The 72,089-nt window shown below is 30.1% G+C and overlaps 7 protein-coding genes and 1 long non-coding RNA gene across 11 annotated transcripts; 4 read left to right on the top strand and 4 right to left on the bottom strand.

The window, feature by feature from the left end:
* The first annotated feature begins 13,900 nt into the window (after window positions 1–13,900).
* On the top strand, window positions 13,901–15,181 carry LOC112802870 (uncharacterized). 2 transcript variants are annotated; one of them, XM_025846248.3, is made up of 3 exons: window positions 13,901–14,154; window positions 14,240–14,560; window positions 14,868–15,181. In XM_025846248.3, the coding sequence occupies exons 1-3, from the start codon at window positions 14,076–14,078 to the stop codon at window positions 15,065–15,067; spliced, it is 600 nt and encodes a 199-aa protein (XP_025702033.1). In that variant the 5' UTR covers window positions 13,901–14,075; the 3' UTR covers window positions 15,068–15,181. The 2 variants fall into 2 exon arrangements, with proteins under 2 accessions (XP_025702033.1, XP_025702032.1); XM_025846247.2 differs by having other exon boundaries at window positions 13,917–14,154; window positions 14,231–14,560.
* Window positions 15,182–27,193: 12,012 nt separating this feature from the next.
* LOC140173284 (putative pentatricopeptide repeat-containing protein At5g37570) lies at window positions 27,194–27,631 on the bottom strand. The gene has a single exon (XM_072196131.1). It carries the CDS (start codon window positions 27,629–27,631, stop codon window positions 27,194–27,196), a length of 438 nt encoding a protein of 145 aa, XP_072052232.1.
* A 4,749-nt stretch (window positions 27,632–32,380) lies between these two features.
* On the top strand, window positions 32,381–36,571 carry LOC112802865 (oxalate--CoA ligase). Its single transcript, XM_025846243.3, has 4 exons — window positions 32,381–33,018; window positions 33,117–34,203; window positions 34,986–35,089; window positions 36,021–36,571. Exons 1-4 carry the CDS (start codon window positions 32,809–32,811, stop codon window positions 36,207–36,209), a joined length of 1,590 nt encoding a protein of 529 aa, XP_025702028.1. The 5' UTR covers window positions 32,381–32,808; the 3' UTR covers window positions 36,210–36,571.
* Window positions 36,572–36,721: 150 nt separating this feature from the next.
* Window positions 36,722–39,861, bottom strand: LOC112802867 (tubulin beta-1 chain). Its single transcript, XM_025846244.3, has 3 exons — window positions 38,786–39,861; window positions 37,799–38,068; window positions 36,722–37,678 (listed from the first exon to the last, which is right to left on the bottom strand). Exons 1-3 carry the CDS (start codon window positions 39,177–39,179, stop codon window positions 36,999–37,001), a joined length of 1,344 nt encoding a protein of 447 aa, XP_025702029.1. The 5' UTR covers window positions 39,180–39,861; the 3' UTR covers window positions 36,722–36,998.
* A 552-nt stretch (window positions 39,862–40,413) lies between these two features.
* LOC112802869 (uncharacterized) lies at window positions 40,414–42,979 on the top strand. Of its 2 annotated transcripts, XR_011881584.1 has the most exons (4): window positions 40,414–40,918; window positions 41,202–41,537; window positions 42,149–42,326; window positions 42,397–42,979. It is a non-coding gene; the product is annotated as an uncharacterized lncRNA (long non-coding RNA). The 2 variants fall into 2 exon arrangements; XR_003202558.3 differs by lacking the exons at window positions 42,149–42,326; window positions 42,397–42,979 and having other exon boundaries at window positions 40,449–40,918; window positions 41,202–42,033.
* Window positions 42,980–44,458: 1,479 nt separating this feature from the next.
* LOC112802868 (actin-depolymerizing factor 12-like) lies at window positions 44,459–46,983 on the top strand. The gene is made up of 3 exons (XM_025846245.3): window positions 44,459–44,567; window positions 45,269–45,528; window positions 46,569–46,983. The coding sequence occupies exons 1-3, from the start codon at window positions 44,565–44,567 to the stop codon at window positions 46,717–46,719; spliced, it is 414 nt and encodes a 137-aa protein (XP_025702030.1). The 5' UTR covers window positions 44,459–44,564; the 3' UTR covers window positions 46,720–46,983.
* A 13,639-nt stretch (window positions 46,984–60,622) lies between these two features.
* Window positions 60,623–64,997, bottom strand: LOC112802864 (deacetoxyvindoline 4-hydroxylase). Of its 2 annotated transcripts, XR_003202557.3 has the most exons (5): window positions 64,187–64,997; window positions 63,315–63,636; window positions 62,591–62,925; window positions 61,197–61,850; window positions 60,623–61,034 (listed from the first exon to the last, which is right to left on the bottom strand). XR_003202557.3 is itself a non-coding variant. In XM_025846241.3 (3 exons), the coding sequence occupies exons 1-3, from the start codon at window positions 64,714–64,716 to the stop codon at window positions 62,665–62,667; spliced, it is 1,113 nt and encodes a 370-aa protein (XP_025702026.1). In that variant the 5' UTR covers window positions 64,717–64,997; the 3' UTR covers window positions 62,379–62,664. The 2 variants fall into 2 exon arrangements, 1 of the variants encoding a protein (XP_025702026.1); XM_025846241.3 differs by lacking the exons at window positions 60,623–61,034; window positions 61,197–61,850 and having other exon boundaries at window positions 62,379–62,925.
* LOC112804022 (1-aminocyclopropane-1-carboxylate oxidase homolog 3-like) lies at window positions 60,810–61,843 on the bottom strand. Its single transcript, XM_025847460.1, has 3 exons — window positions 61,615–61,843; window positions 61,138–61,196; window positions 60,810–61,034 (listed from the first exon to the last, which is right to left on the bottom strand). Exons 1-3 carry the CDS (start codon window positions 61,841–61,843, stop codon window positions 60,810–60,812), a joined length of 513 nt encoding a protein of 170 aa, XP_025703245.1.
* Window positions 64,998–72,089: the final 7,092 nt, after the last annotated feature.

Genomic DNA, 72,089 nt, shown 5'->3' with positions numbered 1-72,089 from the left:
ACCACTTTTAGGTGGAGTATAATGGAACTGATGATCTAGGATTCAAAGCAAACTAATAATCAATCAATTCAATTTGGAGGCTAGATTCATCCAAAAACTTAAGTCAAGAAGTCGGTGTCCATATAACTAAAAAGGAGATAAAACATTTAAAATAAGAGTGATGAGATGTTGAATTGTATATGCTCCCATTACAATTAGAAAGTGTGACATAACATTAAAAATGTTAGTTATATATCAAAATCAACTATTAAAATTAATTATCATATATATATATATATTATTTAATTTATTTTTAATATATATTTTATATGGTAACATGGTTGGTGACATCATAATAGATAATAGAAATAATGCAGAAGATAAGATAATAATAAGTACGACCCACCATCTTCTTTTTTGTGCGATATATGGCGAGCTAAATGAAACGAGTAACGACAATGACATACAATACATACATACATAGAATTCTCCTGAATAGGGAAATTCCGGCGAAACTGAAAATACATGCATTAATATCAACTACTGGTGTCACATGATTATGGTGATACATGCATATACTTACTTGGTTTCTGCCAAACGTGTATATGTAATGTAATAGTGCTAGCTATGCGCTTTGTGAAAGACTTTAATACTCCCATATCATTATCTCTTTATTGTTTCAGAGAAATGATAGAGGGCTTCATAATTTTTTATTATTGTTAATTATTATTTAGTTATTAATTTAATTATTTTAGTATAATTATTAAAGTAATTTAATAATATATATTTTATCTTATTTTTTTTAATATTGATGATGCTCTAATATTTTTTATTATTTTATTCAAAAGAATTATATTCGAATATTTTAGATTTTATAAGAAAAAAAATAACTATCTTCTTGACATTGATTATTTTGTATCTTAAGTTTCCATCTAAAATAAATAAGGTAGTCACTAGTAACAAAAAAAAGAAAGAAATATCATTTGTATTATTATTTTTTAAATGTTATTTGTATATTAAAATTAATTACTAAAATTAAATATTAATGTATTTATGTATAAATATATGTGTAATTTAATTTATTTTTAATGTATATTTATATTTTAACATATATTTTATACTAATGATTGATTTTAGTAATCAATAACATATATTTTAATATATATTTATATATATAACATAATTGATTTTTATCATGTGTTCTTAGTAATATCCTATGGTAGATGGTTTTAGTGGGATTTATTTATTTTGGTGAAACTGTAAAGTGGTGGTCATGATCAATTGATCATAGTGCATAATACATATTAGGTCTTCTCTATCATAGTATACAGTGAAGAAATATTGGACCTCAATGAAAACCACAATACAAATAACATGGGCCTCTAATAAAAAAATACACAACTCAATTACCAAAGAAAAAAAAACATGTAATTTTAATAGTTCAATAACACAAATTTTAATACAAATGTACAATTATGTAAAGGATCTATAGTTCAGTAGTAGAGCATTTGATTGTAGATCAAAAAGTTACCGATTCGAATTCGGTTGGGCCCTTTAATTGTAATATTTTTAAATAACTAAATTAAGAAATTATTAGTTTAAATTTGATTAAACCATTTAGTTAATGGTTCGGTTTAGGTTTATTGTTTAACCATACAACATATACATATGTTGCATTGCATACTATAAATTTTATAAATTTATACTAAAAATAATAATCAAAATACATTTGAGAGTTACAAAATTAAAGAAAAAAAAAAGGTAAAAACACTAACAAGTAAAAGCAGCTCTCATCTATTCTATTACAATCTAGGCGTCAATCTCAAAGTTTAGAAATATTTCTTACTTTTCATAGATATATAGTAAGCTGCACATTTTTGTATTTGCATTGCTAAGTAATTGAGTATTTGTGTATATTCATGTCTACATTATTACATTGTAAGTTTTTATGTGGTTGTACATGATGAGTCCAATGGTTTGTTACATGGGAATAATAAGTTTTTGTGTGGTTGTACAATATTTCTTACTTTTCATAGATGTATAGTAAGCTGCACATTTTTGTATTTGCATTGCTAAGTAATTGAGTATTTGTGTATATTCATGTCTCCATTATTATTATTATGGGTGTTCAAATTCAAATTCACCCAAATTAAATCGTTCATCCAATCCAATTCAAATAAAAAATTGATTAAAACCGCACTAATTCGAATTTGATTGGATTCTATTTTTTTTTAAATCGCTGGATTGGATCGGATTTCGGATCTATTTTTCATAACCGATCAAATCCAATCCAAACCGCACAATGTGCTATAATATTATTATTTTATTATTATATTTATAATTATACTTATAACATATTCAATTTGTTATACATTTTTCTATTATTCATGTATTATTATTATTATTTAATAAATATTTTATGTTAAAAATATTATTTATTTATTTATTTTAACTAACCTATAATTTTATTTCTATTGTTATGTTATCGTTGGCTTTTTAAGATATTGTTAAGACTTGTTATGTCATTGTTGGTTATTTAAAATTTGATGTCGAGACTTGTTATATGTATTTAATTTTTTTATTTAAAAAACCGCAAATTCAAACCGCTTGTAATCGGATCGGATCGGATTTTGAGAAAAAATTTCATCCAATCCAAACCACACCGCACATAAATTAAACGATCAGATCAAATTATTTTTTCCCTTAAAACTGTACCAAATCGCACCGCGAACACCCCTAATTATTACATTATAAGTTTTTGTGTGGTTGTACATGATGGGTCCTATGGTTTGTTATATGGGAATAATAATCCTTGAGAGCTTATAACCAAACTTGAGATTAACTTCAAACGTAACCATTCTTATTATAAAATCATGCTCATAATTATGACATGTCATTGTACATGCTTTAAAAGTGTGGAAGTTTTTCTTAAAGCCAATTGGGCTTCGGGTTAAGTGTACGTTAACGTTTTTGTTTCGGCTTCTATGTGTGTATGTGTATCATTGAACAAATACAATATTGAATATTCGATGATGACTAATTAAAAAAAAATAGATTTCTTTTAAATATATTTTTATTACTCCATCTATGTATTACTTTGCTTCGGGTGTTCTCTATAAGTGAAAGAACATGAAAAAAGAGACGGATTTGAAGAGAGAACGCATAGGAAGGAAAACAATGAAGCATATTAAAAAAATGAAGTTAATATTAATTATAAGAAAATATATAGAATTTATAGGGTTTAAAATTTAGAATATAATATTTATTACTTGGTATATAAGATTTATGATAGTCTAACAATATAAGAGATAGGTGGTTGACTATGGTGATGCACGTGCTGGATAACAGCCAGGGACAAAAAGTGAAACTGTGGTAATATTTAGAACCATTAAAATGAGACAAATTCAATTTATTTATCTTTTTACATAGGCATGTTTTTTTTTTTTGTATTATTCAAAAAAAATTCAGTCTTTTTTTTCAATATTTTTTTAGAGAAAATATGAGGAGTTAATATAATTAGTGTACAATGTATATAATAGGAGTATTTTTAAAATTAACATTAAATGATAATTAAATTAATTAATTACAAAATTATTTCTAATTTTAAATAAAAAATAAATAAGAATTCCAAACAGTTACGAACACGCCTCTCTTTCTCTCCATCCTCTCTCATCGGTATCGCTGAAAATCAAATTGTACTCTAACCCCAACGAGCAGCTTCCGAAGAGTGAGACAAACTAGTACGCGACGCAGTTCCCGAGGCTGAGTTTGATGAATCTCTTGGCGAAGAAGAAGGCGAGGCAGACAAACCACGAGATCGGGTCGCCAATGCCTGAAAACGCGGTGACATGTTCCTTGCAGAAAAGATGGAAATCCATTTAATACTAGTGTTATTCCATCACCTGCAGCTATGGCTCCATCCTCTGAGAAATCACCATGGTTAAATAGTCTTTTAGATTGCAAATAGTCATTTTTCTCCAACTACATCAATGCTTGCAAATGCTAGAAAGTTATTTATGGCTAAAAATATTATTTAGATTGCTGGTGCTGGTCTTTTAATATTTATTTTGTTAGGCGTTTGTATTTTTATGCTGTGGTGCTTTAAGCGATGGCCACAGAAAAAAAATGTCAAGAAGTAAAATATTGGTGTCTTCAAAAAACATTTACATAAATCTACTTGCAGTGACACTTCCTTTGAAGCAACCAATCGAAAAGAATTCTTTGTTGGGAGACAGTATGCAGCAAAGTTTTATATATGCATGTAGATGTTTGTTTTTCATGTAGATGAGATGTTTATTTTTAATGTAAATAGGATATTTTAATATATTTAATGGTCAATTTAGGATGGTCATTTTAGAGTTTAGTTATATATAATTAAAATATGTTGAATATTCAATTCATTAGGTATGTAAATGATTATTTTTATTCTTAAGTGGATAGTTATTTTTACTAAGATGCGTGGCGTGTGGTAAGCCAAGCAGCGAAGGTGGAGTGAGATGATTATTGATAAAGGTGAGGAGTGACCGCTAGTTAAAAAAAAAGAGGGTATTGGAATGAAATGTTTTGGTAAATTAAAATTTTAGATGATTATTTTTTTAAAATAAATAATTGAAATTTTTTAAAAATTTAAAATTTAAAATTAAGAAATTTGATATGAAATAATTGAATAAAAATTTTTAAATTTAAAATAATTTATAAACAAATTTTTATTATTTATTTTATTAGATTAAATAATTAATTTATTGTACACATTGTACATTGACTCTATAATAAGATTGTTTTTTTATCCTACTCGACAACCCGACTCAACCACTAAAAGAATTCAGTTTCATTAAGGGTTTTGGCCTAAAAGAATTTTTTTTTTGGTCGAAATTTTTTAGCCTGAAACAATATTTTGTTTTCCAAATTTTTGTTCACAAATGAAAACTAGAGTCAGTAAATAAATAAAAAATAAACAAGTCCGTATAACTCACGGATTTATGTAGGTTAGATTAGCTCGATTGACTATCTTAGTAGAGTATTAATTAAGAATAATGTTGAGAGGAGAAAGAAAAAAAAAGTGATAATAGAAAATTTTGAATATAAGAATATAAAATAAATTAAAAAAAAGCTAAACTACTAAAAATTAATTTTTTAATAAGACTATATAATTATAAATATCATATTTTAATATAGATATTTAAAATATTGGGTGTAGGAATATTAACTTTTTTGTCTTAAATAATTTCATTCACATTTAAGTAATACGGTACCAAATAAATTACACTAATAAAAATATGTTATTGAATGTATGAATGGAATAAAGTAGAAGTGGAGACCAAATCAGTATATCACTTAGGTTCCAACAAGTGTATGGTACTTTATAAAATATGAATTATTGGTTTCTAAAATAAATAAAGGGGAAATTAAATTAAAGGGGGTGGCATGGAAATGTGAATAAGAGCAAGATGTCATAATCAAAAATAGACAACATGCCTAGCTTCTTCCAAGCACCATTACAAATCTGATTGCAACCTTCTCCCACTTTTCTAAACAAGTAATCTTCCGTTATCTTTTTGGTCCCCATAATTAATAACAAAATTCACTGCAGATTAAGTGCCCTATCATACAACAAGTATGAAAAAAAATCTTATGTAGACATTTAATCATCTTATGAAAATTTTTAATGACAAATTTTTTTATAGTATATTTTTATTTTTAAATTTGATAAAAATTTTAATATAATATTTTTAAGTTTTATTTTATCGATTTGCATTAAATAAACGCCTAAATTTTAAAATAAATTAAAATCAATTCAGTAACAATTTTAAAAGAACAATCTTTAGTATAAATAAATCAGGTGTAATTGTTATGTATTATAAAAAAAATATGAAAAAAATCTTATGTAGACATTTAATCAGCTTATGAAAATTTTTAATTTTAATGACAAATGTTGAATTTATTTTTAATTATAAATGAAGTTAAAAATAATGGGTTAAATTTATCCCAATTCATAAACATAAACCCCTCTATAAGTATAAACGTGATGTGATATATATGTGATGTATGGTGATAATTAATTAATCAGCTTCCAATGATTTTTGAAAACTCCAAAACTAGGCAGTATAGCTATAGGGAATCTGAATAATAGAAGCAGATTATTATGTATATACATATAAAAATTAAAAGTGAATAAATTAAAATGTTACTATATATAATTTTTGTTACTAGTGATAGAATGATATGATAACATTAGCAACTTTTATTAGATGAATCAATGAATCTCACTATTTCATATCATGTAAATATATAATTCTTTATTAAGGTATATATATTTGTCTGTATAGCATTTTTTTTTTGTATTTATAAGAAGATTTAAAATTATGTCCAACATCATCAGTTGGTATTAGATCACTATTCCACATTAAAGCTCGTAATTATTATTGGTGCGAAATAATTTTTACTTGTTATTTTGGAGAAAAGAAGAATATTAGATAATTTTTTAACAGAAAAACATGGCATAATTTTTTTATTTATATATTTGAAATTTGATCATATTTTATTTCACTTTGTAGCTTTCTTATAAAAAAGAGTAGTCTGCAGTTAGATAATAATAGATACATAAAAGTGAATACATTTTAAAAGAAAACTAGCTCTTGTGAGAGATATTATATGATATTCTTCTATTTTATATTAATAAGGAGTTGTGTATAAAAGAAAATATTAATGTTAATAGGTAGATAAATTTTTATCAATCATAATAATATAGATTAAAATCAACAATTAAAATCAGTCACCAATATAGAATATATATTAAAATACAAAATATACATTAAAAATGAGTTGAACTATTCATATATTTATACATAAATACATTGTAGTCGATTTTAGTGATAAATTTTAGTGTATAGATAATATTTTTGAATTTTTATGTATGAAACTTTAACACATGATTTGATCAATTTTTTTTTAATTTATTGATTTAGAAATTGAACAGTAGAAAAAAATCATGAGACAAATTACAACAGAGAGAGAAATATTATATACAATAATTAAACCATATGAAATTTTAAATTTGATAAGAGGGTATCCATATGTGTATACAAGCATGGAAAAAAAAAAACACAAAAATATATATACAAGCATGGGAACTATTTAGCATTGTCACAAAGATTTCATCATATGATTTAGTAGAAAGCAGTTCAATTCTAAGATAGAGAATAAAATAAGTATGACATATATATTACTTTTCAATTAAGAAATTATTATATATTATTTTTGGTTCCATATGAATTTAAAATATATCTATCTATATATACTATAAAATTTTGTAGACACTTTTTATTGACATATAATTAATTAACAATAAACATTAATAATTTATTATTATTGAAAGACATGTAACCTAAAGAGACAAGAAAAAGCACAAGAATGTTTCAAAGAGTATATGAAAGCTACTTGCATTGCATTGAGTAATAATTTGGCAACCCAAATTAAAAAGGGATTCCGTTCTCATCTAAATTTTCATAAAGTTAGTCACACCAAATTTATGTAAGAAATTAAAACAAACTTTATAATGACATAAACAAAGCATGAATAGCCCCAAAAACTTTATCATCATCATTATCATCATCTATAAATTAGAAACCAACTCACAACTACTACTTTATTTTGGACCACCAATATGCACAATATAATATATAATATAATATATATAATATTATTCCCTCTAATATATAGAAGCTATATATCAATATGAGATATGATTGTGTATGTATCTTAGTGTTGTTGGAAAATTCCAAAGGGATCGCATTGATCTAATTCTTATTGATGCCTATACTTTCTTGGAATCATTTTTTATTGGATCATGCGATCTCTTAGGAATTTTTCACCATCTCTAAACTTCTCTTCTTGATGATCCCTTTATGATGTAAATTAAAGCAACAGCTTCATCAATTCTTAAGGAAGCTATATTATTGTAAGTATAAAGTATTCATCTTCTCTTCTTCTATCTATTTCAATTTTATATATATCTTGTCATCTTGAATTCTTTAGCTTATAGATTATAAGCAACTAACTACATTTCTATCTTCATACACTTTGATATATGGTTAATTCAATTATATATAAACTACTTAGCTTGCAAAGGTGTATTATATAATTAGTTATTTATAATGTTTTATTTTGATTCTCCATCCCACACACATCTTTTAGGTTGCAATTGTAGTTTTGAATATTTGATAAGTGATAATCTTACTTTACTTGTTTCTATTTCTAACTCACCATTATTTAATGTTTGCAAAGTTTCAATTGCCATTATTTATTTTTAATTTTCTTTCTAATTAACAAGGATGATATAACTGAAAAGATATCACATATATACAGCTAATCATAATTTTTATTTAAAAAATATGTCCTGCTTCAGTTTGTTAGATAATCAAATCAAATGCAATTGATTTAATTTCCAAATGAGATAGAAAGTTAGAAACTCATGATGTTAATGTAATATATATTCAATACATTATCATCATATTGTTAATTAAATTCAGTAATAGTCAAACTTAATCAAAGTTACTATTTAGTGTGAGGAAGTTAATACTTGCATAAGAGATAAGATAAGATGCATGATAATGATCTTCTATCATATAGTGTGTCCCAGCTCACAAAATCATCAACCAAACATGTCGGTTCACAATTTTTTATTTTTTATTTTTTAATTTTTACATTTAAACAAATGGTAATTTAATTTGTTGCTTGCATTATGTCGTGTGTGCGTCTTTAATTTTCTCTGTTTGTAATATTAATTTTCAAAGTTTTAGTTTTAGTTGTAAACAATTAAGTAGAAGTAATTGTTGCATGCATTTATCTCGTTTATAATAATGATATAATAATATGGTAATATGAAAAAAAACATATATACATTTATCTAAAGAATAATAATGCTCTGTCTAAGTAGATAAACTTAGTAGAACAATGACCAATGAATTAATTATATTGATGTATCATTATTCATCAACACTCCAATTTCAATTTATTATTTTCATATTATTATCATATTACTATAAACTGATGAAGATGAGATGCTATAATAGATCTATTGCACAGCCACAGAAAAAATGGTATTATATGTTGAAAAAAAAAGAAAAAAAATGAGTACAGTGGAGCTGAAAATCCACTTCATCTCTTTTCAATTTGCTAAGAAAATATAGATTCCATGTGTCTTTTCTTGAATTTGTTTTCTTGTGTATTGTGAAGTCTAATCCAACTTCCATCACTAGCAACTTAAATCCCTCATCCCTAGTGTTTTGGATGATTAATTACCCTTTTTATCTTTAAGAAATTTTGAAAATTTTGGAGATTTTAAATATATTAATTTGACGAACTTCCATTCTAAAACAAATTTAAAAAATGACTTGTTCGAAGTGTTACTTAAATAGGCGATGAAGAGGGAACGAACATGGAACAAATTTAAATTTGGTGAGTTCTATAGTACTTTTGTTATGATATCTATACTGTTTAATTTATTTTTTAAAATAAAAAATAAAATATTTTTATAAAAAATAAAATATTTAAAGTAAAAAAGTAAATTATATAAAATTTATTAAATATTATTTATTTATTCTTTTCAATAACTTAGTTACAATAATTATGATAAATACCATAACATTCACCAAGTTAATAGGTGAACATTGAAGAGTAACAAATAACTGTACTTCAATAAGCAAATCTTAGTTGTGCTCAGATTTGACTACTCGAGATTTAACTGTTGAAAAAGAATAAAAGTTTTTGAACATATTTATTTATAAAAGGATATTATTATTAGTAGCATAGTTTGGCATAGAATGAAAGACACATGCATGCATGGTTCCTTGGCTTACGCGAATTGGAAATGAATGAAGGAAAAGACCAAACATATTCCTAGACACAATGCTATAAATGTTATGTCTCATTCTTGCAGCTTCAGTGTAGATTCCAACTTTAATGGTACCATGTCACTTTTCTTTCATTTTCTACCTTCCATGTCTCTCCTCCTCGGCTTCTGTCCTTGCTTCATCATTATACCAAAAACAAAACAAGTTCTTGATTTACACTAATTAAGTATCAAATTTCTAATAAAAATCACCACATTAAGCTATTAGAAAACAAAGAACTATTATTACAGTTTTTTTCTATTTACATTATATATAGTAAATAAATTAATTAATGTAATACGTGCAAATTATATCTCTATTTATGATCCGTATAGATATATATAGGTCACATTTTTCTTATATTGAATAAATATGTCGTATTATTCTAACATGGTCGATAAAAGCTGTAAAATTGTGCTGACAATTTTAAGGTGCTTGATCCAAGCCAATATTCAAAGTTTCGATGCTTACTTATGTGAGCGAACAAAGTGAACACTCGATTATTTTAAGTTGGTTTAATATTAGAGGAGTGTTAAGAGATCAGTTTTATGGTGCCTATCAATTGTTGCATAATTTTTGTCTAACTTATTTTTTGTGGTAAATTTTGAATTTTAAAAAATAATTTATTTTTATCTCTTTTAAACTAAATATTGATTTTTAACCCTTTTTAGTAAGGAAAAATATATAGAATCGACTCCAAATCAGCCAAGAATGGAACAACTTAATTAGAAGGAAATACGTTCAGTATCATTTCAACGTGAATCATGGAAACTGATTTAATTAGCTTCCGTTTTTTCACTCTCCTTCTCTCTCCAAATGTCTAAAACATGATAAATAAAAAAACAGATTTAGAATCATCCAATTTATAAAGAAAAGAAACATCCTAATGCCTAGCATAAGCACTATCCACATAGAGGTTTTGGATTCACCCAAAGATATTTGACTAATTTTTTGCTAAAACCATCTTAATTCCTTAGCTATTATTGTTAGTAAATAGACACCATTTATTAAGCATCATAGTATTCACCTTATATTTAATAGTATAATTTTTTTTTACTAATTAAATACTAATTAAATTTTAATAAAAATGCTGGGTTTATACTTTCTCTTAATGCTAAGGTGATAGATTATATACTCCCTTCTTTTTTGTTTGGGCCAGATTCATTCCCTTCTATTTGTTGACTTCTTCCTCATCATTTTCTGGTCCACATTGTTTTTTAGGACAATTCAATCACAGGCTTATTATTTACAAGCAATATTACATTCTTTAGCCCATGGCATTGATAGCAGCCCATTTCATTCTTCCAACCATGTTCGATAAATACCAACGTCCTAATCTATAGCCCAAAAAATAAAAAAATGGTTTAGTTTAATAAACCATAGGGATAACAACACAATTGGTATATATGGGTATTCAACCTATTCCAATTCAATCAAAACGGGTTGATAACCTGTCCAACATGGATTGGGTTGGACTAACACTATTGGCCCAACTCACACTCTTAATATATATAATATAAATATTTATAAAAATATATTTACATATAATAACAAGTGAAGATTTGAACCTAAATTTTTATTTTTTATACAAAGATTTATTGTCACTAAATTAATAATTTAATTTTGTAATCATAAATAAATAATATTTGATATTATAAAATATAAAAAATTAAATATTATGTTTGAATAAAAATAAATTTATTTTTTATGAGTCGAATAAAGTAAAATCAGATTATATTATGAAATATGAAATTTAAAATGTAAAAAGAATATTCAAATTAAAAAATTTAATCGCACAAATAGAATTAAGATAGATTTTATTTAAACTTTACTCTATCTTATTATCAACCTTATAATAGAGCCAAGTACAGTGGGGAGATCAAGTAATCATTAGGTTAATTCTTTGTTTAAAAAAAAATCTTGTAAAAAGATTATTGAAGTCAAAGGATGAAAGTATATGGCAGGTCCAATTTGTCAAAATGATAGTACTGAATCGTGAATTACACCAAACAAACAGAGATTTTAACGATTAACAATAATATTATATATATAGTTGGATTGAAGCACTTAAAATTATTCCTTTCTTACTACAACTCCTAAGTAGATGGTTCGTTAAAGTGAAAACTGATGAAAAGCAAAACTACCAAGATTTTCAAATAATTAACATGATGACGCGTGCAGAGAAGTTTGAATAAGAATAAAAGTTAGGTGTGTATCATTCTTGTATTTCCAAAAAAATTGGGAGGTGGCTAAAGTGTAACTTGACTTCTCAGAAGATAGATGATGAGATTTTTACTGTTACTAGCTAATCACCAAGATCTTCTCCCTAATCACCGGTACATGAATGATTATTCATGCTGAAGATTTTTTGGTCAATACGTAACTAACTTCACTGTTATTATTATTAGCTTATTATTTTTTTAATTATATTAGAGGTACATTAAAATTAACCATTCAAATCAATTACTATTAGACACCAAAAAAAAAAAAAATCAATTACTATTACAAAATAATACATATTAAAATATAAAATACATATTAAATATAAATTATATATTTATATATAAATATATAATAATTAATTTTAATAAATAATTTTAATATACAAATAACATTTTGATAATTCCCTCATCATATATATGGCATATGGTTATTATGCATTACTGTATATATTATTTTTTCCGCGCATAAAGTAGGAAAAGTAGTTTTTCATACACATACAAATACTCTTTTCCTATGTAGCTAGGAGCTAGCTAGTATACTATTTGAATTATCCAACATTATACCAAGACTATGAGCAATGATTTTTTTTTCGGTTCTGCTACGTTACCAACAACATATCTGCTAACTTCTGCCAACTCTTATTTATAATTGTGTTTCATGAAAGTGTGTTCGTGGATGTGTCTAATAAAAATATTTTTTTTATAACTGTGTTTAATAGAAGTGTCTTTATAGATATATTTTTTGGATGTGTCTCTTTATATATGTGTTTAAAATATATTAATTACTAGACACATCTACGAACACACTTCCATAAAACACAAATATAAATAAGAGTTGTCAGAAGTTGGCAGATAATATGTTGGTACCCTATACTTTTCCTTTTTTTTTAAATATTATTACATGTCCACGAATTTCTTATATGATATCGATTATTCAAAGAAAATGAATTAACCCCAAGTCTAGTTTAAGGATTTGACGTTTTGATGATTTGTTTCTTTCTATATACTTGTTTGAGAAGAAACTCTTCATCATTATTGTCTGTTTTCGCACCAAGATAAATATTTTGTTTTCCTAACACGGCCAAGATGACATTGCCAAATGCCAATAATATATTCTACGATGCTTTGTTTCATTTTCGGCCACGTTATTTAGTTTTTTCCATACGTTTATATATATTCAAAATAATATTAATTAAATATATAGATAGATATTTGAATATTAATATATAGATGGGAGTAAGAGTAAGTAACATAGATTCATTGCTCTTCACTTCTGTAAGCTAAGGTCGCATATATAATATCAAAACGTAATTTTCAACATAATTCCGTTTACATACTAATAAAAGAATTTTATATTGAAAAACTTTATAAAATCTTGACCTTTTGTATCATGATAACAAATTTTTATGGTGATAGATCTCTTAAAGTTTTATAATTTATTACACAGATCTCAACTTAATAATTAGAGTACTCTAAATTCTAAATTTTAACTTCTAAAAATTTCGAATTATAAAAATTAATTTAAAAAAATATGTATCTTGCACTTACAAATATTTTAAATATTATATTATATTATAAACATAATCCAAAAAAAAAAAAATTGAAGAGATGTGGAGCAAAGGTTGCTCCATTGATGACGGCATTAATTGGTTGACTATTAATGAAAGCGTGGTCGTTGGGTCTTGTCTTGTGGTTTGCACATACGCAATCATATATGCTAAATTAGGGTTCCATAAACCCCTAAACTACTATTGTTATTTTTTATTTTATTTTTCTCCTCTCTACTTTTAATTCATATTGACAAGTCCACCTAGGCACCTACTAATAAATTCCGTTTAAAAGAAATAATCACTATAAATACTCTCCCTGAATGAACATCACAAAAAGCAAAGACAACAAGCCTCCATAGTATATAGCAAGTTAAGCAAAATCCCAAGCTAGGTTTTGCTTTAATTTTCCATTTCTCATATTTGATTGAATCACCATGGCCTCTACCATTATTAGCTTGTGGAGTTTGGTAGCTGCTATCCTTGCATTTGCTCTCGCAGTGCAAGGAACTTTAGGTACGTCGTATAACTATTCATGTGTCTCGTTCTATCAGTTTAAGTTTTTGTAACAAGTGATAACTAATTATTACAGGAGGTATAGAATGCGAGAAGCTGAACCATGAGACATGCGCGTTTGCGGTGTCATCGGCCGGAAAACGATGTGTGCTAGAGAAGGAGGTGAAGAGGTCAGGGATGGAAGCATACACATGCAAGACATCAGAGATTGAAGCTGATGAGAAGCTGAAGGATCACATTGAGAGTGAGGAATGCATCAAGTCATGTGGTTTGGACAGGAAGTCCTTTGGAATCTCATCAGATTCTCTTTTGGAATCTCGCTTCACTCAAAACCTTTGCTCACCTCATTGCTACCAAGCATGCCCTAATGTTGTTGACCTATACTTCAATCTTGCTGCTGGTGAAGGTACATATAATCATGTCATAAAAAAATATCAAAGATAATAAATAATAAAAACGATTAAATCATTTCATATATTTAATTAAATTATTATTAAATTTATTTTGATATGTTATTAATCCGAAATATTTTTATATGTATATTTAATTAAATAATATTACATTAATAAAAATAATTAATTTTTATATTGACCGCACAAATGATTATAAATAAAAATAATTCAATAATTTTTTATTATTAGTACATTAAAATTAAATTCATATCTATTTAACTTTTATATTATATGTATGATAATGTATGTTATGTTATTCAGGAGTGTTTCTTCCCAAGTTGTGTGAAGCAGAAGGGGGAAATGCACGGAGAGGAATGGCTGAGATCAAAAGCTCTGGTATTGTGGCACCTGCACCTGATGTTCGTTCAGTGAAGTTCACAGCTGCTACTCCTCCTCAACCTTTTAATGCTCTCGAGTTCACTGCTGAACCTGTGGCTTCCCCAGCATACCCTCCATACTAAGGAAAAAACATATTTGATGCATGATATATAATTAGAATATATAAATATAGATGTTTATTTTGTAATAAGGAAGTTGCACCATTATTATTATTATAGCAACCTTTTAGGTTTGAATTGGAGTGTATCATTAATGATAGAGTTTAATTTGTTCTAAAATATGTATTGGAAAAAAGGTGTGCCTTTCATCACTATTTTCATTAATATATATATATATATACAAAAATATTTGATAATAAAACAATATTAACAAAAAATAAAAAATTTAGTATATTAAACATTAATTATTATTAAAATTAATAAATATTAAATAAAATTATTTAGTTATTTTTGTCCTCCTAACGTTACTAATATATATATATATATATATATATATATATATATATATATATATATATATATATATATATATATATAGAAGATTTCATGTTAATTAATTAATGTTACTATAATTTATTGGAAGCAAATTTTGTTAGAGCTTATTAGAATGAAGTTGGAATATAAAAGCCGCTTAGTTTGGTTTAATTAAGCAAGCAAATTAAAAATGTTAAGCCAAATTAACTAATATATATAAAAATATTAAAAATATCTTTTTTTAAAGATGTTTTTTAAAAATTAAAATTTAATACATATAATCAATTAAATTATATTATTTTCATTGAAATTAGATCAGACAAATCAATTTAACAAAAAAATTAATAATTTAAATTTTGAATTGGTATAAATTAATATTTTTTATAAAAAATTACTACACTATTCCTATTATAAAATACAACTAAAATATTCCACATATATATATTAATTTTAAAAACTTTAAATTCTAACCCTATAACAACAGAAAAGAAAATAACTAGAATTTATAATTCTCAAAATTAATATATATAATAAGAATATTTTAATCATTTTATATAATAGGAATATTATAATCATTTAAAAAATAATATTAATTTAGACCAATTTAAAATTTAATTCACTATTTTTCAATCAAATTAATTTATCTAACTTAATTTTAACAAAAATAACACAATTTAAATAATTATATATATTAAATTTTAATTATTAAAAAATATATTTAAAAAAAAGGCGTTTTATACGTATTTATGAAACATTCCCTAACTCAATTACATTGATTTGTTCAGAAGTTCAAATTTCTTATTATTGCTTTTTTTTTTAAACTAAAAAATCAATCATTCAATCGTGTCAAAAAGTTCAACACAAAGATTTGAATATTCAAAGGAGAAAGGAATTAACGTGTAAGCCAAGGCCTCATTATTCGTTATATGAAACGGAAAAATGCAGAAATTGGAGTCAATTTCAAACAAGTTTTACCAGTCCAGGTGTACGATGTACCAACCTAACATCTATTAAGCCCCGTATATGGCGCAACAAGGTCAATTATCAAGTCATAGTCAACGCACAAAAGCCTCTTTTTTCACATGGTTTTTATTTTATTTTATTTTAATGCAAGAGACTTAACTACTAATAAATTCTAGGCTCATCTTTTATTTTAGTAGGAGGTAATTTACCTGTTGTATCTAAATAAATATGGCTATGAATATTATTAGATCATGAAGTTAGGCTATGTTTAGTTGGAAGGAAAGAAATAGAGAGGAAAGAAATAGAAAGGAAAGAAAGGAAAGGAAAGAAATTGAGTGGATTTTTATTTTCTTTAGATGTGTTTAGATGAAAGGAAAATAAGAAGGAAAGAAATGATATAAAAAGACATGTTTATTCTTATTTATAAAATATATTGAAAAAAGTAAAGGGATAATATTGGAAATAAAGAGAGAATTAGTTTTCTCTTCATTTTCTCTCCATTGTTGGAGGGAAAAAAAATGAGTGGACCCCACCAATATTTTTTCATCCATTTTCTTTCCTCTCCCATTTCTCTCCTCAACCAAACAAAGGAAAATAACTATTTTCCTTCCAATTTCTTTCCCTTCTTTTTCCTTCCTCTCATTTTCATCTCAAATAAACACACCATTAGAGTTTGATTGGATGGAGTATTTTAGGGAGGGAATGCATTTTTAAGAGCATTTATTTTTTTTAAAAGATAAATTATTGAGTATGATATTTAATGAAAATATTTTCAAATATTAAGGAATTTTAAAAAGGAATTTCAACTATTAAAAATAGGTCGAAAATTTCAATTTCACTAAAATTTAAAAGTATTTATCTATTTTGATTTCTAAAAAATTTTGGACTAGACATTTTAATTCCCAACTAAAATTAATTATTCGATTAGTCTCTAACAATTAATTCTGTCAGTTGTTTGGGTTCTTTGTTTCATTAACTCTAACGGAAGACAAAATAATCTCTAACAATTCTAACAGGGGACAAAATAGTTCCTGATCTCTTCTGTTTCGAAACGACACTTTTCTCCCTCAATTTCCATTATATCTCGAATAACTCTAACAGTCTAGTATTGCAATTTTAAGCTATACAATGCACACTACAACATCAATGTTTTGCAACTTCAATATTCATAAAAAAAAATCCTCAACTTATTTTCAACCAATTTATGCTCAGGAAAATAATTACTATGTATTTTAAGTACTTGTCGTCTTCAATAAATCCCATGAATCTAGACAGTAAATTCGATTTGTTAAGACTAGTCGTCGTCGTCGCCATCTCCCTTCTCCTCTATTCTATCATCTCCGTGGTCACATTGTTCATTACTTCGATTGCTTCCTTCAACTTCTTCTCCGAACAGTAATCGCTTTAGTTTTCATATGAGAGGCGACGACGACATAATTTGCTGTACCGATAGCTTAGATGCGAGATCGAAGCTATCAGAGTCCATTCCAAATGAAAATTTGCATATGATGTCGAATAAAAATCTTCTCATGATATCATAATATCCAACAATCTATATTACTTGTTGGAGAATAGAGAAAGGCGTGTCCTTGAGGTAGTTGTGGAACTTGATCTTGAGGATGTGGTGGATGTTGTATGGGTTAAAGGTGATGTTGTTATTGAAGATGTGGAGGCGAATGCTTCTGGTGGGTGAAGTACAGAGGAGATGGGTGTGCCAATCACAAATATTTAAAAAGTGTGTAGTCCATGATATGTTAAAGTAAGTGTGACATGCGTGGCAGTTACAGCATTGTTTGATCTTGGAGATGAAGAGAATGAAGGAAAAGATGAAGATGAAGAATGTGAAGGTAAAGAAGGAGTATTAATGTTAGGAGTATGCGAGATATGATGGAAATTGGAAGTAGAACGGTATCGTTTTCAAATAGAGGGGGTCAAGGATTATTTTGCCTCCTGTTAGATTTGTCAGAGACCATTTTCTCTTCCGTTAGAATTGACGGAGCAAAGAATTTAAATGACTAACAATATTAATTGTTAGGAACCAATCGATTAATTAATTTTAATTAGAAATTAAATTATCTGATCTAAAATTTAATTTTTTTGGGAACAAAATGAATAAATACTCAAAATTTAAATATATTATATCCAATATCAAACACACGTTTTTGTGTTTTTGTCGTGAAACACACATTTAATATTGTTTTTGGTGAAGAAAACAAATTTGATTGGGTTGGTCTAAACTTTAGACCTAACTTACGCAGGGCTATAAAAGATCAGAAGCCCAAATTTAATCAACTTGACAAGTTTGGGCTATCAGTTTTCTTTATCTAATTATTTTCTTGGGCGGATGAAAAGAAAAAAAATAATTTAGAGAAAGAGCAAATCATGTAGTTCAAAAGAAGGGGGAAAAACATAAAAATAAAGATGATGCTATATATCTCTATAGTAATATTTTCTGGTTCATATGTTTAAGTCCACAGCCATGGAGATTCAAACTCATAAGCCCATTTTAGGGCTTTTTTCACAAAATAAAATATTTAGGATTTTTTCTTTCGCATATAAATAGAAACTCCTCTAGATTTTTTTTGGAAGAAAGATTGAAATTAAGAGACTAAAATTAAAAAATATATATTAATTATACTGTATTTTATATAAAATATACTAACTGAATTATATCTCAGTATTATATTTAATTTAAAATAAATATAAAATTTTAAAAATAAATTTAAAATTTAAAACGTTAAATGTAGATATTTTAAAAAAATATTAAATTTTTAGTTTTCAATCTAAAAAATTTTAGTCTTCTCTCAATATAGAAAGAATTAAAATTTTGTATTCCAAAATTATGATTTTAATTTTAATTTATATCTATCAAACATAATACTAAATTTTAATTTTTCAGTTTTAGGCTCACTCTGTCAAAAATAAATGGCTATTCCTGATATGAATTTCCTCATAATTAGCAGCGTAATGCATTGCAATATTTTGAAGCTTTTTTTCTAGATAGAGAAAAATTGCATTTTACATAAACATTTGTGAAAAACGACTGGATAATGTATGCATGCATCAAATTTTAAAATAATTGAGTGTCTCTCAATTATGTTATACACAATAATTCAGGTTCCCTGAATTCAAAGGAGAAGGAGCAAAGAACAAATCCCATAAACCCTGTAGAGGCTGCTCTCGTAGATAACTCACGATCTTTCTCTGGAAACACACATTTCAATCATATATTATATGATATATCTCACCTCATTTGACCCAACCCAACTTGTTCCCTCTGTATGTTGTCGAGGAAATAGTGTCAACCAATAACTTGCTTGTTCAATTTGAATTCTATTCCATTGCATGACACGTGTACAATACTTAATTTGCATGCAAAAATAATTTAAAGCAAAAACTTACATGATTAAAAATTATATTATTAAGCTACTTAAAGACTTATTTAATATAGGTAATTTTGGATTGCTAATAAAATGGTGAGTTTGATTCGTAATTCAATAAAGGAGTTTTAATCTATTTTTGCTTTGCATTAATTTTTATTTCTTCTTTTACTTTATTTGTATTGAATTTCAACTCCAGTTTATTCAGTTAAATTGAATTATGATGCTAGTTATTTTACTCCTTTTGACTATGTTGAATTTTGTTATCTCATTCGCAATTTTAAAAGATGTTGGTTGAAAGGTTATACTGAAAAAGTCGAAGTATACAGTGTTCTTTTTACTGAATTATATGTAATTTGAAGAGGTTTACTTCTATCTTGTAATAGTAAATTTCATAAAATTATTTATAAAACAGACTGTTTAGAAACTCATTTTTTGGCAAACCAAAAAATATTTAGTAAGAATATTCCGAAATAAAATTTAACAAAATATATACAAAAGATTATGAATTGAAATTAGAGAGTATATATTCTTTTAATTGAGAAAAATATAAATAGTGTTACAAACTACTTTTAATGCGAATATTCATTCGAATTAAAATCAATCATAAAATAAATTTTAACATTTACTAAATTTAAATATAATCCTAACCAATTAATTTAATTTTGTTCTATTTTTTTTCTTTAGTCACAAAAAAAAAACTACTTAAAAACTCATTTTTATGTACAACAAGATTACCCAACTAAGAAGGAAGCATCCCACACATAGATATACATCCCACTATCGAAAAAAATCTTAAAAAAATTGCGTGTGGGTCAATGTTGTTGCAATATGTTAGACTATCATCTTCATTAAACATTATAATATATCATCCCACACGGCCACACCTATATATATTTTATAAAAATAGCATTGAATGGAAAGAAGGGCACGGCTTTTGCTTCCACTATAGGGTCGTCATATATAAGATAGTGCCTTCCCCAGTTTATTATTTCTCCATTATTAATGGTTGGTGACTTGGTGCCTACAATTTCGCATATACCTTCCCCTACAGATAATTATTGTAATACCCATCACATGTATTCATTCTCATTTATCGGTCATTATTTGCCACCGTTTAATGTAGTGTATATGTGTTCCTTCATCAATTGATCATGCCATATCATGATCAGTGAGGTGTGGAGTTCCTGTTCTACTAATTAACAATAATCAAATTTCGATTTGGACTTAATTAGTTTCAAAATCACACTCAACAAACAACAATCAACATATCTTGTATCATTACTAGGGACGATCCGTGACATAATATAATATAAATACAAAAAGGGATCTAAGGGGCCACAAAAAAGGAAAAAGATATCAATATTTTAATAATGTTAGATTGTTAGAAACTCCAACTAAACTGTGTCTTTAGGGAAGAAAGTGATGGTGGTGGTGTCCTGTGACGACAACTGTTTTATTTAATTTCCTTCATTATTCTCAAATCTTATTATTTTTTATTAATTAATGCAATATATGATATCTATATCATTGTCATTATCTTTTCTATATCACATAAAATGTAGTGCATTTGTTCAAAAAAAAAAAAATTCTTTACAAACAATTATTTATAAAATTTTAGAAACAATACATATACCTTCCGGTTAAAATATTATTATTATATAGTGAAGCAAGCAAAATTCATTTAATATCCAAGTGTCAATGGGAAGTAGGTGCCAACAAGAGAAGATGTTTGCAAATTAAAGAAAATAAATATTAATAACTAGAAGTGATTCATTCTCCATTTTTATTTTTATTTTTTCCTTTGATGTCACTTGCGGTCACATCCAGAAGCTTAATTTGAATGTGCAATTTAGCTTATACACAAACACAAGGAACATGATTTAAGAATATCCGCAGAAAATACCTGGCTGAAATGTTTGGATTATCCACTTGGTTTTCCTTTCTTGATAGAAAACGCGGTTTGCCTACTTAATTGAAGAGCGGTATAATTTTAATGTCAGGGATTTTATGTCATAATTGAATTATACAGTAATATTATTGGTAAATGGTAATTTAATTTTAATATATCATTAATATAAGTAAATTTTAGATAAATATTAAGTGAATAAATTATTTTTATAATAAATTTAATTAATTTTTTTAATTAAATATCTTTTATTAATTTCTAAATTATTGAACAAATTTGATTAAATTTACTTATTAAAATGATTCGGTTATATAATATTATTATAAATTTTATACAATACACCTAGGGTGAAAATAGATTCGATGGTCTATCAGGACCTATCCTGCATTTTGGCTTGTTTTTGTCATAAAATACTTTCAAGTATTTAAAAATTTATCTATTAATAAATTAGGTTCAAATTCATAAAATAATTTAATAAGTTTATTAGGTTTTTTAAGTTTGTTAAAATATAAATAAATATAAAAAAATTTTTATAATTAAAATAATTATTAAAAATTTAAAATTTGTTATATTTTATTATAAATTTTTTATATTTTAAATATTTTAAAAATTTAAATATTATTATAAAGATTGAATTTAATATATTGTATATAATTTTTTTAATTAATTTTTTTAAATATTATTTTTTTATAAAAATTTATATATATCAAGCTTCAAGTTAAATTTAGTACTTAAAATAAAACTTATAACAGGTTACAAACAAAATTCAGGCTAGTTAAATATATTACTAACTTGTTAAGGGTGAAGTTTAATTTTATCTGACCTTTTTTTACCTTCAAATACATCTAATTGTATATTATTATATCAATAAAAAATATTTTTTGAATTTATTATATTGTAATATAATTAAATGTCCAATATAAAAAAATTTAACCACCAAATTATAGTAAATTTTTATAATGATATGTGTGATTCATAAAATTATTCAAAAAAGTCTTCAAAATTTAAATTTTCTTATAGTGGTCTTTTAGATAGAGCTCCAAATACTATAGTGGTTTTTGTGTCATTTTTAACGCTAAGTCAGCTATCAGAGTGTTGATGTAGCCATTTTTTTCCATGCTGGACAATCCCAAAACAATGTCGTTTTGGTTTTGGCACCCATTGTTCGGTAAAACAATGTTGTTTAGAGATTTCTTTTGCTAAAAGAGTGATAGTAATCAGTGGCTAAGAGAAGGAGGTTGAACATTTGTCTTCTTTTTTTTATCTTTTATCCTTGTTTTTCGTTGAGATAATACAGGAGATATTTTAATTTTGTCTCTTGATACAGTACAAGACAAAACAGGTTTCTTGCAGGGAGTGCTGCATAAAGCGTGAGGCTTAGTAGAGTAATCAAGAGATAATTTACTCTTATCCCCCAAATATAGCAGAGCCAGAAATTGATAATAGAGTAGAGAGATACACCGATGTATCCTGGTTCAGCTACTTAGTGTAATGTAGCTTACATCTAGTCTCTATCACAACAATGATAGAATTTTACTATCTTTTTCAACAGATTACAAACACTAATTCTCCCTAGGATGTACTCTACTTTTCTGGGACAAGTCCAAATTCTAACACAATCTGAACTTGACTAGGACTCACCATAGCTTTCAACAACAAAGTACTAACTTAACTTGTAAGGGAATCCTCTCAAGATCATGACACAAAACAAAAAGGCTTACAAAAAATTTCTAAGATAACTATGGCTTTTTCTCCAAGTCTAGCTCACTGCCTTATTTTCACTCATTGGCTTTTTCTTACAATCCTCACCATGTTTGCCTTTTTCTAATGAAACTCAGACAGACTAAATTGAGAAAATAAATTACAAAATAAAAACAACGAAGAAGAAGAAGAACAGTTTAGGGAGCTATGAAAATCGAAACAACTGCTCTTTCTCTCTTACTCAATCATTGGCCATTCACCCCTATTATAAAGGAGTGAAGCTTCCAAGGTTTGAACCAAGTTCAACACTTGAGTTGTCTTCTTCTCCAACATCAGAACCAGCAGCGACGTGGTTATAGGAGAGAGAGAAGGTTGAAGCACTGCCATGCAACCATACCATTTTCTTTCATCATTTTTCTTCAAGCTTCTTAAATCTGAGCTGTGTATCTTTTCTTTGGCCCCAAATTTGATTTTTGATCGTTGATGAGCCATTGAGCACTTTTGACTTCACTATCTTCATAGTTGCATGAATGGTACTTTTAGCTCAGAGAATTTTTTCACAGTTTCTTTGTGAAGCATAAATAGAAAAATCACGTTTTTATGATCCTCTGTTGCATTGAGATTTCCCTTTTGTTGTAGCCATTTTATTTTTTCTTTCTTGCTTGAAAATGGAAGCTAGTTTTTCGTTCTTCTTTTTACTCTACCTTTATATCTTTTCTCTTTCTTCTTTCTTGGTTCAGACGGTGATGTGATACGGAAGAAAAGAAAAGAGAGAGAAGAGAGAGTTTGATGGTTCGATGGATGTGAAAATGAATTCAAATAAATTGAAGTTCAAGTTTCAGGAGAATGAGTTTTGGTTATAGATCACCGAATAGGATTTAGATATTTATTTGGGCCAATGTATTTTCATTCTTTTATTTTGCTAAGGACCCGCTTTTATTTCAGATGAGAAGCATTTGAGGTAGAGGCAAATGAACATTGGGCTATGATTGTGTTTGTATTTAGGTTCATTTCTTTCTTTCTTTCTTAAGGTATAACAACTCCACTTTTGGGTCAAGAGTGATTGTTTTGCTGAATCCATATGTATGTGTGTGGGCTAATATTTTATTCTTTTTGGGCCAATATGATTATTTTCAATTTCTGCACACTAAACGAGACATATCACACAAACAATTTAATTCAATAATATTTAGTCATCATCTTAATCATAGTTTAGTCCAATAAACTTAACAAAGAGAAACTGTGATCAAATACAAACACACTCGTCTACCTTTTCTACTTCTTCTTCTTCAATAGCGCTATTTTAGGGATTGGTTTCTTGAATTGTGTACCTTGCGATAACTACACGACGCTGCAAAAATCGAGAAATATCATCTACTCCTAAGTTGAAAGGTTATTGTAGCTTTGTTGATAGTGAAAGTATGGTTCCAATTTTATTTTTAATTTTTTGACAATGAAGTAATATTTTTTTCATATAATTGTAATGTGAGTCTTGTTTAAAAATTCTATTTTTGTTTGCTGTTTTTGTTGCTAGAGTTTGATTGTGTTACTGTCAAGTTGGGGTTTATTTTATATTTTTCGAGTAAAACAGGAATAGAGTGAATAGACTTGAGTAATAAGATATATTTGGTTTGGGAAGTTGTTATGTTATATTGTATATAACTAAAAAATTCAGTCGTTTGTGTTACTAGAATCTGGAGTAACTATTGTAAAAATTTTTGTAGATAGACGAGGTATTGAAACTCACACTACCCTTCTATATTTCTGTATCCTCACCCTGTATCTATTAGAAGGTGATTGGACAGAGTTCCTTGCGGCAGTGCTATCACCTACCATCATAGTTTTTGAACATCAATATTAACAAGACGAAAAAAAAGAGATGAAGAATAAGATGAAAAACATAGGAAAAAATGCTTTGCATATTTGGAATTAAGGTTATAAAATGAGAGAATGATTAAACTGGTTCAAATTAAAAAAAAAATCTGGATCACATAATCGTTAGAAATGTCTATCACAACAGTACTCCGACAACAGACTCAATGCCAAAAATAACACAAAAACCACAATAGTGTTCAGAGCTATATTTGAGAAATCACTACAAAAAAATGAACTTTTTCTTTTTTATATTGTATTACTAAGTGTCAAATCCTCCATAATGGATCAAACTATATGTTAAACACTGCTATGATCATTTACAAAACGTCATTTGACGTTTTGTATTTTTATAATTAAAATAATATTTTTTAACAAAACGTCGATGACGTTTTGTGTTTTAATAATTAAAATAATATTTTTTATTACAAAACGTCAGTGACGTTTTGTTCTTTTATAATTAAATTTTTTTATTACAAAACGTCAATAATATTTTGTGCTATTATCACAATTGTATAAAACACTAAAATAAGCAAATACTTTTGTATTTTATATTAAAATTATTCATATATATAAATTTTAACCCAAAAAAATTTAGATCTCAAATACCATTTTAAATAATTAGAGTAAAAGACAACTAGGTCCCTGACCTTTTAAAACGAGAACATTTTCGTCCCTCAAGATTGAAAAATACATTTCGATCCCTCACGTTTTAAAACGCGTGACAATTAGATCCCTTCATCGAGTTGGGCTTCAAAACGGCAACGGAACATGCTGACCTAGAAGGGTAGAGTGTTAGGTGTCCGTTTTAGTTGTTGATGTGGATGGAGAACAAATTTTTATTGGACAAATTAGTCCTTGATGCCTAACATCTTGCCTCTGCCATGTGAGTTTCTGCTCAAAGACCCTCCTACTCTCCTCATTTTGATTATTCTGAACCTTGTTCATAGCTTGCTCCTATTGATTCAAAACCTCCATTTCACTATACAAATTTTTAGTGTTACTAACATACCTATCCATCTTCCTCACCATACCTTCCATATGCTTAACCAAGAACCCTAATTCATTGACATCTATGACCCCACTCATAATATCACCATACACATGCTCAAATTCCTGCAATGCAGAAACATAACATTTCTTCCCTAACTATATTTATGTAAGACTATATATATAAATACTAGCATTAAAATGAAGGCCTAAGTTTGAGAGTTTTAAACTAATTCTAATCCTAACACATACATTAATACATGTAAGGCTTTTTCGAGAGAAGCAACAACTTTATACGTGTATGTATCATCTGTGCAATACCATAAAAATTGTATTCCAAGAATTAAGTCACTATTTTCTGGGAGAACAAAAGTTGGAGATCATTCGATATATTAAAAGCATCATCCAGATGCTTGAAATTGACCTTGAAATATACACACAAACACACTAAACTGGACCACTAAATACACAAATTATTGATTTGCCATCACTTTCTTGGTCTGATTGAAGTGGTATATCCGAACATGGCACATACATATAAGGCAACCAACTGAGAAGAAGCCGACATCAAGCTAACCAACATCTTTTTCTGGAGCTTGGTCCAACAAGAACCTTGAGGTAGCCATGTCACCAGCCTTTGCATAGCCATCAATCATGATCGTGAAAGAAGCAACACTCTTTTTCGGCATAGCATCAAGCACTACCCTAACATTGCCCAAATTCCCCACCTTCACAAAATCCCATATCATCGCATTCCATGATGCCACATTCCTCTTAGGCATTTCATCAAACAACTTCTTTGTCTCCACCGTATCCCCGACCTTCACATAGCCAACCACCATAGCCGTCTATGAAACTATATTCTTCTCCGACATTCCATCAAACACCTTGCGAGCGTCACCAATCTTGCCACATTTCCCATACATATCAACCAAACAGGTTCCAACAAACATATCACCTTCAACCCCCACACCTCAACGCCGAGCCATGGAGCAATTTTCCTTCGCAGGATCTGCACATGCTTGAATAGGCCTTAATCACAGAAGAGTAAGTGTACCTATCGGGAAGAGACCCATGTGCCTTCATGCGAATAAAAGCAGAGAGGGCGTCGAAAAAGCAACTTCCTTTGGTATGGACTCTGATGAGGGAGTTCCAGAGAAAAAGGGAAGGGCCAAGGACGCGGTCGAAGATGGAGATGTAATATGAAGCAGTGGCGGCAAAGGAGGCGGAAAGGAAAATGAAGCGGGAGATGATGAGGTGATCTTGCTTTAGACCTCGTTGGGTGATGGAGGCGTAGACTTGGTAGAGGTGATGAAGGGTCTTGCAGGCTTTAAGAAGGGTGATAATGGCGGCAGTTGAACGCGGCGGAGAAAAAGAGTGTTGAAATATTGAATTCATCGAAAGAACGGGGTCGTTTTGGTCTTAAGAGACGAATTTGTCCACTAATAATTTATCCCAATCTATTTCAGCAAGTGTAACGGACACGTCATTTTCTACCCCTCCATGTCAGCTGGTTCCGTTGCCATTTTTTGTTCAAAATGAACGGAAGGGTATAATTGTCAGCCGTTTTAAAATGTGAGGAATCCAAATGTATTTTCCAATCTTAAAGAACAAAAATATCTTCATTTTAAAAGATCAGGAATCTATTTGTGTTTTACTCAAATAATTATATGAATCTCATGAACTATTATAAAAATTTACTTCACCAAATTATTATATTATATATGTTACGCATGAACCAATAGTGCGTGGTACCCTCATCCATTCTTGTTGGTATATGCTTTGATTCGATTCTTTGCCATATATGTTAAAATTCATGAAAATGAAATTGATGTATTAATTATTATTCTTGGCGTCATTCTCCCAACATCCTTTCATTTCGTCATTTCAAATATCGCCAATGGCGTCCATGCAGAGTATATATTATATTATCATTCAAAACGACAACGTCGTATCATTCACATTTTAGAATATCGAGGGATGGCCATATCCATCTTGCCAGTTAGGCATTTCTCTCTGATCAAACACCTCAATTTAGATCTTATTATGGTATGATATGATATGATGATATGGTGGTTGAAAAAAGCAATCAAGTAATTATGAGGCAAACATCAATGATATATATGATACATAATCCTCGAAGATAAGATAGTAAATCTCAAAGTTATGCATAAAATTAAGTCTCTTTATTTGAGTATTGAATTAATAACATCATGCAATATCGGCATAAAATAATTAATATGTGTATTTAATTATATTAAGTCACATTAATAATTAAAAATAACTATTTTTTATCTTGATTATAAAAATAGTTATAAATAAAATAAATATAATTCAATAACAGTATAAAATGACTAAATTTTTATTTTAGTCTTTAAGACTTACACTAATTTTTGTTTTAGTTTTTAAAATTTAAAAATTTCTATCTTAATACTTTAGATTAGGGGTGAATGCGGATCGAATCGGATCAGATATAACAAAAATTTCGATCCGATTCGTACTAAAATCATCGAATCGGATCGGATTCCATATCAGCAGTTTTTAAGTTTAGATTTGCGGATCGGATATCGGATATATTTGCAAAACACAAAAATATTTTAAAAAACTTATTTTTATTAAAAAACATATCAATAAAATTTATTTTTTCTATTCTTTTAAATATATTTACTCTTAAAATAATATTAAACATATATTTCTTAAATAATAAATTAAAATAATACAACATATATGATAATTATTAATTGAAATAAAATATAAAAAGAATATTTTTTTATTTTTTTATTTTTGCGGATACGTGGATATGCGGATCAGATATGTAAATATCTACACAAAATCCGCAATCTGATCCGATTAATGTGCGGATCTAATCCGATCCGATCCGATAGCATCGCAAATCAGATCTATATTCGCAATTTTCGAATCGGATTCGGATAAATATCGCGGATATACGGATCGAATCCGATCCATGAACACCCCTACTTTAGATACAGTTCCAGACACTATTTTAGTCCTTAGTCTCTTTTTGGCATTTAGTCGAGAAGTGAAATGCATACGTGGCAAAATGTTGACATATTAGATGTCAACGGTTAGATGACGTGACAAGATTTAATTTAGGATCCAATTTGGGGCTGATTTTTTTATATAAAAAAATATTGGTATTTTTTTTTAAATGGGATTATTGAGTGTAATTACAGATGGGTGAATTTTGTAGGTGAGAAATCAACACGTGAGGGACGTGTTGGACATGTGGTAACATATTGACCAACACGTGCGGGACTTGTTGGACACGTAGCAACATATTGGACAACATGTGGGGATGTGTTGAAACACGTGGGAGCGTGTTAAATAATTTCTACAATACTCTAATACTCTAGTTAAGCATTTGTAGCCTTTATGTTGAGGAACATAACACAAAAATATAGAGAACTGTGATTTAAAATTTAATTTATGAGTATTATAATGTTTCATACAAGAAAAAGTAGCACAATCAAAAGTCTTAAAAAAGGAGAAATCAGGTGGATGATGATGTAAAAGTTCAAATGGGGATAGATTATTAGTGTTAGAAAAAGAAAGTCTATTAATAATATATGTTGCAGAAATAAAAGTATCATCCCAATAAATTAAAGGGATTGAGGCAGTGGCTAAAAGTGCTAAGCCTACTTCAGTCACATGTCTATGCTTCTTCTCTGCCTTCTTCTTTTGTTGATGAGTATAAGGACAGGAGAAGTAATGAGATATACCTTCTTGAGCTAGATATTGTGTGAAGGCATTGGAGAGATACTCCTTGCCATGATCAGTCTGCAATTATTTCAATTTTAAACCAATGAAAGTTTCTATTTCAGTTTTGTACTGAAGGAAGGCTTGAAAATCTTGTGATTTGGTATGAAGTAAATAAATGCAAGTATACCAAGTGAAAGCATCCATAAAAGAAATATAATATGTAAAATCATGATAGGATGTATATGGTGACTCCAAATGTCACTGTAAACCATTTTTAAAGGAGTATAAAAATTAAATTCATCTAATTGAAAAGGCAAGAAGTGCATTTTAGCTTGACAACAATGTTCACAAACACCAAATTTTATTGAAGCAAAGAAAATGGGTATATTACACTTGTTCGTTACAGAAACAACAATCTTAAATGCACAATAACCTAAATGTTTGTGCCATAAATTGTAAGTATCTAATTGAAAAGCATAAACAGTAGGTACTGAAATACATGAGACAGAATTTGGTGAAAATATATGACTATTCTTAGGTGTAGATTTTGTGACATCAATATTATCAAACTTGTACACCCCATTATATGGAGCTCCTTGTAGAAGAATCTCTTGGGTGTCCTGAGATTTCACATAACAAATATTAGGATGAAACTCAAAAAAGCAAGCATTATCAGTGACAAACTTGTGTACACTCACTAAATTTTGTGTATTTTTAGGAATAAGTAAAAGCTAATTAAAAAAACGTTTCTTTGAAGCTAAATTCACTAAATATGAGTGTCCAACATGAGAGATACTACTAGCTGGTCCATTACCTAGAAGGAGTTGGTCTGTACCAAAAAATTCAGAAGAAGACAAAATAGAGTGTACATCATTTATGACATGATTGCTTACCCCGTGTCAGGAAGCCAGCTTACATCTGAGAAAGTGGATGGAGCAGCCATGTAAGCTCTTGGATTGTGATAGGTAGTAGGAGGTGGCAAGATTTCATATTGGATTGGTGTTCTTGCATTAGAAGATGGAGCTTGATATTGTTGATCAAAGCGATGAAAACATGAGAGTGCAGTATGTCCTGTCCTTCAACAGACTTGACAAATCGGTCTAGAAACAGAATTTGCAAACCTGCCTTTATTAGAATTTATTCCTCTTCGACCTCTTCTTGTAGCATAATTTGTGGTATTCGGTGGTCTGAGAAAGGAAGATGGTGATTGAGTATAATGTGTTTATATCGTTTCCAAAGCAGTCTTTTTAAATCCTTCAATCATTTCTTCATGTCCAAGAAGAAGTGCTTTAGCTTCAATAAGAGTAATGGATTCAGATTTTTTCATTACGATTGAGAGATACAAAGCATAATCTTCAATAAAATCATCTGTAATGGTCGATATGTGATCTTCTAGAAAAAGAGTGTAGCCTATTGATGCCATGGAATCAACAATTGTTCGAATCTTCTTGAGATACTCATCTGCTGTCATACCTTGTTTTTTTACCGACTTCAATTCATTATTCAATTGCTGAATCTTGATCTTGGAGGTTTTTGCAAAATATTCAGTGATAGTTGTCCAAGCTTAATGCGCATACTTGCAATCTAGCATTCGATTCTTAAATGTGAGGTCCAGAGAAGAAAGAAGCCATGTCATAAGGTAATCATCTTTTTGCTTCCAAGCAGTATAAGCCTTTGATTTTGTACCCGCTTCTCTGGCAGATTTAGATTCAAATTGTAATAGAATCTTGTCAGCAGAAAGATGATCAGCAAGATCATTAGCATTGATAACGTGAAGGGTAAGCTTCTGCTAGATTCGAAAGGTGTTTTCAGTTAATTTGTCAAGAACAGGTGCAGTAAAGGGTTGAGGAAAAAGAGAAGAAGAAGAAGAAGAAGAAGTGGGTGAGTTCTATTGAGGGATGATTGAAGCTATGGATCTGTCACCTATGCTCTTGATACCATAAAAGAGTGTTCAATAAAACATAGAAATGAACTGAATTATCTATGTATCATTGAGTAATTGAATGTTATACAATATATGAGGCAACTCTGCTATATATATAACAAGCTACCACAATGTAACAGAAATAACAGAATTAAAAATAAGATAAATTAGACTTAACTGTTACAATAAGTGTGACTTAATCTTTTTTATCTTAATCTTAATCTATTATATTACCTACTTTATCTCTATTATCTTAAATTAATGTATATTAATATTGATGTACAGATTTTTCATCGGTTATTTTCATATGCAATATTAATGATTGAAATTTTTTTAATTAATTTATTTTGTATATTTCATTAGTTTCTTTTAACTTTTCAAACTTGATGAATTATTTTACTATTAACTTCTTTTAGCTTAAAGAGAAAACAGGCTAATACATACATGATCAAAACAAAATTTGTTATATTTTTGTTAGTCAATATAAGACAAATTTTTAAATATCTTAAATTTTAAATTTTAAAATTTAAATTCTAAAAGAATTACAGGTTCTTATAATTAAAAAGGAAAAAGAAAAAAAATACCGATTACTTAAAAAATATATATTTTTTTATATTTTCACAGAATAAATGGAGGCCAATTGAGAGAAAAGAGATTGTGGTTTGTGGGTAGTAGCAACAGGAGGATTGACTATGCAGTATGCACTGAAGTGTTAGCATGCACCTTCCACATAGACGATCCCTTGTTCCCTTCCACGTACCAAATTTGTTCTTCTCTATCACCTATCACATGTCACCGCCCTGTTTCCTATCATATCATATTCTATTCTAAACTCTACACACACATATATATAGACGTCACCCATCTCCATATTCCATCAACAAAACACAACACAACGCTACCTATATTCTCTCATTAACAACCCACACCAATGGAACAATCTGCCTCCTCCACTCTCACCGGACTTCTCCGCCGGGCAGCCGATACCTTCCCCTCCCGCCGCGCCATCTCTGTCGCCGGCAAGTTTGATCTCACCCACTCCCGCCTCCAACATCTCGTCGATATCGCAGCCAACCGCCTCATCTCCGCTGGCATCAAGCCCGGCGATGTCGTCGCTCTCACCTTCCCCAACACCGTCGAGGTTCGCCTCTCAAATTAAATAATTTTTATATTTTCTCTGTTCCGTTTTATTTTGTTCAACAAATTAAATATTATTTATTAATTTTTAATATTTTGCAGTTTGTAATTACTTTCTTAGCTGTTATTCGAGCGCGTGCGACTGCAGCGCCACTTAACCCCGCGTACACTGCGGAAGAGTTCGAGTTTTATTTATCAGACTCAGAATCCAAACTTCTAGTAACTTCTTCTGAAGGAATCAAGCCGGCTCAAGCGGCGGCTTCCAAGCTCACCATCCCTTGCGCCGCGGCTTCATTAAATACACCCGAACAAGCCGATAATGAAGAAGCCGAAGCCGAATTCACCCTCTCCCTCAGCCACCGTCCTGACTCGGACTCTAACTCGGACCACGACTCGCTCTCCGAACTCACCAACGATCCTTCCGACGTGGCGCTCTTCCTCCACACCTCCGGCACCACGAGCCGCCCCAAGGGCGTGCCGCTGACTCAGCACAACCTCTTCTCTTCCGTTCGCAACATCCAATCGGTGTACCGACTCACTGAGTCAGACTCGACGGTGATCGTACTCCCTCTCTTCCACGTCCACGGCTTAATCTGCGGATTACTCAGCTCTATCGGCGCCGGAGCCGCCGTAGCCTTGCCGGCGGCGGGGAGATTCTCCGCGTCGACGTTCTGGAAAGACATGATCAAGTACAACGCCACGTGGTACACCGCGGTTCCAACGATACACCAGATCGTACTTGATCGCCACCAGAACAACCCCGAACCGGTTTACCCGAAGCTCCGGTTTATTCGTAGCTGCAGCGCGTCGCTGGCACCGGCTATTCTGGGTCGGTTAGAGGAGGCTTTCGGTGCACCGGTTTTGGAGGCTTATGCGATGACGGAAGCCTCTCATTTAATGGCTTCGAATCCGTTGCCGGAAAATGGGCCCCACAAGGCCGGGTCCGTTGGAAAGCCCGTGGGGCAAGAGATGGGCATATTGGATGAAACGGGCCGGGTCTTGGAGGCTGAGGTTAACGGTGAGGTTTGTATTAGGGGTCCCAATGTGACGAATGGTTATAAGAATAACCCAGATGCTAATACGGCGGCGTTTCAGTTTGGTTGGTTCCATACCGGTGATCTTGGTTACTTTGATTCTGACGGCTATTTGCATCTTGTGGGTCGGATCAAGGAGCTCATTAACCGTGGAGGTATTTATTTATTTATTTCTAACAAGTTTAATTTTGATTCATGAACAAAATTTGACGTAATAATCTAATCAGATTTAAATGTGAAAATAACCTTTGTTAATACCATAATATATGATTAGTTGTTATTTTCTACAAGTAGAATAGTAGGAATAACGTTGGTTTTCTCTTTGCATGGGAATGAGATGACAGCTGGGAATTATTCTAATCATCTAATGTCTAGGTTGAGAAAATCAGAGTACATTGAAATTTCTTACAATTGCATTGAATTTTGATTTTGGGATATTGTGTATTTGAATTGAATACTGCTTGTTTGGAGGTCTTTGGCCACGAGCCCACGAGTCAGATGACGCGTGGGTTTTCTTGTTGTTGTTTTATAATTTGTTATCTAGTAAACATTCAAGAAGCTTTTGCGCGTTGGATTATTGTTACAAGATTTTGACATGTTGAATTCAATTCAATCAAGTACGTAGCAGTTTGAAACGGTTGGAAAATCAGAAGTGAAACTGACTTTTTCCTTACCTGATAGTCCAAGGAGTTGAACAATATTGGTTGAAGTTGGCTTTCCTAGTTTGGTATCAAGCTGGTTATGAGTTGTGTGGCGGTGTGATAGTGATGTTAATAGCTTTTTGATTTGATATTATCTTCTTGATAGATGCAATTGTTGTCAATTATGACCCACTAAATCAAATCACAGCAATCTGTACATGTTACCAACTTATATTACATAGAAATTATGCATGATTACATATTGAATTATTGATTGAGTTTTATATATTTTGTAGGAGAGAAAATATCACCACTAGAAGTGGATGCTGTCCTCCTATCTCATGCTGATATTGCTCAGGCGGTTGCTTTCGGAGTTCCCGATGACAAATACGGCGAGGAGGTATGTCTTTTTCTTATTTTGTTTTTTGGGCCTTCCATTCCTTTGTCTTTTTCCCCTTAGCAATCTAACCCAAATAATAATGGAACTCTCAAAGATTAAAACAGTTGTCCCTATGTCCAAAAAAAAAAAAAAAAGAAAGAAAACAGTTGTCCCACTTTGTTTCACACACTATTTATTTTCATACACCATACAATAAGTGCACAACAGCCATTTTTGCTTTATTATAATCAATGAATGAGTTTCACATACATAACTCTAACTCATATGCCTGAGGCCCTACCATGTGGGGTCACGTGTACCTGAAAGTTGAATTGATCTGAGGTTTTATGTGGTGTTCAATTTCTTTTGCTTTGTATGCTTCTACAACTAGGTAAAGGTCACGCTTTAATCACGTTAGTAACATTATGTGGCGTACAAAACATTGCTGATTGTGAAGCTCAAGCTCCAGAACTAATATAGAAGTTTGGCAAATAGAATATGCTTCCAAATATGAAATTATCAATTTGCTAACTTCTTTCTCCACCGAAAAATAGCAATAAAATAAATAATTTATGGTCCATGTCTTGAAAGCGATTTCCCATGGTTTATGATCCACTACACTTTAACCTTTAGATCCCGTAAAAAAAATAAAAATAAATAAATAAATAAACTTTAGATTCCTGTCTTGTAGACTGTAGTAGCCACTTGTTTTGTCGACATGTGAATTGTGAAATACTTTATATGACGTTTATAGCATTTCTATTTTGAAAGAATTTAATTTCCTTTGAAATACAATGTTTCGAAGATTAATATGTAACTGCTTAAGAGATGTGTAAACACCGCACTTTGTTTTGTTTGTATACTAGGCTATATAGATAGATATGCATGAACTTATGAACTTATCAACTTCGAGTTGATCTTGGATACTTATATTTTTTTTCCCTTTGTGCAGATAAACTGTGCAATCATCCCAAGAGAAGGGTCAAACATTGATGAGGAAGAGGTGCTGAGATTTAGCAAGAAGAATCTTGCATCTTTCAAAGTCCCCAAGAAGGTCTTCATCACTGATTCATTGCCCAAGACAGCCACTGGCAAGATTCTACGCCGCCTAGTAGCTGAACATTTTGTCTCTCAAAAATGATATGCTTGCTGGAGTGCCTCACCTTGAACCCTTCCTTCCTGGCCAATAAAGGGTTGGAGTCTATAATTATTCATAAATGTTGACAATATGAGGAACAAAAAAGAAACATGCAATTAGCATTCAACATTGTAATTTTATGATTGTGAGGGGTTTACAGATTACAAAGCAACGTTTTTACATGGGATTAATTTTGTAATTCTTTTACCTTTCAATTTCATTAGTTATGTGATGAGATATAGAATACTATTAGTGTGTTGATTTTGTAGGCAAATTCTAAAACTTGAATTTCTTAATTCTGTACTTTGGATAAGTGAAGATAACACATGTACCAGGAGAATAAGAAACAAGCATCCGAGAAACAATTATATGACTGTTAGTGCTGGTTACGAGAATCCAATTTAGAATCAATAATCAATCATTTGGATAAGGTTAATATCATCTACACTGATCTACATCCCTCCAATTCGTTACCCGCTTCATCATACCGAAGCTCTTGATCCAAGTGTTAGAAATGACAAAAAGCAAAATCACATTCATTCCAATATTTAGTAAGATCAAGTTAAAATCAACAGGAATGCACCATGCAACACAACCACCTAGGCTTCAATCAATCAGTTTTGAAAGAGTTAAACATAATCAGAAAGGAAATAATACTACAAGTCTACCACTACAGTACCCATAAGGATATAATAGAACAAGTCAACTCCCTTTCGAGGCAGAAAGGGGAAAAAGGAAAAACATCAAATCCCACAGCACACAGAACAACACACAGTTCAATTACACTACTACTTAAGCCTCTTCCTGAACTTCCTCATCTTCATAGTCTTCATATTCTTCGTCATCAGCAGTGGCATCTTGGTATTGCTGGTACTCAGCTACAAGATCATTCATATTGCTCTCAGCTTCTGTAAACTCCATCTCATCCATACCTTCACCAGTGTACCAATGCAAGAAAGCCTTTCTGCGGAACATGGCTGTGAACTGCTCACTCACCCTCCTAAACATTTCTTGAATGGAGGTGGAGTTGCCAATAAATGTTGATGCCATTTTCAAACCAGATGGTGGAATGTCACACACTGTGGATTTGACATTGTTGGGGATCCACTCAACAAAGTATGATGAGTTCTTGTTCTGGACATTGAGCATCTGCTCATCAACCTCTTTGGTGCTCATCTTACCACGGAACATCGCAGATGCAGTCAAGTAGCGACCATGACGGGGATCAGCGGCACACATCATGTTCTTAGCATCCCACATCTGTTGTGTCAACTCAGGTACAGTGAGCGCTCTATACTGCTGTGACCCACGAGATGTGAGTGGGGCAAAGCCAACCATGAAGAAATGCAATCGAGGGAAAGGAATGAGATTCACGGCCAGTTTGCGAAGATCTGAATTGAGTTGACCAGGGAATCGAAGACAGCAAGTTACTCCACTCATGGTAGCAGAAATTAGATGATTCAAGTCTCCAACTGTGACAGAATACACCAACGCAATTTTAGAAAAATAATCAGAAAAATTCAAATGTCAGTGGAAATATGCATGCAAACTTAAGACAGAAATGTTAGTTAGAAAGCAGAACATAAACTCACAGCTGGGAGTAGTGAGCTTCAAAGTGCGGAAGCAGATGTCATAAAGAGCTTCATTGTCCAGAACCATGCACTCATCGGCATTTTCAACAAGTTGGTGAACGGAGAGAGTAGCATTGTAAGGCTCCACAACAGTGTCTGAGACCTTAGGGGATGGGAAAACAGAGAAAGTTAGCATCATTCGATCAGGGTACTCTTCCCTGATCTTAGAAATAAGAAGTGTTCCCATTCCTGAACCAGTTCCTCCACCCAATGAGTGGCACACTTGAAACCCTGCAAAAACAAGCAAGATTTTAAGCTCGTTGCTCACCAGTTACTCAAAACACAGATAACAAGAAATTTCATATAGAAATCAAACAATAGTCATCATAACGTAGCACGCTCGCTCCTATTCGCGCACAAAATATTTACATAACATGAAGAAAATAACAAAGAAATTATGCATATTTTCATATCACAGATTAGTATGATTTAGTTACTATGATACTAAACTATGGTGGCGATTTTACGTAAATTACATAACAACCAAAAAGAGCTGCCATGCTACCAGAGTTGCATATCAGATTTTAAAGACGGTATTGCTCGTAACACAGTTGAATATCAGGCATGAGTTATCACTTGTTAGTAGTAGTAGTGGTAGAAAAACGGAGTCCCAAGGAAATAATAAAAACGAAGACAGCAAAAAAGCTAGATTAGTATTTGCACTTTTTTTTATCATTTTGATATTTTAAATTTGAACTCAAACTCAGTCGCATCTATTACGGATTTATTGAAAAATGTTCTCACTATACTGATAGTTTTTCAAATATTAGTAAAAAAAATGAGAAGTAGTAAATCTGTCAGAAATGAAAAATCGAAGCTCAAAAAAAAAAACGAAACAAGCAACACATCATCATCCAGATCAGCAACCAAGAACTAAACCCTAACACATTGCAAGTTCAAACGCAAACAAAAACACAAATTAGAAGCACCATTGACTTGACGACTTACCTTGAAGGCAGTCACAGTTCTCAGCTTCCTTCCTCACCACATCGAGAACAGAATCGATCAACTCAGCTCCTTCTGTGTAGTGTCCTTTCGCCCAGTTGTTCCCTGCCCCGGACTGCCCGAAAACGAAGTTATCAGGCCTGAAAATCTGCCCGTACGGCCCGGATCTGACGCTGTCCATCGTCCCTGGCTCCAGATCCATGAGCACCGCGCGTGGAACGAACCTCCCGCAACTCGCTTCGTTGTAGTAGACATTGACTCGTTCGAGTTGCAACTCGTTGTCGCCTTGGTACCTCCCGGTGGCGTCGATCCCGTGCTCAGCGCACACCACTTCCCAGAACTTTGCTCCGATCTGGTTCCCGCATTGGCCTCCCTGGATGTGCAAGATCTCACGCATCTTCGAAGCTGTGTTAAACGACCGAGTTCTAGAGAGAGTGAGGTAGTGAGTAAGTGAGTGAGTGTGACTCGGTGAAGAACAAATCTGAGAAATCAAGTTGACGTTTGAGAAGGGTTTGTTTGTTTTATAGGTGGGAATGTAACGGGCCTATGACGGCGTTAACCTGGGGTGTGGAGTCTAACGGAGCCGTTGGGCGTTGGGTTCAAAAAGTGGGAATTTAAATTTTGAATCTGAATGGGGAGTTATCCTGTGTTGTTGTGCTTATTTATTTGATGACTCACTAACCGTTGGATATCTTTGTCTGTACGTAACAGTGATGCCTGTACGGTTGAGATACCTTTCAGGTTTGGGGCCGTGAATGAGAGGATTGAGGCCCTTATTATTCTTTCTTTTTTTTTTTGCGTTTGGGCTTTCGAAGAGCTGGAAACAGTGCACGTGATATATGGGCTGGATCACGTGAGTGGCACTTGTCTTGCTCAAGCTTTTAAATTTTTTATCCCCTTTCGAATTTTCTATTCAGACAAAAAACAAAAATAAAAGAGGGAGAGAATTTTACAGGCAATGATGCAAGGACAGAACATAATTCTCCTGCCAAAGGAACTATTTTCTCTCAAAAAAAATGTAATGCTAATTTTCAATATTTGTTGTTGTGTTTTTCTTAATACGAATTATGAAAATGTTAAATCTACTTACTATTAAAAAAGAATGTTAGAAAAATAGTAGAAGTTATTATTTTTTACCAACAATAATTAAAAATGGAAACTAAAAATATATTATTAAATTATTCTAAAAATATTAGCTATAAATAATAAATACGGTTGGTCCTAATAAATTTTTCATCCTTAATTGATAACATAATACATTGGTACTTGCTGTTTCAATATATTGAGGCCTGAAATCATTATACAAAAAGATTGGACATGTTTGCTATTTTCTACTAGTGATGATTATTGTCGAAAAAAACCAGATTTATTTTGTAAAGTTTCATTTGTTTCCAAGTGTAACAATGGGAGTTAGAGCAATTCTACTTTGTTTCACGTTAGCCAAAATTGATGGTGGGGCTGTTGAAGAAAAAGTATAGTATAAACAATAAATAATGTAGAGAGTAGGATCTTCTTTTTGTACCATTGACAACAAATGAAGCAAGGAGCTTTCTTCGGTGGGGAAAGAATAATCTGGACCTTGAAGGACCAGGTTATAAATTCAAATAATAAAAAATGCATGGGTTGGTTCACAATTAAAGTAAAATAACGGTTGAGAGGAATTTGAAAAAATTTCAGAATTTCTTATTACAAGAAAGCACCAACGGCACGTCATGGTTGAGGAGAGGAGATCTGCACGGTGTCATCACTGCGTTGTCTTCCCCGACAAGTTCTGCCGCTTGTTTTGCTTTTGCTCCGGCGGATGTGAAGCACTCGGAGCACAGTTTGGGCGTGGACTCAGTGCCGTTGGTTGAGGAAATCTGAGAAAAGAGCAAAACAGAGAGATTCAGAGAGGAGAGAGAGCTCGCCTAGCCGTCGTCGTTTTGCCGTCGCCACCGCAGTTCATCGCCTCTCCAGATCTGGTCGCAACGCCCAAGCCTCTGAGGATGTTCCATTACGACCTCCTTGACGAGACACAGAACAAGCTCGATTATATCCTCCCTCTCTCTCTCACTGTTGAGAACTTCCTCGAGTGTCGCCTCCATATTCTCGTCTTCAAGTCCGGCATGGCCAAGTTCATCCATCAGTGCATATTAGGTCTTTTTACATCTTTTCACATTTTTCCTCAATTTAGGGTTTTTAAATTCCTAATTTTCTATCACTCATGTTTCTTTATTTTTTTGTGCTTACTTTAAATTCCTCAATATCTCTTATTGCAAGATGCTTTGTTTATTACTGGTTGAATCACTTAATATATTATAGTTATTGCTTTATCAAAGTACATCTCAGGATTAGCTGTTTTCTAACAATTGTTCTTGGATACTGCTCAAGAGTGTAGATATTATGTTGTGTGAGGTCTTATGTAGACATGCCATTGCAGATAAGAGGGTTCAGGGATCTAAAACATCAAATGATTCTGCTCAATCTTCCTCTGCTATGCTTGCTGTTGAAAAAGATGATAGACATGCCATTGCAGATAAGAGGGTTCATGAGTCTTGGTATTGCTATCTCTTGCCTTGTTTTCAGCATTAGTAACTGGAAGGTACAATTAAACTGAGTAGCAATATACATGGTATACATACAATACAATTGGTATGGAAGTCAATCATGTCTAGCTGTTTAACCGCTATACCACAGACAATGCAATATGCTTCACCCAAAGCAATATAGAATCTGTTGTTTGGAGTCACCCAACCATCCATGGAACAGAAAGAAGGTAATGTATGCCTTGAAATGAATATTTGATGATGTCACAGACTTTCACCAGTTTATCTATTTTTGCATCTTATAGCATGATGTCACTATGTATAGTTATAAAATCTTAAAAGGCTACCCAGTTCAAAACTTTAACATGTTTGATAAGGGTAAAATATCTCATCTCTAATGAGTTTCAAATGTACCTTTCAATCATAAGTGCAAAAGCTTTATGGTCGTGTCGAAGAACTAGTCAGCCTCAGAACTTATTGCATAAATTAAATCCTTGGTCAAAATGTTGGCATTGGCTCGCAGGGTACCTTTCTTCAGCTTGTGTTATAATCCAAATAAAATATTTGCAATAACTCATTGGATTGTGATTCTATCTTTTGATAGGATCTGAAAGGAAAAGTTGTTGTCCTGAATTTCTGGACTTATTGTTGTATAAACTGTATGCATGTCACAAGAAGGTACTGATTCAAATTGATATGTTGAATTAATGAAATATAATTTTGAAATATACTGATACTTGTAGTCATTCTTGTTATAGCTATTAAGCTTATTACAGTGTGGTGATTTAAAAAAGTTTTGCATTGTTCCTGTTTTGGAAAGGATCTTGATGATTTTGTGCAGGCAGCACTGATGTTTTATGGAAAACGTAATTTGTTGGATAATACACCAAATTACGTTGAATTTGGAGAAAGATAATGATCCTCGGCTTTCAGCATCTCCATTGAAGTTCCCTGGAAAGCTAGCAATTGATATCCTCAACAACAGGCTTTTTATTTCTGACAGCAACCATAACCGTATAGTGGGTGCTCCTTGTCTCTGTCTCTCTCTCTTAACTTCAAATTAAACCTCAAATCCCAAAATGTATTCAGGTGGTTACCGACCTTGATGGGAACTTCATTGTACAAATCGGTAGCAGTTGGGAGCAAGGTCTACAGGATGGTCCATTTGATGATGCCACCTTTAACAAATTGGTGACAGTACTTGAAATTTAATGGAGATATGGAGGAGACAGAGGATTCGATAAAGTTACTCAGCAGCAAGAATATTGTCTCCCTTGATGTTCATAACAAGCTGATGAGTTGGATTAAGGATGTGGAATCAAATGTGCCTGCAATTGATGTGCTGAGAGGCGATTCACATAAACAAATTGGTGAAATTTCAGAGCCAGAGAAAGATGAGAACACAAACAACCCTGACTTCAAGCCCGAAGGTGTTGGGGTGTTCGAGGTTATCTCAATTGAGCTAGTCACAATACTACAGGTCCGATGTCGCGACGAAGCTGGAAGCTGATCAATCTTGCTATTCTTTTTTTTATTAATTAGACTAGTATTTTGTGGATTATGTTGGTATATAAAGTTTTAGGAATTCCGTTACTTGATATACTCATTCTGTTCATACAAGAGATTATGGTATTTGATACGCTATTACTATTAAGGGTGAGTTTGGTAAACACGTTGAAATGTTTGGCAACTTTTTTTTCTCTGAACGTAGACATAATTTTGTATTCTAAAAGCACGTTCACTCGACGCAAGAAACGGTAGCTTTTGCGCACTAAAAGTGTGTTTAGGTTTGTTATTGGTCATTATTGGTTTTAATAATTTTTTCTAACATTTTTTATCATTTTTAATACTTTCTTTTATATTTTGATTTTTTTAAATTAATTTTTTTATTATAATTTTGTTATAATATAAATTATTGATTTTATTAAAAATGACAATAAATAAAAAATTGATCATACATAATAATAGAGTCATAAGTAATAAAATATTATCGTTCAAAATAATACTAAATAAAAAAATACTGAGAATAAAACAATTATAGAATATTTTTTGTTTGATATTGTAAAATTTATCATTGTAATTTTTGTGTATTGTTTATTATTTTAATTTTTTTTATAATATGTATTATTATTCTTATTAAAAATAAATTAAATCACTTGGAATTTATTAGAAACTCTTCCATTTCCTTCAAATTTTTTCAGAAAAAAAATCACATTTCAATATGAAAGATGAAATTGTACAGAAAAATATGTGTTTGATTAAAATATATAGTGTTTGATCATTAAAATATGGGTAGTAATTTTTGGGAGTATAGATTTGTATTACATTATTTTAAGCCCATGTTACAAAAAAAATAGATGGTAAAAAAAATCAATTTTTTCAAAAAAAACCGATCTTTAAATAGTTGGTCCAACTGAACCATACTGAACCGGTATGCAAATTCATTAAATTTTGGGTCAAACATAAAATTTATAACACTTGTTGTACGGATACAATCCTAGCCATTGAATTAGTATCTTTTTACTTGGTCCATCAAGGTCTGGAAAATACTTTCCCCACCAAAGACAAAGCCATGAAGCAAAGGTCTTCTTCATAGACAGTGACCACTCATCACACACAACCCTTCTTCACAAAGCTATGCCCACCTTTCATACACTTTTCATCCTCTCAAATAATAATAATCTTCATCATTATATAAATTATTTTATTGTTCCTTGAGTTCTCATTATTGTTCTTAATAACTCGTTCATGCTAAACACCACCATGTCAATCTAACTGGTAAAATATATAGAAAATCAATTTTAACATAAATAAAATATTTAAATATTAAATATTAAGATGCCATTGACTTAACAAAGTGATATCATATATTATTATTAAATAAAAATAATAAATTCTAGTAACACGTTTTTAACATGTATGTATTTTCTGGTTTTCATTTCTTTTCTTTTCTTTCTATCTTTTTTTTCTAGCAATTTGCGAAGCGCATGCAATGGAACTAATTGATGGATAGAAATATAGTACCTTGTTCATTTGTGGATGTGATAATTCATGGTAGTTTAGCTACATTTTGACCCTTGTTTCCTCCCTCAAAATTCTCTTGCCCCCTCAGTTTTTATCTCTCTGCTTTCATATAATCCTTTTTATCCACCAAAATAAGAAATTAAGAATCTCTTACACTCTCCTCTCTCTCTATCTGTTCTTTCTTCCTTTCTTTCTCATTTCTCTTGGGATTTTTTTTTAGCATCGGCAGCAACATGGTACGATTTTCTATCTCCCTCTACCTTAATCAATATAGCTCTTCATTGTATTCTCAAGCTCATGCATTTAAAGAATGTGCAATATAATAATAATAGAATTAATGGTCAAATTAATCTTAAAACATGAATCATCTTTTAAATTTGTTTCTAAAAAATTCATTAATTAAATTGATTTTTTGAGTATTATAAATTAATTATTTTTGTTTTTCTGTCAATTTTTGTCGATAATTAATGATGTATGTGGAATGTTAACTGACAATATATATGACATCTAATGTGTCTAACTAAAAGTTAAGTGTCATGTATGGTATTTATTCATATTTTTTTATCATCCATCAATGAAGTGATTGAAAGACATTAGTTTATAATTTTTGAAGGACTAATTTGATTAATAAAATCTTTTGTAAACGAATTTAAAGAATGAGTTGTCTTTTAAAAATCTAATTTTAATACAATGTCAATGTAAATTGTTTTATACATGTATCCAATCATATAACGTCACATTATTAAAAATAAAACTTTTTATATTTACCGTATAAATAGCCATAAAAAAAATTGTAATCGCATGACTATATAAAATATTTTATACTATAAAAACATCAAAATTATACTCATCTTTTAAGAAGTAATTTGTCTATTAACCCAATAATAATATGGATAGAGTTAATTTTGTTTGATGAAATGATGTGTGTTTAAACTAGGCGAACGCGGCGTCAGGAATGGCAGTTAGCGATGAATGTAAATTGAAATTCTTGGAGTTGAAAGCAAAGAGGAATTCCCGTTTCATTGTATTCAAGATTGTGGATCAAGCAGTGGTGGTGGACTCCATTGGAGGCCCACAAAATACTTACGACGATTTCACGAAGGCTCTGCCTCCAAATGAGTGTCGTTATGCTGTCTTTGATTTTGATTTCACCACTCATGAGAATTGCCAAAGAAGCAAGATTTTCTTCATTGCCTGGTAATTAATTATAGTTCCACAACCTATTACTTATATCACAAGGTAACAAAAACTTGCCAATAAATAAATGACCATCATACTCGAATTCAAGGTATAATCACTACAATCTTAGTCATTGATCTTGTACCATGGGACTCATAAGTCATAAAGTTCAAATCTTATAAGATCAATGATTTAAATTAGGGTATATTCTTTAAATATCATTAATTCATATATAAAGAACAGAAATAATTTGGGAACACACAAAAAATTAACTATCAAATTAACTATAATATATTTGTATATAAATATATGTGTTATTTAATATATTTTTAATAGAAATTTTGTATTTTATATGAATAAAATAACTGATTTGATAACTGATTTTGGTATATAAATAATATAATGAATGTTTTGTCCAAAATGAATATCATTTATTGAAGGATAAAATAATGAGTACTGCTAGAGAGTCAATGGTCTAATGGTCTAAGTGTACAATGTGTATTTTAAATTGATTTTGGGGTTCACTAAGAATCGAACTCTTGACCTTTCGGATTTAGAGTTCTAATACCATGTCATGATACAACTCATCCCAAAAGTTTCAGCTGATAGAAAAGGATAACACTAATAGTTATATCTCTAATATTCCATAAACTTCCATTGTACACATTGTACAAATATTTCATTGACTCCCTATACTTTCTCTAAAATAATACATTAATAGTTTGATGATTATTTGAAGGTAGAAATTTCCACGCAGTTATTTTGATGTGAAATTGTTAGTTGAGAATTCTTAGATACAATTTAGTCAAAAATGTCAAATCATTTAACGATTTTTAACTAACAACTTCACATATAAAAATAATTGTACGTGAGTCTCCACCTTATTCGAAACACAAGAATTTCACCTAGAATTGCATTCAATTTAATTATAGTATCAAGTTTGATTTATACATGGCAAACAAAATAGAACTCTAGGAAAGAGCATACATATAGCTAGAAATGGAAATATGAGGGTGATGTCTTTAACTTTGTTTTCATGTTTCTAAACTAATGTGTAGGTCTCCAGATTCAGCAAAGGTGAGACAAAAAATGGTGTATGCGAGCTCCAAAGACAGGTTCAAGAGAGAACTTGATGGTATTCAGGTTGAGTTGCAAGTAACAGATCCTAGTGAAATGAGCATGGACATCATAAAAGCTAGGGCATACTAATTAATGAGCTAGCTAAATATATAACTATAACATTGTTCTTCAATTTTCTTTCTTTGTTGCTTTAATTTTCTTTGTTCCTTTGGATGAAAAGTTCAGAACTTTAGTTCAATGTATTATAGGTTTATTGTATATAGTAACAGTGCACTCTACTTTTATTTACCATTTACAAACTTGAAATTATGTGTAATAGATCTGTCATTGTTGATAGATATTATTGTAATTGAATGGTTAGTTTTGATTTTAATATATTCTCATGTATGATAATCAAGGAATGCACCTTACTAAAGAAAATTGGAAGTACTAATATAATCTTACTTAACGATGATAATCTAAGATTATTATTAGAGCATACAAATTTAATCTAGAAAATTCTATGGTACTAATTATAAAATTTATGTCTAATGTGTCTAAAAAGTGAGTGATAAAAAAGTGGATCTCATTATTTATATTTGTCTCAAATTAAATCGTTAAAAAATTAAACATATGAGAACATATTTTTAATATATTAATTAGTCAATTATAAAAAGTAAATGCTTATACCTAAATATGGTTGAAAGTCATCGTTTAATGAATGAATACTATAGCAACTTAAATGATTGAATTGTTAGAGTATTTTTAATGTTAGTTTTAATTTTATTTTTATTTTGAGTAGTCTTACAAGATGGCATATAAATATTTATAAGATTATATATTATAAATAACGATTTAAAAATTAAAAGTGAAATTTATTTTTTTAGTATTTAATCTTAATTTAGTTAAAATTTTATATTATTATTTCATCAACATAATTATACGAATAATAATTTTATTGATTCTTTATAAAAATAATATTATATTTTTAAAGTGATATCAATTTTATTTTATTAATTAATTTCGGTATAAATTTTAATTCTAAATTAATTTATTTTTTTTAAAATATATATTAAAAATGACACTCTAAAAATATTCTATTAGAGATACTTTTAGATTTGGATTAAGACTTCCATAAAATAAAGTTGATTATTCACATGATCAAAAAATTGGAAAATCCAATTCATATTCTCATGCATAGCACCATTTCAATAATTTGTTATCACAATTTTTATCTCTGTAAGAAAAATAGGCCCATCATTCAAAAGTATTTGTAGTTTATCATTATTAAAGAAAGTAACAAGAATTACAATAATGACATTGTGGTAACTTACACTTAATTAGATAACTACTTAAAAAAAAGCACACTAAGATTTTATTCCTTTCCAACATAAACATAAGTAAATAACGAAACTACATGACAAACAAATGAAAATTCAGAAGTAGCACTGTAATTTGTACTACATGTTATCAAAGAAATGAAAATAGACAAATCTCCATGATTTATAAATGTAAAAAAGAACAATTATTCCCCCAAATCCCATGATGGATCTGAAACCCATAATCACAAAGAACCAATTTATTTCAATCCCATTGTTCTCTCTTCTATTGTCACTAATACCAGGAACCTTCTCATTCAAACTGCAGTTGACTGTTAAAGATAAAATTATTACCAATAAAACTTGATATTTTAAAAGTTTGAAGACATGCAAGTTTAGCACTGTGAAAGAAAGGAGAGCTTGCATGCTTCTAAACCTTTCAAGCATCAAATTTTAATTTATTGGAAGCATTGATCATGCTGCTTGCAACTAACATATATTAGAATATAAGTTTGTATTGTAAATTATGTTTTGAGTGTGAATGTGATGAGTAACTTCCTTAAACTTTCACCTATTTATAGTGCCACCCACACACACATGTGATGAGTAAATTTTCTTTTCCTTCAGATTTTTCTTTCTTTCTCTTAACCTTTATTATTCATTCACCGTTTTTGTTGACTAAAGAAAAGAAACGTTTTTTTTAAATAAGGAAAATTATTACACATACTATTAAGAACGTCCTTTTCAAATTGGGAGCCACTTAAATAAAGATGTCAAAAATATTTTTTTCTAAAAATTAAAATTTAATATATATAATTAATTAAATTATATTATTTTTATTAAAATTAGATCGGACAAATCAATTTAGCAAAAAAATTAATAAATTAGATTTTGAATCGATATAAATTAATATTTTTTATAAAAAATTACTACAATATCCCTCTTATAAAATACAATTAAAATATTCCATATATATATATATATATATATATATATTAATTTTAAAAACTTTAAATTCTAACCCAATAACGACAGAGAAAAAAATGACTAGAATTTATTATTCTCAAAATTAATATATATAATAAGAGTATTTTAGTCATTTTATATAATAGGGGTATTATAATCATTTAAAAAATAATATTAATTTAGACCGATTCAAAATTTAATTCACTATTTTTCGGTCAAATTAATTTGTATGACCTAATTTTGACAACAATAACACAATTTAAGTGATTATATATGTTAAATTTTAATTATTAAAAAATATCTTTAAAAAAAAGACGTCGCATCCCCCTTCCAAATTATATGCAATATAATTTAATAGTAAAAATTCGGGTGCAGTTAACTTCATGTGAAGTTAATAATTAATAGCCGTTAGACGATGATAATTTAGTCAAACTTTTCAAATCATTTAATGATCCTCAATTATCAACTTAACATGAAATTAACTGTACTTGAATTTTCAGTTAATTTAATATAAAAACGGAAATAAAAATTTATTTCATGTGTCTACATATAAACTACAAAATGTAATTTATAAGTGATAAAACAAATACCATAGACGGATTATTATTGTTTATAAAATAAACGTCTTAACTTTATTTTTTCTCAAATTTAATATATGAAAATTTATTTAGTAAAAGTTTATAAAATCTTATATATTAAGACGTTAGCACGGTATGTTATATATAAGTCTTCGTTGAGTTACTCGCAGTGACGTTGAAGGTTAAGTGAAGTAGTGATATTATGAAAGTCAAGTCAAGCCAATAAAGACAAGAATAATTATTAAAGTTTGAATGTTTGAATGTTGAAGTTTCTACCACATGCATATATATGTCTTTCACTTAATTACTAATCAATTATACAAAGGAAAACATGGAAGAAAATAAAAAATGGTTTAATTACCCATTCCACACGACTCCTAAAGTCTTCCAACGAACACGTAATTGAGTAAATTTTTCAAGAAGTGATATTGAAAGTTAAGCTAATAATAAAAGCAAAAGTACGTACGTCCATTATGGGATACAATTATACACTCTCGAACACGCAATTTTGCAATTTTGAGGTTTAATTTCTTCGGTCTTTTTTGTTTAAAGAGAGATTAATTAAAAAAAAACTTGTTCAGTAGTTAATAGTTACTTTTAAATTTTAAAATTTATTTTGTTAAATATAATTGTGATTTTTTGTGTTTATTAAAAATTATTTTTAATTTAATACTCATTCAAAAAGTATATCCATGATGATGAATAATATTGGTTATGTTAGCTAGGCAAGACTTTCAATCAATTTGAACAAGGTTCAGTCTAAGTAGTACTGGGTTTAAAATAAGATGTTTGTGTATTTTTTAAATATTTATTTAAATATTATAATAAAAATTTAAATTAATTAATCGAATAAATTGTTCGTTAAATAAAAAAAAATGTTATGTTATGTGTACACTAAAGTGAGTTACTAAAGTCAGCTATCAGTATAAAATATATGTTGAAATATAAATACACATTAAAAATATATTAAACTACACATATATTTATACACAAATACATGAGTGACTGATTTTAGTGTACAAATAGTATTTTTAATAAAAAAAAGTGTATGTTTGAATTAAAGTTTATGAAAATTTGTATCAAATTGATTTTACAAAATCATTTGATAAAATTGAATTGGCGCTAACGTGATTTATGTTAAATAAATTGATATCAAAGTAGATTATAGTAAAATGAATATTATTTATATTGCATTATTCAATGTTTAGTAATTTTATATCAAAGGACTTGATGAGCGATTTTGCTTTTAGATCTACTCCCGTCATTAAACAGAATCTTTGGGATTGTCAGCCAGCTAGGGGTGGCAATGGAGCGAGTATGGGTGGATTTTTGTCCTACCTAATCCCGTCCTACAATAACCCATATTAAACTCGTTCCGCTTCTACCTGCGAGTAGTAAAAAGTTAAACCCTAACCCGCTCCGCCCCTATAATTATTAAAATACAACAAATAAAATTAAATTTTAAAATTTGTATAGCTATTATTACATACATAACATAAATTAAACTAAAAATTTAAATATGATACAATATTATTAATTTTATTAATTATATATATATATCAGGGCGGATAGGGACGGATTTAACCTAAAGCCGACCCTGTCCCGTCCTGCCCAAGAATTCGCCCCGTTAAAAACCCTCTTCGGTTCGGGAACGCGAATAATTATCCGCCCCGAGTGGGTCCACAGGTTCGGGTAGTGTTGCCACCCCTATATCCAGCAACCAGCATGAGCGTCGTTGATTCTCGTCGCACCTCCTATGGCCGTGGTCGCGACTCCCTCTTCCAATACAGGTTGCGGCACTATCGCACCCTCCAAGTAGTGCCCTGCTACGTTTGCAATGGGCACACGGTGGATGTCTGCTACTCTAAGCATGGATACCTGCCAGACTATTTTTGTCACTTTGGTTGACCACGGTTCCATGAACGCACTTCTGTTTCTACGAATTTGGCTACTTCTGTGCCTTTGCTCGCTCATTCTGCTTCAACAACGCCATATCATGGTTCTCCTTCACATGCCCTGGTTCATAGTGAAAGAAAACCCCAACTTTAGTCTTCAGATTTAATTTTAGGCCTCTTATCAGCCCAATCTTAATCTCTCAAGATGTAAAGGCAAATATGTAGTTGCATTGAGAGATACCGTGCGAAATCAAAAAAAAAAAAGGCAAATATGTAGTTTCAACTTCTAATGATTATAATTCTTCCAATCCAACTGGGTCTTTACAAAGCCTAAGTTTTTCTGTTGTGACTTTACAAAATCTAAGTTTGGATATATTTTATTTCTGTTTTTTAATTTTTTTTTATACGTAAATTTTTTTTAACAAACATATTTTTTTAGCATTTGGATTATTGATTCTAGTAGTGTTATAGATTATATCATACAATTTTTACCATTTTTAATTTTTTTATGATATTTTTTATCTACTTCACTTTAATTTTAATACTATCTTTATTTCTAAACTCACTTCATCATTTAATTATGAACTCATATTTTTAATTTTTCTTGCAAAATATAGGCCAATAATTTGAAGTTGATTGATTTAAGTCGAATGAGGTATGGGTTATACATTCTTGATAAATTCTTCACTGTTACGATAAGTATGAAATGGATGACCATGGGTGGCTCATATTTTCCATGCTGAAATGCTATGTTACCAAAATTCTTGCATTTAATGATACGTGGAAAAATAAACCTCATTGCATGTATAAATAGAGGTTAAACCTCAGTAAGAAACACACACACACAAAAACAACAGCAACACAACCAAATAATAAGAAATCGATTCCCTTTTATGTTGCAATCAAATACCCTTCTCCTTATATTACTATTACAATTCTTTCTCTTCTTTTATTTTATAAGTATTTTAAATTTTATTTTCTATTACTCTTTACATATAATATTAATAGCAATATTAACCATCTTTATTATATTGAGATAGTAACAATAAACAAATGCAATTCTCTCTCTCTCTTTATTTTTAATACTTCTTTCTATCTTTGTATATATATACACATTACAACATATAATATTATTATATATATAAATTATTATTGAGCTAATTATATTAAAGTCTTCTATTTATACATCTCTATTTTATATCTTTTATTTATTTCACAACACGTTATCAGCACGAGACTCTGATCAAATCTTTAGGAAGACTCAGGTAATATTTTCATTATGTCGAAGCTCTCTCATCTTGAATTCAATGCTCTTGATATATCTGGAAACAATTATTTATCATGGATACTAGATGCTGAAATCCATCTTGATTCAACGGATCTTGGAGATACCATTAAAGCTGAAAATAATGCATCCCAGAAGGATAAAGCTAAAGCCATGATTTTTCTCCGTCGTCATCTTGACGAAGGATTGAAAAATGAATATCTTACATTAAAAGATCCTGCAGATCTTTGAAAAAACCTTGAAGAAAGGTATAATCATCAGAAAACGGTGATACTTCCTCAGGCCCGATATGAATGGACGCATTTGCGTTTACAAGATTTTAAATCTATAAATGAATATAATTCTGCAATGTTTCGAATCACCTCACGAATGAAATTATGTGGGGAAAAGATAACTGACCATGATATGTTGGAGAAAACTTTCTCAACCTTCCATGTCTCGAATGTGCTCCTGCAGCAGCAGTATCGAGAGAAAGGGTTTAAAAAATATTCTGAGTTAATTTCTTGCCTTCTTGTTGCCGAACGCAACAATGAGTTGTTATTGAAAAATCATGAAGCGCGCCCAGCTAGCGCCGCCCCATTTCCTGAAATAAATGCGGCAAATCATTACCCCAGAAGAGGTAAATGGCAAGCTTTTAATAACAAGAAAAATTATGGAAGGAAAAAGAATTATGTTCAAAAGAGAGGATCTCACCAGAAGTGGGATAAAGAAAGGAATATCGGGCAGAATAAATCAACAGAGGAGAAATATTTCCGTTGTGGTGGAAAGGGCCATTGGTCTCGTACCTGTCGTACCCCAAGGCACCTAGTCGATCTTTACCAGGCATCTTTGAAAAAGAGCGACAAAGGAAAGGAAACAAATTTTGTTTCAAATGAGGCTGAGAACTCCACCACTCATTATGATGTATCTGATTTCTTTGAGGATCCTGAAGGAAATATTGGTCATTTGATCAATGATGGAATAGTTTAATATGTGGGATTGTGAAGTATCTATGTAAATAAATAATGTAAAGAACTTATTGTTAAGTTTTATTTTCTATATATTTAAGTTTCAAATGTGATCTACATAAATAATGAAATATTAATGTTTATGAATTTTGACATCATTAAATGTGTTATGTTTTAAAATAAAATTTTAGTATATGACATTATTTTATGTATAGTGTTTCTTAGAAAAACAATTCTGATCAAGTATTCAATTTAACTGTGCATACTACTCATTTTATTATTATTTGTTTTTGAAGAAAATGGCAAGGATATGTAATGAAGATGTATGCCTTGCGGATAGTGCAAGTTCGCACACTATTCTCAGAAGTGATATATATTTTACCCATCTTGTGCCAAAAGAGGAATATGTTAATACTATTATTGGCTCAGGCAATGTGATTGAAGGCTCCGGAAGAGCTATAATTTTGTTTCCTGGAGGAACAAAATTTATAATAAATAATGCACTATTATCTACCAAGTCTCTGAGGAACTTGTTGAGTTTCAAAGATATTCGCCGAAATGGATATCATGTTGAGACAATGAATGAGGAAGATCATGAGTATTTATGTATCACAACTCATGATTCAAATAAGAAAGTTATATTAGAAAAATTACCCTCACTTTCATCTGGGTTGTATTATACCAAGATTAGTGCAATTGAATCACATGCTACTGTAAACCAGAAGTTTACTAACACAAATGAATTCATAACTTGGCACGACCAACTGGGTCATCCGGGAACAACCATGATGAGAAGAATTATTGAAAACTCTCATGGACATTCACTAAAGAACTAAAAGATTCTTAAAACTAGTGAATTTTGTTGTGCTGCATGTTCTCGGGGAAAGTTAATTTTAAAGCCATCACCAGTAAAGATTGGATTTGAGTCCCCTGAATTCCTAGAAAGGATTCAAGGTGATATATGTGGACCTATTCATCCACCATGTGGATCTTTTAGATATTTTATGGTCCTGATAGACGCATTTTCGAGATGGTCACATGTGTGCTTATTATCTTCTCGCAACCTGGCATTTGCGAGATTACTGGCTCAAATTATTCGATTAAAAGCACAATTTCCAGAAAATCCAATCAAAGCAATTCGTCTTGATAATGCTGATGAATTTACTTCCCAAGCTTTTGATGCTTATTGTATGGCTAATGGAATAAGTGTTGAACATCCAGTAGCTTATGTTCACACACAAAATGGGTTAGCAGAGTCATTTATTAAACGACTCCAATTAATTGCTAGACCCTTACTTATGAGAACAAATCTCCCAACCTCGGTTTGGGGGCATGCTGTTTTACATGCCGCATCACTTATTCGTTTGAGGCCAACGAGTTATCATCAGTTCTCTCTTATGCAATTAGCTTTTGGCCAGCAGCCAAATGTTTCCCATTTAAGAATATTTGGGTGTGCGATATATGTTCCCATTGCACCACCTAATCGCACCAAAATGGGACCCCAAAGAAAATTGGGAATATATGTTGGATATGATTCTCCCTTTATAGTGAGGTATCTTGAGATACAAACTGGAGATGTATTTAAAGCCCGATTTGCGGATTGTCATTTTGATGAATCAAAATTTCCAACATTAGGGGGAGAGAATAAGCTTCCTAAAAAGGAACTTAACTGGAATGCATCATCGTTGATGCATTTAGATCCTCGATCAGGGCAATGTGAACTGGAAGTTCAAAAGATTATACATTTGTAAAGAGTAGCAAATGAATTGCCTGATGCATTTTCCGATACAAAGAGGATTACCAAATCTTATATACCAGCGGAAAATGCCCCCATTCGAATTGATGTCCCAGTAGGACAAATAGCCACTGAAGCAAATTCACACCAGAAGCGTGGCAGGTCTGTCGGTTCCAAAGACAAAAATCCTCAAAAGAGAAAATAGGTAAATAATATTCTTGTTGAAAAAGGCATAGTAGAGACATCTGCAGTTGTCCAAAATTCTGATATAATATTAACGCCAGAAGACGTTTAGGTACTTGAAAATTGTGAAAATGACGAGATCTCGATAAATTATATCTTTACAGGAGAGAAATGGGACCGAAATAAGACAATTATCAATGAAATATTTGCATATAATGTGGCATTGAATATCATACATGAAAATAAGGATCTTGAGCCAAGATCAGTTGAAGAATATCGACAAAGAAATGATTGGCCAAAATGGGAAGCAGCCATGAAGGCTGAATTAGACTCACTTGCAAAACGTGAAGTCTTTGGACCTGTAGTCCGTACACCTGCAAATATAAAACTTGTTTGATACAAATGGGTATTTGTGAGAAAAAGAAATGAGAAAAATAAAGTTGTGCACTATAAAGCCCGACTTGTGGCACAAGATTTTTCACAAAGGCCCGGTATAGATTATGAAGAAACGTATTCCCCTGTAGTGGATGCGATAACATTGTGTTATTTGGTCAGTTTATCTGCATATCATAAACTGCATATGCATTTAATGGATGTGGTAACAGCCTATTTATACGGCTCATTAGATCGGGATATCTATATGAAAGTCCCTGAAGGACTAAAGATATCTAAACCATTCAAGGAATATTCGCAAGGGTTATACTCAGTCAAATTGCAAAGATCTTTATATGGTCTAAAGCAATCTGGACGAATGTGGTATAATCGTCTTACTGAGTATCTGGCCAAAAACGGTTTCAAGAATGATGACATCTGCACATGTGTTTTCATAAAAAAAACTACATCTGGGTTCATTATAATTGCTGTGTACGTTGATGATTTAAATATCATTGGGACTCCTGAAGAGATTCCAACAATTATAAAAACTCTAAAAGAAGAGTTTGAGATGAAAGATCTTGGAAAGACTAAATTTTGTCTCGACCTGCAGATCGAGCATATAAAAGACAGGATCTTTATTCATCAAACAACATACACAGAAAAGATCTTGAAGAGATTTTATATGGATAAGTCACATCCATTAAGTACCCCAATGATCGTAAGATCTTTGGATGTGAAAAAGGATCAATTCCGTCCTAAAGAAGAAAATGAGGATATCCTTGGTCCTGAAGTACCATATCTTAGTGCCATTGGGGCACTAATGTATCTTGCTAATAATACGCGACCCGATATATCATTTGCTGTGAATTTACTAGCAAGATATAGTTCCTCTCCAACCAGAAGACATTGGAGTGGAATCAAACAAATCTTTCGATATCTTCATGGGACGGTTGATATGGGATTGTTTTATCCCTATGGATCCAAGTCACAACTAGTTGGCTATGCAGATGCTGGATACTTGTCTGATCCACATAAAGGGAGATCTCAAACAGGATACCTGTTCACATATGGTGGTACAGCTATATCTTGGAGGTCCACGAAACAGACGATTGCTGCAACATCCTCTAATCATGCTGAAATACTGGCGATTCATGAAGCTAGTCGCGAGTGTTTTTGGCTGAGGAGTCTGATTCAATATATTCTATCATCATGTGGACTGATTGATCATAAGATAGCTCCAACTGTCCTATTTGAAGATAATACAGCATGCATTGCTCAACTTAAGGGTGGATACATCAAAGGTGATAGAACAAAGCATATTTCTCCCAAATTCTTCTTCACTCATGACCTTCAAAATCAAGGGACAATTGATGTCCAACAGATTCGCTCAAGTGACAATTTGGCAGATTTATTCACAAAGTCACTCCCAAAATCCTCCTTTAAAAGATTGGTACATGAGATTGGGATGCGCCGATTTCGAGATATTAAATGATGTCGGCAAGAGGGGGAGACTGTACTCTTTTTTCCTTGGTCAGATTTTTTTCCCATTGGGTTTTCCTCGACAAGGTTTTTAATGAGGCAGTCCCCATCACAAAGGATTTTTGTACTCTTTTTCCTTCACTAAAGTTTTTCCCATTGAGTTTTCTTTAGTAAGGTTTTAACGAGGCATAATCCTAAATGGTCATTCAAGGGGGAGTGTTACGATAAGTATGAAATGAATGACCATGGGTGGCTCATATTTTCCATGCTGAAATGCTATGTTACCAAAACTCTTGCATTTAATGATACGTGGAAAAATAAACCTCATTGCATGTATAAATAGAGGTTAAACCTCAATAAGAAACACACACACACAAACAACGGCAACACAACCAAATAATAAGAAATCGATTCCCTTTTATGTTGCAATCAAATACCCTTTTCCTTATATTACTATTACAATTATTTCTCTTCTTTTATTTTATAAGTATTTTAAATTCTATTTTCTATTACTCTTTACATATAATATTAATAGCAATATTAACCATCTTTATTATATTGAGATAGTAACAATAAACAAATGCAATTCTCTCTCTCTTTATTTTTAATACTTCTTTCTATCTTTGTATATATATACACATTACAATATATAATATTATTATATATATAAATTATTATTGAACTAATTATATTAAAGTCTTCTATTTATACATCTCTATTTTATATCTTTTATTTATTTTACAACATTCACCAAGAATAATCTACCTATTTTACACTCTATAAATACCATCAATTCATCGCCTATTACCCACACAAATCTACGGATCGGGAAGGCAAACAGAAAGTACCACTTTTCTTAAGTTAAGATGAATCTATTGAAGAGTCAAAGGTTTCCAATGAGTACGGATGAGGCGAAGCATCGATCCCTAATTGTTTATGACATTTTTTTGAAAAAATACTTAATTTTTTTACATAGGTAATATTCCTTTATTTTTCTATACCATGATAAAGCATGTGATATTTATCATCTTTCCAAATAAAAACAATTTCATTTTCTCCCAACTTTAATAAAGCAATTGTAAGTTTTGATTTATCACATTTTAATATTTAAAGACTATTTCGTCAATTTTTTGTTCATAATCACAGATTTTTTTTATTATTATTGATAATTTTATTAGATTTACATAAATTATTTTATTAAAATTAAAAGAAAAAATTTAAAATTATGTAACGAAAAAATCATTCTTATGTACAAAATTCTATCCAGCATCAATAATACAATTCCACTAATTTCTACTTGCAAACTATATTGTCAAATCTACAATAATTTATAATTACAATCAAAAGGCACAAAGCCAAGCCAACTTACAACAAATTTTTTGGTTCTTGTTTACATTTTAATTGATATAATTATTATTTTTTTTGTTGTCTAGTGATGTTGCTTCTTTGTTTTTCTTTAAATTTGGGCGCATTCATTTTTGTGGTGCATGTACGAACGTGAGATTCAAAAAGATTCTAGCATTTTTTACAAATGTAATTGAAGATTGAATGATAATGTAGAGTATGTTGTTCCAATGCCAATTTGGTAGGGAAGCTTTTGTTGGCACAGTGGGAGCAATTGTAATTCGGGGCGGTGGCGTTTGAAAATCATCTTGAAAATCATCTTGATTCAGAGACATGAATATGGAGAGAATATTTAGAGTTAAATTTTAATTTGGCCCCGAAATTTGGCTTGATATTCAGAATCATCCTCACAATTTTGTTGGCCCCAATTAGAACATGGTGGACACTATTTAAATAACGGTGCATTGGTTTTGCGCGTAAACCCTTTAGAAACCACGTCGTGTAAGGGTTTTCGTGAAAGATGCTTTGGAGCAATACTCAAATGCTTTGGAGCAAACCCACTCTATTTTTGCATTAGCCGTCCATTATCCATTTTTCGGATAATTAAAACTCAATTTTATGTGAATTTGATAGTTTATTATCGTAAAATCATTTGATAGATTTGATTAAATTATTATGAGTAAAGCTAGGGAACCAAAAGCATATCAGCCAAAACCAGCCAAATATCTTTGGATGAATTCAAAATCTCTACGAATTAATATATATGGATGTTTCTTCTACTAAGTATCATAATGTTTATTTTTCATATTAAATGGATGTTTAATCAATTTAAAATTTTTTAAATTTTGAATTTAAAAAATTTAAAATTAATTAATTATTGATATAAATTAATGTAGTTTTGTTTAGTTTTTGGTTGATAATCTTTTGGTTCCTTATACTTCTTCAATTATTATCTAACGACTCTCAATTATTAACTTTACGTAAACTAACTGCATCTGAGTTTCTACTATCCAAAAAATGGATAAAACAGCTAACACTTTGACCGAAAAATGATTAAGATTTTTTTTGAATGAATGACATTATCAAAATAGGAGTGATATTATTATAATATAAATTCATACAAAATATAATTAAAAAAAACATGTAATTTTGAATGAGTGGTAGGTAAATGATAGACATGCAAAATATTTGGACTTAATTTACAAGGATCATAAACATAAAAATAACAACAATAACAATAACAACAATAATAATAATAATAATAATAATAATAATAATAATAATAATAATAATAATAATACAAAAAGTTAAAATTTTTAATGTATTTATTTTGTATTTATTAAAAAAATATTTTAAAATTTCTACTAATAGTAATATTGTCATATATCGATATGTTAGCTATAATAATAATAATAATAATAATAATAACAATAATAATAATAATAATAATAATAATAATAATAATAATGTTGTTGTTGCTGTCATCGTCTTGAATCATATTTATTTATAAAGAAAAAGTATAGGTAGACAATGAAAATATTAAATAATATGTTCAATTTACTAAGTGTGCAAATGATTATTCTAATATCAAGATTTAAGTTAGTAATTTAGAGTGTAGTATGTTATACTTGAATTCGGCTAATTTTAGAGCCTGTTATTCATGTTGTTCAAAAAAATTATTGGTTATCTAATATAATCTATATTTAAATCATAAAAAATAACTAATATTTTTATTGACCGTATGAATAGTCGTCCAAAAAATTAAATATGATAATATAATTATATAAAATATTTTATACCGTGAGTATATAAAAAATAGATTATATCAATGCATTAAAATTAAACTTTTTTAAAGATTTGAGAGGTTTAATACGTGAGTTTATGGGACTTATGATGGTATAACACTACAACCCCTTATTTGATATTGCATAAATGACTCACGTAATCTACTTTTAACATACACCAAATGAATTTTATTTAGATACAAAATATGAGAGCTTCTATATCAGTAGTAAGTGTTGAATCTCTTACTTTAGAATTCTTCGAGAAAGTTTGAAATTAATATACTTTCATACAGGAATATCTTTAATTCTTGATGCTTCATATCCTGAAGTATTTTAGTGGAGAGACATCGTCATCTAGCTTTGTGGAATTGTGGTAGTTTAATCAAGTCCTGCATTTTTATTTCCTTATAAATTGGAGGACTCTCTTCTGTCACCAACTCTTTTACTGGTCCATACATTCTTGGACATTCATCCTGAACATGTTGTCTCAGAGAGCATGAAACCAAAACTCTTGGTCCTACTTTCTGTGCAAGAACTCCGTGTTTGGCGCTCACAAACTTGTCATTTGTGATCAGCTGTAATCAGTACTAAGATATTAATAGGTCAATTGAACAACTTAAATGTTTGTTTAATTTTGTAGAAAATTATATACAAAGGTATATAGTAACGTAGTAATACACAATTGGATATACAATATAAATCACTACCAAAAACATTGATGAATTTATTATAATCACCTGCATCGTATCACCAAGATTAATGATGAAAGAACCAGAAATAGGAGTGACATCAATCCACTGGTTCTTGTAGAAGAACAGTTACAAAACCTACATCTGTATGAGCACTTAACCCCCAAGTGAGTTCAGGCTCAGGGCAAGGAGGGTAATAATGTCCAAGCATGAAAGGAGAGGGTGTCCTTCAATTAACCTCTGAAGCTTTATAAAAATTGAAGTTGGTGTTGTAGAACACTCTTTTTGTAATATGACGTGAACAAAATTATATCTTCACCTCAGCATCTTGCTCATGAAATCTACACACCCAATCAAGCATTTCATCCAAAACACATGGTGGAATGTCATGGTTGACCACTTGAAAGAAACCCCATTTCTCACCCGCATCTTTGACTTTCTGAACGATCTCATGGCATGAATTTACCTTCTTTGTGTAGTGATCCCAAATCAATAACTGGAATACTAACATTGGTAGCAGAGGAGGAAGAGGAAGAAAAGGAAATGTTGACTTTATGGCTTTCATGAACGAATATCTTTGGTAACTTGGTCAAACCAGCATCAACAAGACCCTTCACACCTGCTTTTGTTTCATCAAGAAGCTTTAATTCCTTGTTCCTATCATAACCTCCATCTTCATGATCTGCTTCCATCATGTTTCCTCTGTTTTCAATAAAATTTCTTTATTCAATTAAGAACTTAATTGAAACCTTGCATGTAATGTTATTTTCTCTGCCATGCATGCCTTAATGGTATCAATTATTGGAAGTCAACTTTGATAATTGCAACATTTATAATATAATCAAACATTGAAACTCGAAAGTTTATAAAGTTTGTAAAGATTGAATATTTTATTGCAACGCAAAAATAGTTTTGGAAGAAGATAAAAAAAAACACAAGAAAAAGTTGCGTCATCAATTTGGGAGTAATATTATCATTTTTCATGTAATAGTTACGTTACAAAAATTCACAACTAATAATTTTTTATATCATTACAATATTTGTTTTTCTAATAACTTAATAACACTCAAACAAACTCTTAATATCTCGGGGTCATGAGATTTATAATGGTACAACCACACTTATGTTAGATGCCACGTCATCTTTAGAGTCCAAATTATACTTCAATCAATTTTAGGATTCTTATTTGATATTCCATAAATAACATCATCTAGTTCAACATATACCAAATGAATTTTAAAGGGACTTTTATTTAAATACAAGAGGAGAGTTTTTAAAACTGAAAATGTTGAATCTCTCACTCTAACATCCCTCAAGAAAGTTTGTAATTTAGTTTCATACAGGAGTATTTTTAAGAAAAAGTCTAGAAGACCAGCAACTTTATTAAATTCTGGCCAGCATGTAACCAGTAAGAAAAAGTGAGTCATTAGATGAAATCTCACATCAATCTCACACCATTAAAATCATCATTGATGGTTGTTTGATTAGCATTCCTCAATCTTTAATTCTTGATGCTTCATAGCCTGAAGTGTTTTAGTGGAGAGGAGACATCGTAATCTAGCTTTGTGGTATACACCAGTTTAACCAAGTCCGACATTTTCATTTCCTTATAAATTGGAGGATTCTCCTTTGTCACCAACTCTTTTATTGGTCCATACATTCTTGGACATTCATTTTGAACATGTTGTCTCAGAGAGCATGAAACCGAAACTCGTGGACCTACTTTTTGAGCCACAACTCTGTGCTTGGCGCTCATAAATTTGTCATTTGTGATTAGCTGTAATCAGTGTTACGACATTAAATAAGTCACTTGAACAACTTAACTATTTGTTTGATGGAATATTATATAACAGTAATACATGATTAGTTAGGTATTTGCTTAAAATAGAAATTAAATTCAATATAAAATATAAAGATTAAAGTACGTTTCTCTAATGTTTAATTTTTTTATTTTTAATATGAGTTTTTTATTTATATCAAAATTATTTCTATACATTTTTAATTTTGTCTCTAAAATTTTAAACAGAATTAAAGTTCAGAATAATTTTAACATAAATAAAAATATTAAGAACAAAATAAAATTATAAATTATAAATATTAAAGATAAAAAATATACTTTACTTTTAATATAAATTCTGACACAATCAATGATAAAACTATGATCACCTGCATCATGTCACCAAGGTTAATGATGAAAGCACCAGGAAAGGGAGTAATATCAAACCATTGATTTTCATGAAAGACTTGAAGTCCACCAACTTGGTCTTGTAGAAGAATAGTTACAAACCCCATATCCGTATGAGAACTTAACCCCCAAGTGAGTTCAGGCTCAGGGCAAGGAGGGTAATAATTTCCAACCATGAAAATCCCTTCACCACAATCTATGTCCTTGAGGTAATTGCCTTCTAGGCCTAATGCCTCCGAAAGCAATTCTAACAGCGTCAGTGCCAATTTCTTAAGATGATCTAAGTACTCAATTATTACATCCCTGCAAACAAATTAATCTCGCACGTCATGGAAACAAATAATTTTAACATTTTTTTTTGTGTTTTTATCTTTCAAAATTTATTTTCTCTTCTTATTTTTATTTTTTCTTAAACAAAATATTAAATAATGAAAATATAGAAAATAAAATAGAAAGGTAATTAGTTTCTTCTAAACAAAAATCAAATCCATCACTTTATTTAAAGAAAAAAAAGATAGCGATTAGCTAAGTTAAATTAATAGATAAAAATTTATGTACAGTTATTTTTATAAAAAATAAATAGTGAAAAGCATATTGAATTTTTTAATATTTTATTATTATTAATTATATATTAAAATGTTTTAGAATATCTCTTTAACTTAGTAGGTCAAGAACTAGTTCATTTCAAATAAGAGTTTTATTTAAAGGTTTACACTCAACTAATGGTTATTGCATACACAAGAAGAGATTCAAATTTTTTGACATTTGTTTAAACAAACGTATAAATTAATCACTTGACTAATCCAAATTAGTGAGTGTCTACCAAACTAAACCAAGCTAGAGTTCTACTCACCTGCAAATAGAAGGGAGTTGGTGAGGGTCAAGGGGTCCTGGTGCCAATAAACAATAGAGGGTGTCCCTCCAATTAACCTCTGAAGTAGAAAAATTGAAGTTGGTGTTGTAGAACACTCTCTTTGTAATATCACGTGAATAGAATTCTCTCTTCACCTCAGCATCTTGCTCATGAAATTTACGCACCCCATCAAGCATTTCATCCAAAACACTCTGTGGAATTTCATGGTTGACCACTTGAAAGAACCCCCATTTTTCACCTGCATCTTTGAATTTCTGAACGATCTCATGGCGTGAATTACCTTCTTCGTGTAGTGATCCCAAATCAATAACTGGAATACTAACATTGGTAGCAGAGGAGGAAGAAGAAGGAGAAGAAACGTTGACTTTATGGTTATCATGAACGAATATCTTTGGTAACTTAGTCAAACCAGCATCAACAAGACCCTTCACACCTGCTTTTGTTTCATCAAGAAGCTTTAATTCCTTGTTCCTATCATAACCTCCGTCTTCATGATCTGCTTCCACCATGTTTCACTCTGTTTTCAATAAAATTTCTTTATTCAACTAAAAACTTAATTCATGGTATCTAGAAACCTCGCGGGTGTAATGTTATTTGCCTGTCATAACAAGAGTCGTGTTCTATTTGATTTTCTTCTGCATCAGTAGCCATCATGTTATTCAATTCCACTCTCTTTCTGATAACAGCACATTGCTATCCATAAAAACATGTGGTTAGTTTCTTTTTTAATTTCCTCAACTTTATCTCTCGAATGTCATTCTCTGCTTCTCTGGAAGTCTTTTTTGACGCCGGAATTTAGTACTATTTTGGGTGAGCTTATAATAAAAGATTTTTTTAAGTTATCTTTTTTTAAAAGATTTTATAGAGAAGTAAAAGTAATTTTATGTTTGGATATCTCATGTAAAAATGTCTTTTTATTTATCAATTATGTTTGGATATAACAATATAAAAGTACTTTTTTGTTTATTTATTACATGAAAAATATTTTTTTTAAGAAAAAAGATCTTTTAAAAAAGATGTAAATTACATTTTTTTAAAAAAGATCTTTTTTTGATTTTACTAGTGCTTTTACTTTTACTATTAGAAATTTGCCAAACACATTAAAAAATAAAAAAAATATTTTTTTAATAAAATAATGACACCCAAACATGCACTAAACTTATTGAGTTTATGAACTTAAGTTGCCATAAGGGGAAAAAAAGGGTGAAAATTTGTAAAAACTATAATCAAATTAATTTATAGTTGTAAATAAAATATACAAAAATTAGATATCTATTTAAATATAAAATTATTATTTTTCAACAATATGAGTAATGCAAAATAATCGTCCGTGCAGTATGATCAATTGAAGTTTCTATACACAACTTTTTTCCAATGTCATTGAGTTTGTTTTTTTTTTTTGACAAAACATGATAGTCGTTATCTATTGTTAGTGTCCAAATAGTACCTTATAAATATCATCCATATTTAAATTTGAAAAAATTTAGGTAATCAACAACATTGGTGAATGGTGAATAATGAATATATCTAATGTTTATTTTACTAGATGTGTAGATGGTTATTCTAATATTAAGATTTAAGTTAATAACTTAAAAGTATAGTGTATTTTTATTTTATTGATGATTATTTATATTGTTAAAAAAAATCATTAGTTACTTAACATAACCCTGTTAACTTTTCTTCCTTCTTCACGTCCAATAACTTTGATCTTCTAGTGCCACCCATCTATGATTGTACGCATTGTCCTAACAAGAGCTTTCCCGATTATGCCCAACAATCCCATTCCACTCTCGACTGTGTCTCTGAAAAGTTTTCCAACCGATTCAAAATGCATGCATCGCAGTTACAGCCAAAAAATGCTATAATTTTTTAGGCTTTATTTTCTGAAAGATTTAAACATCGCAATTAATTTTTTATTCTACATTTTTTTATTTGTCAAATTTATTTCTTTTTAAAAAAATAATTTTGAATATACCATAAAAATAATGTGATATATTAAATGGTATACATGACAAGTAGAAATATATCTCAATATATAAGTATAATTAGTTTATATTTTTATTTTTTGTTTTAAAATTTTATAAAAAAATAATAATAACAAATTATATATTTTTAGATACTATTTTCAGTTTTTATGTAAAAATATTTTTCAGGCCAATGAAAGATTGGATTGGAAAACATAGTACATGCTGACGCCGCTCAAGCGGTTGTACACATAGTTAGTAGCAGACCAGATTCCCTATTGAGACAAAATCACCATTCTCCTAAGCGAAGCAGCAGTAGAACCAGAGCTGTGCATTGGAACCATAATCCAACTCATCTTCCACTCCCCCAGACGAACTTGGAGCTATCATCTGAGGAAGATGCAACCATCTTGTTACAGCTCTTGTTGTCTGCCACTGAAGAATGGAAAGGCAAAGCTTCACACTGCGGGCGCATCCTGCATCGGGCTAATCTCAAGTATGTTACTTTCTACTTGAAGTTTGAGTAGTTGCACGATGTACAATGTCTATCTCATAGAGGGTTCATATACTTCTGGATAATCGAGTCTCATCTCATTTTTGCCAAGTTTAGAAAAAAAGATTGAAGTGTTGACAAAATTGACCATGAATAATTTAAATAAACTTGTAATCATGAAAGATTATATATCTAACCAAATGTTAGTATGTGAGATACGCCGTTAGTCTTCAAAAATATTAAGTGAAATTGTTACTAAAATATTTAAATTTATTTTAATTCTAATTTAAATTTTTTTAACTTATATGAATAATTGTAATATCTTTTTAAGTTAAAAAATATTTTTAGTGAGGAAAAATTTAGAAACGTCAAGTTTTGATTGAGGGTCAATAAACCTGTTGTTTTCATAATTATTTATCAAATTTTAGTTTAAATTTAATTTAAATAAGAAAAAATAACATTTTTTTATACTTTATCAAAAATTTCACTTAAATAAATGGTTGGTGTTTCTGGCCGCGACGGACCGGAGTGATGAAAAGAGAATGGGCGAGAGAAAAACTCTCCAAAATAAAAATCACACGCGAAGAGGGAAAATTATTGTACAAGTAATTGCACCATTTGAAAATTTAGATGAGGTCGCTCTCCTCCGTTCGTTCTGTACTTGACTTACGAGCTCGTGTAGTACTCGCCCGATAATTTGTGATCTTGACGCTATCATGTTAAAGTTGTAATCTAGGGAACTAGACCCCGCACAGCAAAGAACGAAGTAACTCTCTTATTTTTTTGAAATTCAAATTACAAAACTATTTGAAATTAATTATCATTTGATTTTAATTTTTTTTAACGCTATTGTTTACATTATTCAATAAATTTATTGTTTTTCTATACTTTTATATATATATATATATATTTATTTATTAAGGTACAGGTGGACAAAATTATTTTTCATATTATATTATGATGCAATTATTTGTTTAAGAGCTATATAAATTATTTTATAAGTAATTATAAAATAAAAATTTATCTATTATTATTTTAGTTATCTAAAAGTTACATAAAAAAAAGTTGATAGTATTAGATTTTTCTCACAATTAAAACTATAATACCTATTAATTAAAGTGTTCTAAAGAAGACAAAAGTTTAAAATCTTTTTTTAAACTCAAGGCATTTTTTCATAAACAAAGAGCAAAATATATTAATTACAAAAAAAAAGAAACGTAATTACGCAACGGAATAAGGATATTTAAGATGTCAAAGTTTCTATGAATTTGGTTCGTCCAACAAAGTCATTTTATTCCATCTATTTTCTTTCAAATTTTTGAGTTAAATCTCAATTTGGCTCTTGAAATTAAAAATTCAAGCTACTTGAACCTGTTCTATGCATTGGACGTGTGCTTCAAGTTGAGCTGCTGGGCAGAGTTCAAAAGCAAGAAATGTATCAATTATTTTACATATGGTTACTTTTGCAAATCCTTTCTCTCGCACATACACATGCACACGAGCACACCCCGTCATAAGCAGTTGTGCATAAATTATTCAATGTTATTTTGCTTAAAATTGTTAATATTAATGTATGAATACTATTAGTACTCCTAGTACTCTCTGTTTTTATTGAGTATTGTGTGACATAATGAATTACAGCTATATAATAGAAAATGCAGAAATAATTAGTATAATTTTTTTTTTCTTTCTTCTTTCCTTTTGGCTATATATAGCTATACCTTTAGTATATGTAAAGGTATGATTTTCTACTAATGCAATAGACACATTTATCTTTCTTTAGCTTGCTTTTCACTAAGAAATTTACAGCTCATAACGGATTTCATCAGTTAAAGGCAACTCGTGATGAGACTTTTGATGGAAGGTCAGCAAATACTATTGCCATTTTCCTTCCAAAGATGGCAGACAATGTTATAGAACATAGTAACCAAACATTATTTTGTAACATCTAAAATGCTGAATGCTTCGTGCTGTTGTTTCCTTTTCTAGAGAACAATCATGGTAGTGTTTATGACTCGGTCAATTATTTACATCTTGAACTAGTCTTCTGAGTCTAAACTTGTCAAGGATTATGATATTTTTTTTTAATTCTCAAAGAATAATCATTTTGCTTATATGTTTCTAACTTTGATAAATTGGACATCTTTGATGCAGCATATGCAGCATCTCTCGTTCAAGTCGTGGGATGACCACTTTTGCCAGCATTTGATGTCAAAATACACCATCCATCAGGAAAGTGTACATTGAACTACTGCCCTCAAACAGATTGTTGCATGTCTCCAATAAGAAAAGGCGACTCGAGCAGTCCTTCACGACTCCGGACTTTTACCACAAGTATGATGCAGAGGGGCGTGAGACGTTGGGAGCAAATTCTTATTGCTGCACTGCTTGGTCCTGGCGCTGTTGTAGTTGATGAATGATGAAAAATAGTGAATCAAGTCTTGTTGATTCTCAATAAACTGAGAAACTAGTGTAAATGGGAGCATCAGGAATTAACTGCTTTTTGCCGCAAAGATATAGGCAATCTAGAATTTGTGCCAGTCCAGATAGCTGTATAGTATATTCTCTGCACAATAAGTATTAAGTAGTACAATGTAGTCGCATAATTTCATCTTAATCTCTTCTTGCAAGTTACTACTGAGGGCACGTTACAGGCATATACATTCTAATGGCTTGAATTGATGTCTATATTTTGCCAATGATGAATATCATGAAAAGTAAACGCCTTGGTTGGTCGTAATTCTGAAATCAAGTCAACTAAAAATCAGGTAGAAAGGAATTCTCATTTATTAGCATGGGGTGAAAAACCCTTGTTTAAGTCACATCTGGTCTTAATATGGAACAAGTGGGGTTAAATATTAATCAGTTTTGAGATTCGATACTTCATTTAGTAAAACAGAAATTGTCCCAAGTAAGTTGGACATTTCTTTTTTAGGAATTCTGACTTCACTGTACGTTGTAGATTGGTTAAAAAAGAGGAACAAAGAAAATAGTATAAATAAAAAGCAACGAGTTTGTGCAAGTGGTGTCAAAAAGAAGTAAAAGGAAAAGATAAAAAAGAAAGCTGAAACCGGTAATGAAATTGTCCAATTGATTACACTTGCAGACGAGACAAAAACTCTCTGATAGAATATCTAAAAGACCCAGTCAAGTCACAACAAATTCCACCAAGAAAAATGAGCAAAGTACACAAGAAAAGGGAGCAGCAACTATTTAAACTTTGAAGTGTCCTGTACGATATGATAGCAACAAGAGCCTTTGATAAGCCAGATTTTGTTAGTCATGCTTTCCAGCCAAAACCCATGCTATCATCCAGAACACTACTGAAGAAGGGGCTATCTGTAAAATCACTGCCAATATCTGGAAGACTGGAACAACATCTTGCAAATGCAGATTCTGCGGCATATCTGAAGTTCTCTGGTAATCTGGTTGAATCCATTGTTGCCACCAGATCACTGTTGGAAGCCGATTTGAAGCTATTACTCCTTGAAACCGGGCCTTTGTTTCCTGAAACATTGACAGATCGTCAGATCCTCCAGTTATGCTCCATGTTAGTATATTACGATTCATTAAAGGTATTCAGGCACTATATATTTCTATCCCAAAAACTCCAAAAAGCTGCAACAAAGATGAAAAAAGATACTATGATTGAAGATGTTGGTTGGCAACATGGCAAATTCCATTCAATAAAGATTGCTCTCGTATGCCATAAGGTAAAATTATAAATGAAATAAATAAGGTTGCATAAATTTAAATTTGTTATATTATGGATTCACATTAGATACCCAAACCTCTATTTCATTTCATTGCTATGTTTTTTATTGGTGGGAGTGGGAGGGGTAAAAAAAAGAAGAAGAGGTTTCAGTGACTTTCAGTCATATCTTTTGCTTTTTTTTGTACATTGTAGACCATGGATATCATTTTGTACCACTTTGGACTGTAACCATGAGCTTCCAATCAAAAGCAACAATATAACGAGATTTATCCGATAGTAATTGTTAGAGATATAATTATTAATGAGTCTTTTTTTATCAATTTAAGTTTTCAAGAAAAGTAATATTATGAAATAATATCAAAGTATAACCGAAAGGTCATTAGTATAAGACGAAGCCAAAAAAAAATTTATGCAAAAAACTTAAAAGTTTAAAAAAACTGACATCGGTAATATATGTTCTAATTACTAATTAAGAACATTTGAAATATATTTATTATTTGTTAAAATAAAAAAATTTCTATTAGCAACAACTTATGCAGTAATTATGGTAGAATGACTAATGTTAAACTTGAGAAAACTATTATGGGTGTGTTTGGATTTGCGTTGGAGAAGAGAAAAGCGCGTTTGAGCTTCTTGAACGCTTCATCTTTGTGTTTAGCAACATTTTTGTACTCTAAACGCAGAAGTGATTTCTATGTTCAACCCAGGTTTACCAAAAGCTATAAATTCTAGCTTTTCCGTTTAGCTTTTCACGTTGGTAAAAAATATGTTCTATGTACCAATTATGTCCTTCATTATTTATATGTTTGTTTTTTTATAATATTTTTTTTAATACTCTCTTATACATATTACAGTTTTTTATAAAACTTCTGTTTTTTTTGTTTATATGAGTTTTTTTACTGTTATTATTATTTTTTTTATACATGGAATATTTTTTTACTTTGTATTATAATTCTATTAATCCTATTAGAGTATTAAAGAATATTGAGAGTACTAAAAAAATATTAAAATTTATTTAAATATTTAAAATAAAATTATAAGATAATATAAAATAATTATTTAAATTTATGTCATTTTCTGTAATTTTTCACCTAAAAGTGATTTTGAATAATGTAATCCAAACAATATTTAGTTTACTATAATTCATTTTGAATAAAAATTGACAAACATAAATCACGTTAATACTAACTCACTTTTAATCAAAATTAATTTTACAAAATCAATTTTATACAAACCTTAGTTTGCAAACTGTAATCTAAACACACACTATATAAAAGAGAAAGGAAAAAGAAAAGGTAAAAAAGATGTTATTGCTAACTTTACGGAATTGGAGGTCTACTGAATATCAAAGTGAAATGATTTGCAAAGTTCAACAAATCAAGAAGGCTACAAGAGAAGCACATCTAAACAAAGTGATTAGTATTGTTACCAGTCAATGTTCAATTTTCAATCTCTGCCATAAACCAAAAATAAAAAGAAAAAGAAACAAAAAGAATAAGAACCACTTAGCTACCTTCGGAAATTCAGTATCAGCTTCTGAGCACAAATTTCTACACATTCAAAAGCAGCGCGGTAACAAAAGAAGAGAAAAAAAAAAGAAAGAAAGTAATGAAAAGAATAAAAGAAAGCAATGAAAGAAAGAATACTCGCTTATCTTGAAACATTCTATTTTTAAGAGTTTGGTCAAATTAAAAGCATTAATATTTTTTA

The sequence above is a fragment of the Arachis hypogaea genome, chromosome 5 (assembly GCF_003086295.3).
Source record: "Arachis hypogaea cultivar Tifrunner chromosome 5, arahy.Tifrunner.gnm2.J5K5, whole genome shotgun sequence".
NCBI lineage: Eukaryota > Viridiplantae > Streptophyta > Magnoliopsida > Fabales > Fabaceae > Arachis > Arachis hypogaea.
The sequence above is the reverse complement of the archived record's forward strand: the minus strand, read 5'-3'. Positions and strand labels throughout refer to the sequence as shown.

What these genes read in the sequence shown, in the direction of transcription:
- LOC112802867 (XM_025846244.3), bottom strand. Translation starts at nt 39,179, where the DNA reads ATGCGTGAGATCTTGCACATCCAGGGAGGCCAATGCGGGAACCAGATC. An exon ending in GAACTGTGACTGCCTTCAAG is followed by an intron (nt 38,069 to 38,785) that starts GTAAGTCGTCAA and finishes TTGTTTTTGCAG; the next exon opens with GGTTTCAAGTGTGCCACTCA. An exon ending in GAAGCTCACTACTCCCAGCT is followed by an intron (nt 37,679 to 37,798) that starts GTGAGTTTATGT and finishes ATTCTGTCACAG; the next exon opens with TTGGAGACTTGAATCATCTA.
- LOC112804022 (XM_025847460.1), bottom strand. Translation starts at nt 61,843, where the DNA reads ATGATGGAAGCAGATCATGAAGATGGAGGTTATGATAGGAACAAGGAA. An exon ending in GGGATCACTACACAAAGAAG is followed by an intron (nt 61,197 to 61,614) that starts GTAAATTCATGC and finishes GATACGATGCAG; the next exon opens with GTGATTATAATAAATTCATC. An exon ending in TATATTGTATATCCAATTGT is followed by an intron (nt 61,035 to 61,137) that starts GTATTACTACGT and finishes TACTGATTACAG; the next exon opens with CTGATCACAAATGACAAGTT.
- LOC112802870 (XM_025846247.2), top strand. Translation starts at nt 14,076, where the DNA reads ATGGCCTCTACCATTATTAGCTTGTGGAGTTTGGTAGCTGCTATCCTT. An exon ending in CGCAGTGCAAGGAACTTTAG is followed by an intron (nt 14,155 to 14,230) that starts GTACGTCGTATA and finishes TAATTATTACAG; the next exon opens with GAGGTATAGAATGCGAGAAG. An exon ending in CAATCTTGCTGCTGGTGAAG is followed by an intron (nt 14,561 to 14,867) that starts GTACATATAATC and finishes TATGTTATTCAG; the next exon opens with GAGTGTTTCTTCCCAAGTTG.
- LOC112802868 (XM_025846245.3), top strand. An exon ending in AAGATTTTCTTCATTGCCTG is followed by an intron (nt 45,529 to 46,568) that starts GTAATTAATTAT and finishes ACTAATGTGTAG; the next exon opens with GTCTCCAGATTCAGCAAAGG.
- LOC112802864 (XM_025846241.3), bottom strand. Translation starts at nt 64,716, where the DNA reads ATGGTGGAAGCAGATCATGAAGACGGAGGTTATGATAGGAACAAGGAA. An exon ending in CAACTCCCTTCTATTTGCAG is followed by an intron (nt 63,637 to 64,186) that starts GTGAGTAGAACT and finishes ATTTGTTTGCAG; the next exon opens with GGATGTAATAATTGAGTACT. An exon ending in ACCTTGGTGACATGATGCAG is followed by an intron (nt 62,926 to 63,314) that starts GTGATCATAGTT and finishes CACTGATTACAG; the next exon opens with CTAATCACAAATGACAAATT.
- LOC112802865 (XM_025846243.3), top strand. Translation starts at nt 32,809, where the DNA reads ATGGAACAATCTGCCTCCTCCACTCTCACCGGACTTCTCCGCCGGGCA. An exon ending in CCTTCCCCAACACCGTCGAG is followed by an intron (nt 33,019 to 33,116) that starts GTTCGCCTCTCA and finishes AATATTTTGCAG; the next exon opens with TTTGTAATTACTTTCTTAGC. An exon ending in GGAGCTCATTAACCGTGGAG is followed by an intron (nt 34,204 to 34,985) that starts GTATTTATTTAT and finishes TATATTTTGTAG; the next exon opens with GAGAGAAAATATCACCACTA.
- LOC140173284 (XM_072196131.1), bottom strand. Translation starts at nt 27,631, where the DNA reads ATGAATTCAATATTTCAACACTCTTTTTCTCCGCCGCGTTCAACTGCC.